The sequence below is a fragment of the Haliotis cracherodii genome, unplaced genomic scaffold (genome assembly GCF_022045235.1).
Source record: "Haliotis cracherodii isolate W230 unplaced genomic scaffold, xgHalCrac1.p SCAF_19, whole genome shotgun sequence".
In the NCBI taxonomy this organism is placed as follows: Eukaryota; Metazoa; Mollusca; class Gastropoda; order Lepetellida; family Haliotidae; genus Haliotis; species Haliotis cracherodii.
The window spans coordinates 5462267-5534355 of record NW_027266274.1 but is presented as its reverse complement, the minus strand read 5'-3'; the positions used below and the strand labels follow the sequence as shown (position 1 = coordinate 5534355).

At 39.2% G+C, this 72089-nt stretch overlaps 1 protein-coding gene across 1 annotated transcript; it reads right to left on the bottom strand.

The window, feature by feature from the left end:
• Nucleotides 1-21925: 21925 nt before the first annotated feature.
• Nucleotides 21926-51027, bottom strand: LOC139467051 (uncharacterized). Its single transcript, XM_071248764.1, has 8 exons — nucleotides 50731-51027; nucleotides 48435-48513; nucleotides 37804-37980; nucleotides 36275-36451; nucleotides 35485-35658; nucleotides 30590-30766; nucleotides 23961-24134; nucleotides 21926-23340 (listed from the first exon to the last, which is right to left on the bottom strand). Exons 1-8 carry the CDS (start codon nucleotides 51025-51027, stop codon nucleotides 21953-21955), a joined length of 2643 nt encoding a protein of 880 aa, XP_071104865.1. The 3' UTR covers nucleotides 21926-21952.
• Nucleotides 51028-72089: the final 21062 nt, after the last annotated feature.

The window sequence follows — 72089 nt, the reverse complement described above, 5'->3', positions numbered from 1 at the left end:
AGCTGTATACCATCCGTACAATTATCCTTAAATTGTGCAGCCAGTTCATTGATGAAAAAACATAACAGGAAGGGGCTAAGAATACAGACTTGGCGTACATTAATGTTACATGTGATGACATCAGAGTATATTCCCCAATTTTTAACACATGACTTTACATTTTGATAAATATTGCATAATAATTTACCCATTTTATTACTCACGCCATTTGAAAGAAACAATGACCACATTATATTGCTGTTTACAGAGTCAAACGCTTTTTTAAAATCTACAAAAATTGCATAAAGTTTTCCACCTTTTCCTCTCTTGTAATTGGCGAGTCAAGAATTGTAGCATTTATGTCATTATAACATGTTTCCTGATCTGATAATTCGAAGGTATTATCCGTAACGCATTATCCACTAGACATATTTTTGAAATACTCATATCATTTATCATTTTCAGTATTATTTTTAAACTCATAATGTGGATTTAGCTTTCGGAGGGTTGTCCAAAATTCTTTGACGACTTAATGTTATCTTCCAAATATTGTTTTTGCATTTCAAGGAATATAATCTTCTTTTCCCTACACGTGGTTTTGTAAAGATTTCTAATTCTTGTATATTCCCTTAACGACACAAACAGAAAAATGACACGTGTCAGTCGTGTCAATCAGTAGCGTGTGTCGCCACCTTTAGCTGCGATAAAGGCCACACATCCCCGTCTCATTGAATCGACATGTCTTTGGAAGAAGGCTTGAGGAACCCTTTCCTTTCTCTCACCAAAGAACTTTCCAGTTCCTGAAGCGTTTGTGGCTGTCATGCAGCCTGAAAACGTCTCCCAATTTCGTCCAGGAAATGATCAATTTTCAAAGACGACCACGGCATCACAGGAATGTTATTCACTCTGAGGAAGTCCATAGAAACCCGTGCTCACCCGAGCCTCACCACACAATGATGCTTCCTCCTCCCCAACGGTCGGCCTGTCAGATGCAGCATTTAGCGTAACAGTCATTACGTCGTCTCCACACTCTGATGGGGTCATCGGCGTGAGAAATGTTGAACCTTGATTCTTCTGAGAAGACAATTTGTTGCCACTGCTGACATTGCAGATGCAAGTGCTGTTTGGCCCACTGCAGACGTTGTTGGCGGTGACGTTGAGTCAGTATTGGCTCGACGTAAGGACGACGACATTTCATTCCCGCCGCTCTTAGACGACGAAGAACTGTGTCGGCTGACACGGGATGACGTGGACCTGCCTCTCCATTGATGGCTTACAACCAATCTGGTGATGGTAGAGACATGACTTCCAAAGTACCTCGAAACTGCTGTTGATCCTTTTAAAGAGTCCCAATGGCAACGTCTCTCTGGAGTTCAGTTAATCGTACCATGTTTCCTGTCCTTTTCCAAAGTCGAGGGTGACATATGCTTCGTGCTTTTTTCGATAAAGTAGCTTATAAAGGATGGACAAGGGGGGAAATGCATGCATTTTTACATGTAATTTGCGCTGCACGTGCAAAAAACGACTGCGTTCCTGCGATGTTTTCAAAATGGATGATGTAAATAGTGAAGTGTTTCTTCAATTCGTCTCTTTATGTTTGTATATATTTCTTTTTGCAAATTACTATTTTGTGCATTTTGTGCAACTTGGCGTTCTTTAATGTGGCGTTCTTAAAATTCTCTTGACACCTTGGCTTGCACATATTAAGCATAGGACTATAGCATACGTGCATGATTTATTATTACAAATATAAGAAATGTTTCATTAGACAATGTTATTTTGTTTTAGCATTGTCATTTGCACACTAAACAAATGTTATTGCGTGATATATCAAAGGAGAGGCACGAGTCACCAAACTGTGGATGCCCGTGCCTATAATAAAAGCACGAGATGGGAGTCGATTAAATGGCCGAGTGTTTGCAGGTACTAGTGTGCTACTAAGCTGCTAGTTAGGTATACGAAAAATCTACCGTTGCCAAAGGCGATTAGCAGCTACCGCTGCCCGGTGTAGGAGGCTCAAATGACTCCCCAGGATCAGACGACTCTAGAGCCACCGTTTGAGCCAACGACACCGGTCCCCACGGTAGTATATTTTGAAACTGTAGTGACTCGTCTCTATATTCGACTCAAACTGTTTTTTTTGTTACAATCCTTATTTTGCAGATAATGTTCATTGTTTTCACAGATTTAAGGTGATATAGAGAAATTTGTTCTGTTGTCCTCGCGTTACAAATTCACACATGTACCTTTGTTTCAGCAACTAATTTCTACCAGCAACATGTTTTTCCTGGTGTTACATCCTTATCTGAGCGTTGTAAATCTATGGTCACACAAGAGTGACATGGTCCAAGGCTGAGCTCCGTCTAGAGTGAATGTTGTCCAGTCTGAGATGTCTTCAGAGTGACTGTGGCCCAGCCTGAGCTCACTCAAGATTAATTTGAGTCCAGTCTGAGTTATCTCTTGAGTAAATTGGTCCTTGGCTGAGATCAATCCAGAGTGACTGGGTCTACTCTGATATCACTCCACAGTGACTTGGGTCTACTCTGAGATCGACTCATACCGTTGTTTGTTAATATCTATATCTCATGATACTATTGTAAATTTTGAAATTAACTCTCTCATCTCTCTTCTCATCTCTCTGGCCTTTCATCGCATTAATGAAACGTGTGTCATTGTACCATGACTGCGTGGAATTAACTACAAAAATGCATACGGGCACTTAAATTACGATGATCTTGACATAAAGAGACTCTCACCCAAGTGTCTTTTGGTATCGTATATATCAACAGAAGTCGATTAAAGTTTTCCGTGGTGACATATTATAACAGTTATAATCAGTGTCTTAAATGTAAAAAGTACATCTAACCAGCTTCAGTGTCAGAGATTAGTGATGACATTGTATTGTGACGTAACCGAACGTCACAACAGCCTTCAAAGTATTGTGAAGCAATTTTATTGTAGTGATATATCGTAGGCTATATTGCTATATCACTTGATTTTTACCGAAGCGTTATCCCCTCTGGAAGTCAGTTTTGAAGGATAAAAAGTCATTTCATGATTTCCAGTCTAACCTCATGATCAAGTAACAACCACACTTCAACAGAACAATAAAATACATGAATGTAGAAGCGATCAAATTGATTTATTGTACTTCTGGCATTAATTTAAGAAGCATAAATACAGACATGATAAAAACAGAAAACGTTTAGACAAGCAGCTTATGACAAAGAAAACAATATATACTTTGACTGGCAGTTCAACACAACAATGATAAATGACACATACATCTAACTGACGTCACACTAGAGATACTTCACATTTCTAATAATAGGAAGCCGAAGCTTCTATTTCTGTGATTTTAAGAAAAAATTCTTCAACGTCTGTAACTTTGACCGAAGCCCTGACGGACGTACGTTGGCTTTGGTGAGAGCAATATATTTGTTGTGACGTTTCAGAATTTGCCTCAGTACCTCGTCAACCCTGTCATTCTTCTCAGCTGATATCTCAACATGTCCGTGTTCCCATTCACAGCTGATATTGAGGTCCCCGTAAACTCTCTCGTTCTTGTCAACTGACTCACCAATGTCTTTCTTGATTGCTACAAACACAAAAGGAACGTTAGGTCCTTTCTGTGCCAGGATCTTGTCTCTCATGTTGACAGCAGTCTGAAAGGAAGCATCATCTGTCATTGAGTAGATCAGAAGATAAACATCGCTTGTTGGTACTCGTTTCAGAAAGATTGTACTATCTGACGATGCTTTTTGAATATGTATGTGCAGAATATTTCTCCAAAAGTCCAGGATAGCATCTGTAGTCTGTCGAGAAACTGAAGTGGCGGTCTCGCTCCAACAGCTCATCAATCTGGACATAAGAGTGTGCTTCCCTACACCTTTATCACCCGTTACTAAGAGGCTGAGAGATTTAGCACCCCTTTTATCACAGCATTCTTGATTGATGGTAGATTTCTGTGCCATCATAGAAAGCTGATATACTTTGCTGCTGTTCATGAACCTCAACGAAGAATGCTATTACATGTTTGACTCCAGCGGAATTTATACTATTTGTTGGTAGCATGTGCATGTTCAGGGACATACATGTCTATACCATTACCCGTGAACATGAATAATATACTTTTATCCCACACATCGACTGTAGTCACGATATTTGAAGAGAATACGTCACGCTTGGTGTTGCTACCTAAGGTGTTGGTTTTCCATAGCAACATCAAAAGTTTTGCGCTGACATTTTTGTGGAAACATTTCTCATTATATTAACGTATAATGTTTATTACAATGTACTGTACTCAGCATTTTTTGTACTTTTATAAGCAGATGAATTGAAGCAAATTCTCATTATGTTCAAACTTTCTTTTTTCGGAAGGGGGAGAGTGTATTACAACATGCTGTCATTGGCACTGATTTACTAGGGTAGTTCTGATTAGACCTTTCTAATCTAATTGTTACATGGCAGTGTATTTTATCATTGAACAATGATTGTAACTGTGTTACATTTTTTCTGTTGATAAGTTCAGAAAGTTACTATATTTAGATGCTAGTGTGGTGTGCAAACGTCCCGTGATATTATGTTATAGAAACATGTGAAATGTTCGAGTGCCGCTAGACTGGTGAGGACACTGTGTAGAAGTTTCCAGTAGCTCGTTAGGCTGTATATATAGTGGGTATCGCACACGCATTTCATCACATCGGAACCAACTTTCATGTGAGGATCACTCATCATCCCTAATTCCCTGCCTGGCTCATCTCGGAATTTTGATCACTGTCACCGCTGGGTGAATATAGATTATTATCACTGACGTTTGCTATCACTACTGTCTTTGTGTATTTGATACTGATGTATCATGTTAGATATTGTACCACCATTCTATCATTTACTGCCATTGTAATTGATGTGCAGTAATTTGTAATTATTTGTAAACCTAGTTATTTTTTGTAATACATTTGTTGATTTTATATCTCTTGTTGGTTGTTTGTTGGTTTAAAACGAGGTTCTTTCACGTACAGATTTCCGACTTAACAAATTGTTTCAATTTTGGAATCAACACGTAACACTTTTAAACATGTATATCTTCTTGGTCGTAGAGCAGTTTTTATGTCTTGGTCAAAACAATTGTTTTTGCTTATTCAGCATATATAAATGCTCCTGAGCTTATTATGAAACTCAGGGACTTCAGCCCAACAGCAGAAACATCGACCCAGTTCAGGGAAATTCAGGGAGTTTACACGATGTACGGCGTTTCCATTGGACGAGAGGTCGGTCAGATGACCCCGAAATTGACGTTAAAATGTGCATGAAGGACGCGTGTTTCACGAGACTGTGTTCTTGAAATGACATAAACACTGACGGACTACTTCTACATTCTTGGGGGAACCTCTGGCATTAAAGGCAAAATAACCCTGAAAATTATATGAAAGACATGTCACGTGTCAAAGCGTGTTTGATTGAAATCCTTACAATAATATCTTTTTGCGTCAAACTGCAGATTTGACTGGCTCTGTGACATGAAAGTCACTGACATACATCACTTCCGGCTTTCCCTCAACACCAACATTTTACTTGTTACTTTGTTGAATGAATACAATAACCTTTAGTTTTCCCCAAATACACAGCTTTGTATCATAAATGTTTGCATCCTTCATATCTGCGGGAATAAGCGAATGTCTTTGTTGACGCTAATGGCGGTAGATACAGGCCAGAGATGCTGAATATTTTTCCCTTCAATGTTTTCCCATCACTCTACTTGCCAACATGTGGACGCGGGTATTTCTTCAAACAATATACATGGTGATGTTTTGTGCCCGTGGAGTTTCCAATCAACACCCAATCAATCATTTCACCATCATGTACTTTGACCAAGTTAATCATTTCTTCAAATGGTTATCAGCAATGGAAACACCTTTCAAAAGATTCATCGAATTCGAAGCTGGAATAATACAAGAAGACATCCCAGGATCACGGAATGGCGTAAAATGTTGGTTTGATATGAATTTGCCCTATGTGCCAGTGATGTTTTCTGTTCACATTATGGTCATGGTTTAAATATGACATCTTTCGAACTTACTTACCTAAGTTATAACTCACTAAAGCTTTAACCAGGTGCTGCTGAAAATCGCATGACTAGTGTCCATGTCACCATGGACTAGTTTTAGGAAGTGTATATCATATTCTATATATGCATTCACTGTACTGGCTCCAGTGACGGATAGATGAATGGTTGGAGACCCCGCCTGTGTTGTACCATAGACATATACACCTGGGAAAAATAACAGCATTGCTTCTCTAGTTCTCCATTTCCCGAACCTCCATGCCTGTTCTGGAAACATTTGCATGTGACAATGATCTCAGTTTTGATTAAGGTCTACGATAGCACAGATACCTGTTGTAGCGAAGCTGCATGTTTTCCAGATGGTCGCAAGAACTTGGTCATATCATATGACCCAAAGAAGCAGAGGCAGCAATGACAAGGGTTGTTGACCTACCAGCGAACGATTAAAATAGAATCTTGTTTCCTTTTATGTCTCTTTGTGTACAAGGATTATTGATGATACCGGTCTAATTAGTAGCTATGCAAGAGACACTGGTTCTTTTTTAACAAACATCTGACAGAGGAGAAGATTATTAACTATTTTCCTGGCATATATTCGCTATTTTGTTGCAGTGGTGGTCATTCCTGACAAACAACCTGAATCAACCGATACTGTGACATTGAGTCATTTTGCACGTCAGCCTCACACCGAGTACCACGCCGCTGTTCTGGTCTGCGTCACAGCCCAAACAGCCCAAACATAAAATCTGATGGTTAATCTTTGTTGTCTAAATTCTTGATAATGACCTAAAATTATAAGACCCTAATAATAAAAAACACTCTGTACCTCTCCAACGCCAAACCCCTAAATGTACGTTCTTTGTGTTAACATGTTATCACTTCAGGGTCAGATCACAGTTCATTAACTCCAACTATCTGAATAGATTGCACATATCCTTCAAGACAATGTGCAAGATTCTGAACTTGGAAAGGGACATTATAAGATATTTTGGACCTCTTCACCGAGGTGTTTTGAGGGGTGCACGTTAAAAATAGAGCAAGAGACGAGAACTAGACAGACATATGAGCAGATATCACTTTGTATAAGATTGGAATCAGACACAAATGTTACTTGATTGTGTGATAAAACAAGTTCGGACGTGGCTAGCAAAAAATCCACAAATAAACCATATTTGGGACACACGAGGAATTGATGTGACTACGTATTTGTTATGTTTTTTTTTTCTGTGCTGCCTCCAATTCATGATACTGCCTTCCATTGGAATATATTCTAAAGTTAAGAAGGCAACATTTCAAAACAACCATATCTTATATATTATCCATCTATCCATCCATCATAAGAATTGTAAATAGTGTATTGCTGCAAGAACAAGGGCCACATCTTCTTATCATGCTACATAAAGGATGCAAGGTAAACCTTGAAATCCATCTGTACGAACGAATTTACAGCCAATAATATTACACCCTATCTGTTTTCATAAGGAATAACGCTTTGAGCCCATTGGAATGACCATTTCATCATTGCAAACTTGGAATGTAACACATCCTACGTATTTTGATCATGAATAACACGTCATAATGACCCCATATGTAGTTTGATATCAAATAATGCTCCATGACAACTTGAAATACTAATCACCAATATTGTTCAGTGCTGACATGGAATACGTGAACATGAATGTACATGTATTAATATATCTGGCAATTGTACATGTATACGTTCTGAAAAGAGGCCTTTATAGGCGTTTTATTAACCTATATCTTCCCATTAGAAAGTCAAGAACGCTGCATTAAATAGATCCTCTCAGGTTGGTTTAGAAACTTCAAACATGCAACTGTGAGTCTGTCATGATTCACTTATACACTGAGCTGTGCATCAGTTGGGAAATATTTAGAGTGTTTGTGCGTGTGCGTGTGTAGTTGCTGTTACTGGTCCGGATTGTACCAGGCTACTGAAACCCTGAATATTTTTCTATCAAAATAGAATCGTGTTTGAAATATATAGAAAGTGTCGCTGGATATGTTCTTGGTGTAACATACGTACTGACTGCTAATGTAATGTCTCTTTGTGTACAAGGATTATTGATGATACCGGCCTAATTAGAAGCTATGCAAGAGACACTGGTTCTTTTTTAACAAACTTCTGACAGAGGAGAAATTTATTAACTATTTTCCTGGCATACATTCGCTATTTTGTTGCATTTAAGATTGTATATGAAATAAAAGGGATTAGCAATAACAACAGCAGCGAGAGAGATATTGGTATTTGCTCAAAGTAAGAGGTTATGAACTCTGGGTGAGTGGGCGAGTGGAAGTCTTTGGTGGTCATTCCTGATAAACAAGCTGAATCAACCGATACTGTGACATTGTGTCATTTTGCACGTCAGCCTCACACCTAGTACCACGCAGCTGTTCTGGTCTGCGTCAAAGATTCTGAACTTGGAAAGGGACATTATAAGATATTTAGGACCTCTTCACCGAGGTGTCTTGAGGGGTGCACGTTATAAATAGAGCAAGTGACGAGCACAAGACAGACATATGAGCAGATATCACTTTGTATAGGATTGGAATCAGACACAAATGTTACTTGATTGTGTGATAAAACAAGTTCGGACATGGCTTCCAAATCCACAAATAAACCATATTTGGGACACACGAGGAATTGATGTGACTACGTATTTGTTATGTTTGTTGTTTTCTGTGCTGCCTCTAATTCATGATACTGCCTTCAAGTGGAAGAAGAAGGCACCATTTCAAAACAACCATATCATATCGGTATCGATACCGCACTCAGATACAAGATGCTGAATTCGAGATGGCCAGTTTGGCGCTTTGGTCTACTTTAAGGGAATGTATTGCTATGTACCGTAACAGTGATTGGCTTTGTTCCTAAATATATGCTCTTCTTATGATAATTTTCGAATGTTTCGTTTCCGTTCATGTAACCAAAAAAGAGGCTATTTTCAGCAGACATATTGCTGTTTTAACTGCTTGATGTCCATGCACTTTGTAAACCGTTTGTATTGGCTGATATACATGTATGACGTAGGTAACCATGTGCTTTTCGTGAATGTATGATAGGGAAACTATAAAACAACAGTGTGGATGCGAAATTGTTGTAAAAACATATGAATGTCACCAATAGATTGCGAGATCCATATAAATTCAAAGCCATAATTAAAAAGAGGTAAGCTATAAGGAAGGCCCATGTATTCTTCTCAATATTATCAAGATATATGAGCATATTATAAGCCTTCTTTGGCAAACTATGTCCAGGCATACATAATAACTTTCGTCAAAAGCGTAGGAATCGAGTATAAGCTGTTTTCTATATAGTGGGAACCTCCCACATTCATCATAATCCATATGACTTGGAGTAGACATGCCATCTTTAAGAAATCTTTTAATGGGGTTTAACGTCGCGTCCAATATTATTGTTCTTTTCCTTTTCTAAAACAGACAATGTTAGTCTCATCTACGTTTACTTCAAGATTCCCTTTATCCGAGTTCACTGATAAAATATCCAGTTGATTCTGTAATCCTGATGTGGTGCCATGCGACCTGTAACAAACCAGACAACCACGTGGTCGTCGATAGACCAGAAAATCTCTCTCTCTCTCTCTCTCTCTCTCTCTCTCTCTCTCTCTCTCTCTCTCTCTCTCTCTCTCTCTCTCTCTCTCTCTCTCTCTCTCTCTGACTCGGCATAGATAAAAGCTCCTGAGCTTTATGATGAAACCCAGTTCAAGTAAATACAAATCGTCAAAGCAAGAGATCAACCAGATTATCAGCTGCCGAAACAAATTCCATTTGAAATGCAAACTGTGATGAGTCTCCTGTTGGTGTGATTGTGACGACACTTGATCGTGACGTAACGTGCCCTTGATCAACATGGACGTGAGTTTGCGAACAGCTCCATAATACTTCACTGTTGAGGAAATTATTGATGCAATGTATTCTCTGAAGAATGGAAAGTCCCCTGGACTAGATAATCATCTTGTTGAAATGCTTAAATGTTCTATGGAAACAATACTGCCATTTTTGGCGAAATATTTTAATAAGATATATTCAAGAAGCCGTTTCCCTGATATGTGGTCGAAAGCTATAATTGTACCTCTCCACAAAAAGGGTGATCCTAATAATCCAGTTAACTATAGAGGAATCTCCCTGACAGTACACTTAGTAAAGTCTTTACATGTATTTTAAACGATTTGGGCAAATATGAGAGACAAAATTCCGGAAACGCAAGCTGGTTTTCGAAAACATTATTCTACTGCTCATAACATGGTTACACGTTATGCCATTGTTCAGAAATATCTATTAAGGCGTAAGAAGAAGCTGTATGTAGCATTCGTTGACTTTAAGAAAGCGTTTCATTCTGTTAATCGACATAAATTATGGCTATGTTTGAGAAATACAGGCATGAATGGTAAAATGCTACATATGTTAAAATGTATAATATTATGCACATATGTGGGAGCATGTGTATGGTTTGATGGTCAGTTAACAGACTTTTTCGATTGTCCTCTTGGTTTGAAACAAGGCTGCTTATTAAGTCCTATGCTGTTCTCATTTTCATTAACGAGTTAACGTACGATATTGTCAGACAGGCGAACACGGTGTCCAGATGTACCCAGGTATTTTAGAGTTGTTCATGCTATTGTTTGCTGATGATGTTATACTTGTATCAGATACTGTGATAGGGCTTCAAAACCAGCTGAATATCTTAGAAAGGTTTTCAGAGGAATGGAAACTTTCAGTAAACCTAGATAAAATAAATGTGGTTGTGTTTAGGAGATGTGGTCAACTCGCTAAGTCCGAAAACTGTTTACAAAAACACCCTAGTTAGTCTTGCAGATGAATATAAATACCTGGGTCCACAATTTAGCTGTAAGGGCCAAGAAAGCAATGGTCATGTTACTTACCACTGTATCTAAATTAGAACCTGTTCCACCTAGAGTTTATTTTAAGCTATTTGATGCCCAAATACAGTCTATCCTTTTATACGGCTCAGAACTTTAGGGTTTTAAAAATTATGAACCAATAGATAAAATACATTTATATGCATGTAAACAGTTTTTGAAGACAGGAATAAACAGAAGATATCCGATGTACATTAATGCATGTATTCGTTGTTTAAAATACTGGTTTAAAATTTCAGAAATACACGAAGACCGCCTGCCTAGAAAAGCATACAAAATGCTACTTAATCTTGACAATCATAGGTACACAGCATGGGCATCAAATATTCGTTATATGCTATTCTATCACGGTTTCGGTTATGTGTGGTTGTATCATGGTGTCGGAAATAGACATGATATTTAAGATTATTTCATAGAAAGTCACTAGATATGTTTCAGCAGGATTGGAGATCGACACTTGAAAACAGTTCAAGATATGTCATGTATAGATCTTTTAAATCGTTGATTGAAGCTGAATCGTATTTAAATGTTATAACATGCAAATCTCTGCGCATAACATATTCAAGATTTCGTCTCGGAGTGTCTGAAATAATGGTTATACCGAAGCCCATGAGATTGTGTCCTTTCTGTCAAACCTGTATAGAGGATGAACTTCATATACTGCTTGTTTGTACTGTTTATACTGATTTAAGGGAAGCATTTATTCTATCGAAAAACCTGCGGTTATCAAATTTGTATTCTTGTAAATCTCTGTTGAATTCTGATGATAGAAAAACAATTCTGAGGTTAGCACTTTTTGTTCATCATGCACTTTCCCGACGCAAGAAACTTATAGTATCGTGAAGTCACTTCGTAAAATAATTGTGTACACCCACTTTGTTGCATTGTCTCCTCATATGTATTGTATGCAGCACATCCTTTAGCTGTGTTATACTCACGGTTATTATCTCTTTGTACTCTTGTTTTGTTAATGGGCTGGAGGCCTTAAATACATAAATAAAAACCTCTTAAGTACAATAAAACCTCTTGGACTTGAACTTGATTGTGACGGCGTGCTGACGATAATAGTGTGCGTCAATAATGACTGTGATTTTCATGTGTAACGTGTTGACTCAGCTTGTGTGCTTCTAGTGCCCCGTGGTAACACCCTTTTCAGTTAGAAAAAAACTAGTTTACTTGCTTCATTTGATCAACACCCATATATTTCACGATACAGATGACACTTACAAATACGTCCAACAAATCTAGACAAAGAATGAGTTCATCCTTCATGTGTATGTGAGATATGGGTTTTAGGAGGCTGGTTCTCCAACAAACCGTTAACTCCTGAATTTAGTCCAAGGTCACCCTTGGATTATGTATTTGCAATGTAATCTGCTGATAAGTATATACAGTAAACTACGTTTATAACGAACACGCTTATATCACTTATAACGAACTGTCCTGTATAACAGACATATTTTTTGGTCCTAGCCCTTTTTTGTATATATGCTGTATATATACTTATAACGAACTACGGTTATTACGAACTAAAATTAGTTGTCCCTTTGGGTTCGTTATAACCGTAATTTACTGTATAGTTACTGTTCATATAGTTCAATACTTTTGAAATTACTGATTGAACAGAATTTATCCACAAAGTTACTCACAGTTTAACGTCATCTTTAGGAAATATGTAAACAGAAGAGAAGCACAGTTTATTGAAATCAATAAAATAATGTCTGCAGTTTTGATAGAGCTCTGCGATATGAGATTTACTGACATACATCACTTCCGGCTTTCCCCTAACACTTTTGGGGCGGTCGGGTAGCCTAGTGGTTAAAGCGTTCGCTCGTCACGCCGAAGACCCGGGTTCGATTCCCGACATGGGTACAATGCGTAAAGCCCATTTCTGGTGTCCCCCGCCGTGATATTGCTGGAATATTGCTAAAAGCGGCGTAAAACCATACTCGCTCGCTCGCCCAACACTATGCTGCGACGTTATGAAATGACTGAAACAATATTGAAATCAAAACTTCATTCATTCACTCATCCTTACAAAACATTGCCTCATGTTTGATGTGTGACTTTAGAACCTGTTTTGTTTGAAGCAATTTAGTCTTTTGTTTCCCTGATAACATATTCCACATATGATTTCAAGGTTACACTCTCAGTATATCTTTGTTTCACTGACATAAACAGATCTAGTCTAGATGGAAAGGCAGGTGTTGGCGACCTCCTTCTTTCTGCTGACTATCCCCTTAAACGATCTGGTATCATCATATGTCTCCTCATTTCTAAATGAATCAAATAAAACTGTTCGCGTGATAGTTTTTTTGATAATTATTGTCTCACCCAGAGGGAAACCATTGGTCTCCATGACAGCAGTATAACGTTTTTCTGTGATTGGGTCTCTTGTGTAACCCTTGCATGCCAAGCCACAAACATCTTCCTGTTTCCATAACTGTATATTTCTTTGGAATGTTTCTGTCATCAACGATTCCGAGCAAATACAAAGATGGTATGGAGTTTCCACCTGCCCAAACAATAATAATTGTCGTGCCGTTACTAGGTTTCGCATTTTCACACCTGTATAGCTGGAATATCGGTGCTCCGCAAGGGCACAGTATACATTTTCCAGAACGACACATGAAAGAGTTTTCCAATGCTCTGTATATATAATTTTCTGACATAGAATATTGGCGCGACAGAGCGATTTAATCTAATCTGGGTGAGGTGAGGTGAAATGGGGTTTAACGTCGCGTCCAAGATTATTGCACTTATATAGCGACGTGCATGCACGTGTATGTGTGTGTGTGGCTGCTTGTACTAGTCCGGACTGATGCCGATTTATAGTGCTAGCTCACTGAGATACCATGCCACAGTTTAACATGAATACCCTACTCAGACACAGTATACTGACTCCGAGCCGACCAGTCCTTGTTTTAGCCCCTTAATGCCGAGCGCCAGACAGGGTAACAACAAGTATCATCTTTTAGCGTCTTTTGGTATGACGCGGTCAGGGATCGAACCCCGGACCTTCCGCTCTCCGGGCGGACACTCTACCACTAGACCACGGAGGCGGTCCTAATCTAATCTGGTTCCCAGATGCGACGGAATATCACGTTTACATATTTATGAAAATCAGCTTTTCGACAATATATAACATGCGTTGATGTGACAGATGCCAACGCCGCAAAATGCAATGGCGCATGCGGCCACTGGCGGAAGACAAATAAATACATTCGGCCAATTTCCCTCCACCGGCGTCCGCGTGGAAGGAAAGCAAGAAAGATTCAAATCACATAAATCTTAATTGCTCCACTATGGAAGTAGACAGAAACGCAGTTATTATGAATATGAAATTCGTCAAATGTATTTCCTAATCATCTTAAGTATCTCCTAATCTTCGGTTTCTTTCACTTTTGTCTACATTCTGCTCACAAGGCGTCTCAGTTGTCATGGATACCTCGTCGTCTCAAGGTATCGTCATGTCTGCTCAACATCTGCTTGTGTACTTCTAGAAAGTGAATGCTTCGGAATTCAAGGGGCACTGATCTAAATCAATTCCCCGGGACTGGTTGTTGCCTTTGTTATTGTTTTTTCCCGTGAGTATCCGGATGATATAGCAGAAACCTAGACTAGTCGCAACCTGTGCTGCGCAATTCGTAAGCGCATTTGTCACTTTTATTGATAGTATAAGGGCGTATGGTCACAACAAAATGAAATACAGTTTTGGAAATAATAAGGAAATGTACGTATCTTTGTGGGTAGCATCGGTAATGGTGACGAACCTTTGATAAATCACTAGCTTGGTAATTGTGCGATTTTCGTTTACGCTTGTTTGACTTGCAACACAAAATAAATATTTCTCCTGAGCATAGCTTATTTCATTGTGTTTATATTTTTTACATTCGAAATGTGCAAAATTTTCACTTGGGAAATTTATTAAATGCCTGAATATTCAGTTATTTTACAAATTGAAAGGAAAATATGTCCATCTGTGTTATTATGATAACGAATTCCAAACATTTTTTATGTTTAATATCATCACCAAGAGACTGAAAATGTTACGATGAAAAGTACATTTCTATATTGTTTGGCATCTAATCCTACATAATAATCTATTGTGCTGTTTATAGGCCCGTTTGATCGTCTTAATCAGTTTTAGTCAATCTATTAAAGAAATGGACAGATTTTTCAGTCAAATTGCCTGAAATATTTACACATTTTATAAATTGCCTGAGAGAATCACATTTTACATATTGACTGTAATATATACACGCTTCCAAAGGAAAAGACTTGTGAAAACAACGTCTATCGCGCATCGAAGAATTTCCCAACCAAGACGTATAGGAACAGGAATGAATCTGTCCAATGCTACAGCAAATGAAGGAAAACAAAATGCAAATAACAGAAACTTATTCGATGTCACGTGTTTCTGTAACAATCAAATATTTAAAAAAATATATATCTTTTCGGGATATTATAACCCGAACACGGGGGGTCCTACTATTTAACGCCCGGGAACGTCCGGGGGCGTCCGGAAACGTCCGGGAGGTTTCATCAGACGTCCGGAAACGTCCGGGAGGTTTCATCAGACGTCCGGAAAAGTCCGGGAGGTTTCATCAGATGCCGGAAACGTCCGGGAGGTTTCATACGACGTCCGGGATTTTAAAAATACAGTGCAATCAATAAAACATGTCTTTCTCAGTTTGGTAAGATCGTGAGAATATCAACTGGCGTACGTGTTTGCCACGTGCAGCGGCCAGTAACTTCCGGTTACTGGTACTTCCATTTTTCAGCTATATGATATTTTGTATAAATAATACAAGAACACAATTATATAGAATACACTTTATTTGTTAGTATCATTCTCCCGGACGCTCCCCGGCATTGACCGGACGCTCCCGGACGTTTCCGGACGCCCCTGTGCGTTATTTAGTAGGACCGGTGTTCGTTTCTCAACTGATCACTTAGATTGTTTTAGGTGTTTCACATAGGTGTCATGTCTCAAAGGTCGGCTGAGAAAGCCCACATGACAACTATACTGAACCAAATTAAAAACTTCACAGTCCTAAAATTTTAACATTTTGATCAGTTATCATTGTGGGCCCTTATTGTGTATTTAAACAGTTATGGCCACGTATTGTCTTCACATAACACCCGTTTTTGTGCAGGTTAATCGATCAAAATCATGTGCACAGCACTATAGGGGCAAAGGTGTTTTTTCACGTTCAACTGGTCATGTGGCCATAATACTCACGTGTTTTCAGCCATACTTGTTAGCAGTCATTAACAAAAAAAGAAAAACCCAAGAAATAAAAGTCTTCACAGCCATTTGTCATTCCACGCCTTTCAAATGTGCAACGTGAACGTGCCATCGGCATGTTGCAGACGGGAACGTCCGTAGCTGAAGTCGCAAGGACGATGGGTTGTAGTCGACGGACTGTTTATGATTTACAGACGCGTCTACAGCAAACGGGTACAACCGCTGATCGCCCTCGGCCATGTCGACCACGTGTGACGTCATATGCAGAGGATCGTCAGATTGTCTTACGTCACCTCTGTAACCGATTTTTGACGGCTACCTCAACCAGAAATGAACTGTTTAGGGGTAGACTGAGTGCGCAAACTGTTCGAAACCGTCTGAGAACTGCTCACCTTCCAGCGCGACGGCCATACTGCGGGCCGATTCTGACTCAATTACACGGACGTCAACGTCAATTGTGGGCACAGCAACACTTACGATGGACTCGGAGGAACTGGAATCAAGTCGCCTTCAGTGATGAATCCCGATTTAATCTTCGATTGGCTGAAGGTAGGGCGAGGGTGTGGAGGCGCCGTCATGAACGTTACGCCCAATCTTGTGTACAGGAAGTTGACAGATTTCGAGGCGGAAGTGTCATGGTGTGGGGTGCTTTCTGTGGCAATGCACGTTCCAGGCTTCTTGTCATCCGTGGCAACCTCAACGCTGCTGCTTACCGCACCAGTACTGACACTGGCACCAGAACTTCTGCCTTTTATGGCAGCACATGGACCCGGTTTGATCTTCCAACACGACAATGCACAGCAATTCTGACAAGGAATTTCCTTTAGAATGCGGGAGTCAACGTCATGGACTGGCCGTCAAGGTCTCCCGACCTCAATCCCAGCGAACACGTCTGGGATGCTCTTGGCAGAAGTCTGCGCACTCTCCAGGACCAACCACAGAATTTGCAAGATCTTGGCACCATTTGCAGCAACAATGGCGTTGTCTTCCCAATCATGTGTTCACATGGTCCATGCGGAGGCGTTGTGTGGCAGTTGTCAACGCACATGGTGGCCATACACGCTACTGAACTTGTGTGCCATCAGATTCTCGTGCTTGGGACTGATGATTTAAACTGTTGATGTTATTACCGAATACTGTAGGTGCTTGGAACAAATTATGGTTACCACCGTTAATTAAAATCCTTCTTTGGACATTAATGATTAAAAATTACCTTCTCTGATACATTTGTCCGTTGTATATCACATATGGGATTACTTTTTAAAAATGTGGAGTTTTTAATTTGACTCAGTATATATATATAACGTCCACGGTTCCTAAAAAAATCCAATGAGTTAGATAACAATGAGCAATCAATCAATATATTATCGGTTAACCCTTTGAACAAAGTATGTTGTTTTTACATCGGGACTTCACGCCATGATATGAGTGTATTCCCTTTGTTTTAGTAAACCTAGACATGTAAACACTCACTTTTGACATATCCACTGTGCAAGATAACAGTGATTAATCAATCAATGTATTTTCTGTTAATCCTTTTATGACTAGGAACGATCCGTTGATTTACAAAAAAAAAGTACATCAACTGATCATTCATCTCTTGCTGGGCTGCCACGTGCATATTACATAACACACATTTCACCTCACTTGAAACCCGGATGTAGATTGAATAATTACCCCAGACACAATAAATGCCAAATGGGAACCTTTGTCAGGTATTCTGAGCGGTGCTACCACTAATTATACCTGTGATAAATTCATTAACTGAGCATCAAGCGAATGACGACAAATACACACAAGTGTAGGGTTATACGAGGCAACGTGGATGACAACAAGGGAGTAGTAATCGTATTTTCGACGCAATCCGAAATCCGAAATAGTATCATATAATCATATAACTAATTCCAAATGACGACATCCGATGAGCTTCTTTTTGTCTGTTTGTTTAGGCTGCAGAAATTAATTAACATGCGCCCTTTGTCGAAATCTTTATAGATCACGGTTAACCAATAAGTGTTAAACAATGGGTAAAATAATTATTGCCTCCATGTTCAGCTGTCCTTGCAGACGGTAGCCCAGTCTTGTCACGCTCAGTTGCGTTGCGTATCATCCGGGTACTCACGAGGAAAAAACAATAACAAAGGCAACCACCAGTCCCGGGGAATTGCTTTAGATCAGTGCCCCTTTAAATTTATTTTTGTCATTTCAATAAATAAACATTGCCAGAAGATGTTTTCAGGTTGGAGGTATTATTGTGTATTGTTCAGCTGAATGTGTGGCAATTCTGAAGAAACCTAATGCCTTTCTCCTAAGAGACTGTGTGGTTTGTTCTGAAGAATATGTGTTTCTACCTTATGTCAAAACAGTGTTATCTAACACAGGGTAGTGGGAAACATCTCGATGAGTTATGTAGCAGGTGTATATATTTGTATTTTAGTCTTTTTGTAAATAAATCTATTTCAAGTTTTGTTTCTGTTGAACTTTATTCAACAGGTGTGTGTTTGTTTTCATCCCATCATTCTAAGTCCAGGCCTCAGTGATCAATCACAACCCAAGCTCAACTACATTCTTTGTCCAGCCCTCTGCTGATCAATCACACCCCAAGCGATCCTGTGATTGGCCACATTCAAACTTTACCTTCTTGCTCTGACTAACTCCATATTGCCACCTTCTCTATGCACTGCACTGGGAGTATTCATACATCACCACAAAAGGTTAGTTTATAATTTATCTTTATTTCTAAATAGGATTAAATAGTAATCAAAGATTATGCATTATAAATAAGCATCTAAGAAGTAATTATATTCACATTGAATCATATATTTCTATTAATGTTGATGTTTTGAATGAATGTGGTTTAGAGGCTGAACTTTAAACCTAAGCTTTAGTGTATTTTAATATTATCTTGTATACATGCCAAGTTATATCTACATTAATGGAATTGCACCAACTATGCATTTTGTTATTCATTTCATTGTATTTAGTCACTCTAAGTATTTTTTCCTGCTCTTTCTTCTGCAGGACATATCATGATCGAATGGTGACATTTCAAGGGTATTACGTTTCACACCCTTGTGCCACACATAGGGTATGTTTAACCATTTTAGTTAATATGTATTGTAAGCCATTTCTATCATATCATCTAATAATACTTAGTTGTAAGTAATAATAGAAATGATTGTATTGCTTTGATGATATGATATGATATATATTATGTTTTAATATGCATATACTATATTATCTGTTGTTTCTTATTACAGGGCGTCTATCGTGATTATAATAAACATAAGCCTCACACCCCGTAGCCGTCTTGGTGTCATCTGTTTAAAATAATGGATAAAGCCAAGAAAACCCGGTTACAGTTATGATTTCGTTTATAATTAAGCCTTGAAGTGGATTATCATTGGGTTATGTCTTTTCTGTGCCACCTCATGGAGTCATACGGTGCTTGACTTGCCTTTCGAGCTTAACAACGCAAAGATAAGTAAGAATATCAAAGCAATATATTATTAACGTCAAACTGTGAATACTTCTTTCCATCTCATCAACATCGATAGTCTGCACCCTCATAATCCAATACATTCCAAAGCCCTGACTTTCATGAAACCGGACCTTTCTAAACTCCATATTTTGAACCCTGACATTCCTAAACTCCAACTTTCCAGAACCTCACATTTCGGAACCCATACATTCTGAAGACCAGACATTCCTAAACTCCATCATTCCTAAACCCTGACATTCCTAAACTCCAAAATTCCCGAACCTAACATTCCGGGAACCCCTATATTATGGAGCCCCGACATTCCTGAAACCTGACATTTCTAAACTCCAACGCTCCTCAACCCTGATATTTCTCTGACACTTCAAAACGCTTTCCTTGGACCCGGACATTCTGGAACCAAAACATTCGTAAGCTCTGACATGCTGGAATGTCGACAATCAGCATCTCCTACATTCCGAAATCCTGACATTCCTGAACCACTATATTCTGGAGTTCAGACATCTTCCGGAGCCATGACATTCCTGAATCCCGATATTCCCAAACTCAGACATTCTGGGACCTAACATTCCTGAACCCAATCATTCCTAAACACCGCAATTTGGGAAGCTAATTTTCCGGAAGCCCAACATTCCGGAACCCCTAAATTCTGTACCCCACATTCCCGAAGCCTGACATTCCTAATCTCTGACACTGCTCATCTCCGATTTTCAGGAACCCGGTCATTTGGGAAACACCATTCCTAAGCTCCGACATTCTGGGATCCCTATATTAAGGATCGATCTTCAACATTCTGGAATCCTGAACCACTAAATTCTGGAGTACCGACATTCCGGAGCTCTGATATAACGGAACCCCAACACTCTTAAAAACAACAACATCTGGAATGCCGACAGAATGGAACTTCTACAATCCACAGAAGAGTAATGTGATATGTTCGTCATACCTCAAAAATGTGAGCCGGACATGCATCACGTAACAAACAAAAGACAGTAAATAACTTAAATAACTTTTTGTGTCATATTAAGAAACTCAAAATATTGTGATGAAAAACATAACTTTCACAATTACATATACAATCAATATGTAGTATGTAGCCCAAATAAGATATGAAACTTTTATGCAGACATCCTCATTGCAAAAGTGCTATAAGTTACCCAAAGGGATAATTATTGTAAACTGAAGCGGCAATAAAATACCCCCTTCTGTTGAAATTTATTGAAAAATGTTGTTGTGCTCCTAGCAGAACGGCCACCCACCGCCGATCAGCGGGAGCGTAGGTAGGAAGTGCAGTTAGCACGGGCTAGCTGTGATAGGACTCGGCTTTCAGTAACAAAGGCATATCTAGAGGCGAAAAAATCTTAAAACTGCTTGTGTAAACTTGTAATATGAGAAAATTACAAGAGAGTACATGAATCATGAAAGATATTTGTTTATCCCAAAGCTCTAGGCAACAGGTCCACATCAGGTCTCTTGAACTGGTATAACTTGAATAACACGTACACGGTTCTGGGGAATATTCTTTACGGAGAAGATATACTGATGGGGATGCTCTTAAGTCTGTGCTATACGAGTTGGAATACCTATGCAGAATAATCACCGTATGTTAACACGTTCCTTTGGAAACAAACGCCAGACTGATGCTAAGTTCTTGGTGAAATTTCCCAATCAGCGTGTTTAGATTGGGGAACAGACTGATCAGAGTAATTTGTTTGGGTATAAACCACGTTGTAGTAGTACGATCTTACAGGCTTGAAGCAAAGATGCCAGCATTATAGGCACCTAAACTCTACCGGCGCCTTATTCGATTTTTATACCATTTACCTAAGGCCTTGTTACCGACACTATTCATGTTTTCAGTAAAACATCTTAGAATATTAGAGTGAGTATGGTTTTACGCCGCTTTTAGCAATATTACAGCAATATCACGGCGGGGGACACCAGAAATGGGCATCACACATTGTACCCATGTCGGGAATCGAACCCGGGTTTTCGGCGTGACGAGCGAACGCTTTAACCACTAGGCTACCCGACCGCCCCTTTAGAATATTAGATGGAAATTAACTTGTCAGTCCTCATGATTTATTCCACATTTGTAAAAGTTAGGGTCGTCGGATCCGTAAAGCATGGAAATAAAAACAAAAACGTCATAGCAAATTTTCTGTGTGGATAGAATATTGCCAGAAGCCATATACATCCTTAATCCTGTACTTTTGTGTATATATCAAAGCACATGTATGTTACATCTCAACGAACCAGTCAATTTTTGCCACGTCATTGACTGTGCTGTGGTTTCCGGCGGACCCGATGTTAGATCTATACGTCTTGTAGCTGCCCTCTGTCGTTATGATGGATGATACCACGCCACATGTGTCTGTAAAATGGAAGTCATTTCCTGGTCCTAACACTAGATCTGCGTTGTGGATAATATCCACTGCTATTTGACCTGTGCTTGAAACATCCACAGTGTCCACCTCCAAAGCCTTGTACATGTCATTTGTGTGAAGCACACCAACTCGGAGTGATCTCCCTTCATTGACCTTGTTTAACAAATCTGACATTGACCCAGACAGCACAGCCCCGGTCCCGTCTATGGTGAAAACTTTATCCCACTGTCGTGTGTCTAGAAACCAGATGGAGGGTTTCCCACCCTCTGTTACATCCTCGACGACAGCGGACTCAGGAACGTGGATGCACTGAACATCGCGACCTGTCGTTGAAGCCATGATCCACGCTTGATGAGATCCGGATGAGAAGGCATTTTTATCAGATGGTACCCAGAATTCTTTGATACTTACAGTCACGTGGCCGTCGTGTAGAATTACTTCCCGTGCCTTTGCTATCACGTTTCCAACCTTAACCATGATGTTGTGTCCATGCTGTACCCCGTTGGTTAGATGACGGATATGTTTGTCCTTGTTTGAGGATGAGGCCCTTGTGTCAAAGGCATGGTGCCAACACGTATCGGGACACCAGGGCATGGTAGCGGAGCGTAGCTCCGCACTAAGAAATCCGCCTGCAACATGCCATCTTATGATATCTACTTTCCCCGACGTACCTTGTTTTTTAACAAACCAGTAAAAAGGTATACTGAGTGTAGGCAACGAACTTTGTGACAAATGACCAGTTATCTGCCCATATACAGTCCTGTTGCTATCATCTATATCGTAGGTATCAAAATTGGGATCGATTTCCCCTTCAAACAGACTGGTCAGAACAGATCGAATGTCATTGGCACGGGATGTTGATACGCACTGATCGTCTTTCACAAACCAAACGAAATCTCCGTCATACCCGCTTTTCGTGGCTATTCCATCGTCATTCACTGACATCAAGTTGTTTTGCGCGTCCGACACAAACAGATCGAACTCACGTTGTGGGGATGGTTCAAAGGCATCCCAGGACGATTTACTTAACCGTCTTACCGACTGGCCCCAAATTTTCGGACCGCTTTTGACGCCATATGAATGGAGGTCCGTGACCCTGTTCCAAAGGTCAAAATTAGCTTTGACGCGGAGTTTGGGTTTACAGGCTGCGATAATTCGAGTTTTTAAATCCTCTTCTTGGCCACTCGGCGTAGCTGATGCTGTTGTCGTGGCCACATGTTGCCATGTACTGTGAGATGCTGCTGCAACATTGACAACAAGAAGATCAATTACACATAACAATGGACAGAGTTTAAACAGTAGTTCAACTGCAGCCTAATCTATGTGAGAGATAAGCCCAATGTGAAATCAAGTCGTAAACGTTTACCAATTTCGTGGAACCCATGAACACAGGTACCGGAGACCTTAATGTATTCTAAACAAAAGGAGGGCGAACCTGATTTTGCGCCGCAGTAAGCAATGTCACAGCTCTGTGGCAGTCCGTAATTAATCGGAACTTGATCAAACAGACCAGTGGTTCGAAGCTCAAGCTGAGTACGACACAAAAATAGCCAGGTCACAAACGACGTCTACACGTTTCGCTTTTCATTTCTCTCTTACCACAGATATTGGACATATTCTGACTCGATAGTTCAACGAAGGTTTTAATGAGATTAACTTTCGTTTATCAGAAATTGACTAAATATTCCGGCTCTGATAGAAACCCATTGGAGTCAGTTAGACAAGCATTGGCTGCAGAACCCTTTGCACACACCATCAGAAAATAGAATTGGATAGTTAGTTTTGATACCGCATGTGAAGACACCTATTCACAGATGAATCGTTCCAGACCCAATATTCAGTATGAAGTAGAATCACTCACCTGTACAAACCAAGTCTGTTTGTGACCAAGTTCCATTAGTCAGACACACTGATGTTCCATTGCCCGATGATGAGTACCCTTTAACACAGATAGAGTTGGCTTCGGCACCAAACGTCGTGTTGACGTAGTCGACCATGGCGCCGTCTTGATATGGAGGGAAGCCGCAGTCTACAACTGAGTGACACAACATACTTTTTGTGTTATATACGAGTGCATCTGGTTAGTTTCGTTCATAATGTATCCTTAAATTTTATTTAACAAAAAATTGTTCGCTGGACGTAGGGATGTCCTTAGAATATGTGAACAGCAAAACAAAATGACCGCTCCAGAGAAAGATTGTGTGTCTTGAAGCACTGACAGCACCCCATGCACACGCACACTTCCATTCAAGTCTTGTTAGAAAACGTCGGGACAAACATTATCTCAGGTGAAATTATGACATCATGAATCGAATTCCACGAACCTATGCAACAAAGCTTTAATAAAACATGCATCGTGTATTTTTCTATCATCAGATTATTGTATTCACAATAGCATGTTATGTTTGTATATAATATAAGTTTTCCGTTTAAAGATTTGGATGAGGGTGGGGGTCACACAATTCATGGCAGCAAACATTAGATGCAATGTACACTATTCTCAATATATGTGAACCCAGCTCTACATGTGTTGATTTGTTGTGTATCGTATAATTGTAGTAGGTAGTGGGTACATGTACATAAGATACTTCCACACTGAAAGGCCACATGTCCATAGTAAAGGTTTATTTTCGGCAGTATGATAAATGAACAATGAAAGTTTTTTTAAGAGTACACTTCTCAGTTGTTGACATAATCTTAGATAGTCGTACTTTGGACAAACTAAAAGAAATTGAAGCTCATCAAGCATACCCATAACCGAAGAAACATATCTTAAACACTTGAATGTAGCTGTATACCATACATTTGTACAGCAAGTCCATTAATGAACCAAAACAGAAAATGAAAGGGCCAAGAATACAGCCTTGGTCAATACATCAGAATACATTCCATGATTTCTGACACATCCCTTTACATTTTGATAAATATTGCATTATAATTTTGATATTCACACCATTTGAATGAGTGAGTGAGTGAGTGAGTGACTTGGGTTTAAAGCCGTTTTTTAACATTATTTCAGTTACATCACGGCGTGTCAGCTTAATGCAAGAGGAAAGCCTGAAGTGATTGAGGTCTAAGACGTTTACAACTTCAGTGAAACCCACAAGCACGGGTATGATGCTGACAAACCTAGAACCAGAATCGGGGCGAACCGGGATTCGAACCCACAATCATAGGTTTCTGGCGTGCCCAAGGCAACTCTGCACAGCGAAACGTTGCGCCTTAGACGACTGGGCCACCCGTAAGTCCTCGATATCTGTTTGCATCAGTAATGATCCTGATTTGTGTAGCAGAATAATCACACCATAATACGCTCTTTCGGGAAATAAGACATCATTCAGGGTATCTGAGTAAAATATCAACAGTGCTTAAGATTTAAACCGGGACTCATGCTGTTTTAAAAATGTCAATATTAGTTTTACAACCGTATTGAAATGTTTCTATTCAAGCACGTGGATTTCTAATTCTAGTATATTCCCTCAACGACATAAAATCTTTATCTCTTGTGAATTTGCTGAGCCACATAATCTCATTTAGTAGCAATTGCCTTTGCTGGGTTTTCTTTTTAAGTGAGTTAGTTTCTTCATTTCACCACCATCATAGGAAAGTACCTCACATATAACCTCGATACTGTCATTACTATCTGTAAATACAGCATCAGCTGCTTTTTCAATAAGAGGTGAAAATTTCAAAGAAAATAAAATACCAAGAAATATTTCTTTTTTTATTGGAACTTCATTTCAGTCTAAATGAACTTGCATAAATCATGACCCTCATTGACTGACTGAAGCGTACGTAAAAGCATGGCTGATGGAAAGTGTTGCGACGTGTGCCTGTGTTCAATGCCTTACAGAAGTAAATAATAATTAGGTAATAGTAATATTATACTCATTTACGGTGACCCTTATATCACTAATGAATGTATAGCCCCTAATAACAGCATCACTGGGACAACGACCATTCATGATACGAATAGAGTATAGGTTTATCAAACATATCCAAAATTATTCAATATTATTAGCAGACATATATCTCTGTAAATCAAAATGTTACATCTGAAAATTCCAAGATTGGTTATAACGACCTTCAAGATAATCCAAAATGTTGGCCCTCCACAATATTGGTGTCTCGGTTCTAGAATTATTATGTCTGCCCCTCAGACCTCTTTGGGATCACACCACGGTATCATGGATATGTGAAACAGGTTTTGATGCTTTAAAAAGTGTCAGACAATTAAAATAGCAGAAATGACTCATTTTGATTTTAAGCCAATTTGTTTTGTTAGTGACTGTTGTTAGGTCATGTTTTTTGTCCAACCCGATATTCATTTTGTGCACTAATGCCACCAAGGAAGATATCCATCTTGCAGCATGAGGTAAAGTTTCACATTTGAATTCAGGCACATTGAAATACTTCGCAATCAAGAATTGAGTGACCCGAGTTCGCTGGAATTGCTCATAGGAGAGAATGTGCTTGAACTTAAGTTTTCAATCTATTCGTGGAATACTTTACCTTTGGCTACTCAAGGTTTGCAACAGATGATAAAGACTGCAGTGGGAGGTGAAAAGCAAACTACCAGCATCACTAATAAGGACGGGAATTAAACGATTTGGTGAAAGGTATTTCAGACATTCATTTGAAAAATTGCATGAACCTAGATGATGGTTTCATGGATGGGAAAAAAGGCAATTGATCATGGTAAACGTAAGACATTTTATGGGATAAATGACACTGAACTTCAAACCGATCAACTTCCTTAAATGTTTGATAAAGGGAAACCTAATTTGTAATGTGATCAAGATCACGACCATATCCAGAGCAAGAGACCCAGTCACAATGGATATCAGCGGAAGCACGGACCTCAAGACACTGATAGATGAGGGACGGGCTTGTCTGCTGGGGATGAAGTGTTACATGGGCAATACAGCACATATTGGTCTCACTCGGATTTCCAGTATCCCATCAGTCATGCTAAACGAATGATGCTCACCGAAGATGTCAAAACAGCACAGGAATTCAGTGGGATCTAGTGTCATTTCATAATGTGTTCTATCACTTGAAAAGGACAGTATCTTTTCAGATCACACGAAAGACAAATCAAATGTGCGTACCAATGGTAGGAAACCATGGCTAGCAGACAAAAATGGAATGCCTGTTGCATAAACTTCCAACACCCATCAAGGCATAAATGTCCAAACTGTCTGTTCTCACATTCCTGAATATGGAGGGATGTAGGGAGAAGTACCAGCAGCATCAACAAAACAACTCCTCGTAACGAATAAGACCTCTCTTGATAGGACGACAGATAAAGTAGTGTTATGGAAATAAACAGTGTATGATACAGTAGAAATTCAAATTAGAGAAGATATTGAATGTGGAAATCATATACCTTGCATTGTAAAAACCCACTGTAGTCAGCAGCTCTGGAGATTTTCCCATGCCAAATGGAAAAATATGACGTATTCATGACTGTAGTAAAACTACGGGAAAGGGAGTGAACTCTTACACGACATTAACACCTTTTGCATATCTGGCAGTTGATGATGCCATAAAGTTAGAGTTTGTTTACTGTGTACTTCATGCGAAAACAAACTGCTACAAAGTGACAGGCCAACAGTCGTAGTTTAACGACTTCGATATTCCAGTGTATTTCTGTAATACAAATATTCCTATTGGTGTTGCAAAATGCCCATAAATATTTCAATAACTGTAGTGGATGTCGTGAAACGTAGGGGTTTAGTGTTGATTGCTTATATGGATGATTTTCTCAGTCTATCTGAAACGGGAAATCAGCATCTTCCCGAGGCGAGGGAGTTAACTGATTATGAGAATCCAGTTTCCACCCTTGCCGAACTTGGCTGGCATTATGGATTTATTTTTTGGCAGGACTAACAGGTCTATGCATAGTCCATTCAAACTCGTGAAACGAATTTCGAAGTTGACAGAATTTGGTCACTTGCAGGATTTGACATAGCTCATAATAGACACTGGTGGCGCTACGGTCGAGCCCCAAGATTCCAGCCTAGTTCAGCAAGGGTGGATACTGGAATTTTACAGTCAGTTAACACCCTTCTCTCGGGAAGATGAGAAATCAGTGACTAATGGATATCACGTATTTATGATGAGAAACTTCAACCAGAACTGTGCTCTTCTGTTGGTTAGAGAAAGGCAACTAAAAGAGAACCTCAGGAACTAAGAGGGAAGCTAAACTTGGTGGCACATTTTATCCATTGTGGGTGTACATTCCTCCGAAGTATAATATGTTTATCGAATACTCTCAATCATAGATGTCATAATATCAAGCTTAATGCAAGCCGATAGTAGTACATGTATATCAGTTGGGGGTGCAGTAGTTTATTAAGGTTATTGGGTGTATCGCAAAAAGGAGGACTTTCCGGAAATCAACACAGAACAAAAAAACAACAAAAGGTATATGTGTCTGTGAAAAGGTGGTGCAAGAATGGAGTAATAACTATATTGTGGTGTACATTGACTATATATGTGTAATGTAAAATATCAATATAAGGGAACATGTCAGACACCCCGGGTAATGGTTTGGCAAAGAGATTTGTTTTAGTTGTCAGCAGTGAAAAAAACCCATGTTGTCATCATATTTCATTCCGAGGAAATACTTGTTGTATAGTCGTATACATTTCCAGTGTGTTTATCCCCTCAGAGGAAACCATTTGTGTGGTCTGCCATACTAAGTAAGGCATTGTGAACTGTGTACATCGCATGAACACTCATTTCTCTAGTATGTCACATGGTCAGCAGAAACAGTGTGCAAACAAGCCACTTTCATCTGCTACATTTGTTCAGTAATGCTTCAAAAGCTGACCTACCCTTGTGGCCTCACTAGCCATGCTTATTCCTCCCTCTTTCCTTACTATGATCCACATTATCCTCACAGTGTTCCCTCCTGCACTCAGTCACAACATCAATTATTATATACCATGTCATTCATGAGTATCCGTGAATTCGACGTCTGACGTGTGGAGCCTTTCAGATCGTGCCGTATCAGTTCATAATTTCACTACACTCTGTATCTTGTAGATCACTCGTAAGTGTCATAGACTACAGTCACATGACACCATCTCTACCCGTAACCTTCGTAAGTGTCCTTCACTTATTCGACCCTTTTCGTTCAGTTCCGTAACAACTTAGGCATGACCAGGTAACTTTGCACTTAGTTTAACAGTGTGGACGGAGCTCAGTCGGTTAGGTGTCTGACTTTCTATCCGAGTGAGTAGTTGGGTTTAACGCCGCTTTTAACATTATTCCAGTTATATCACGGCGTTCTTTCTATCCGAAGGTAGAGAGTTTGCCTTATACAGATTCTCCAAGCAATTCATTGGCTTAGTGACATATGACCAACGGCAGAGATTGTCATCACGAGACGTCGTGGTACTTTATTCTGAAGGTGCCTTCATTTATGCAGATTGGGGAATCTAGCATATGCATCTATGTGCACCTCCTATCTCATGACATGTGACTGTGATGTTGCATTCCATTTTCCTGGTTTGATCACTAAAGGCCTCCATCCTTCCATGCTATCTGTAATGTTCTTGGGATTAGAAAGCCCTCTCGACAACTTGGAACAGAGACTCTTGTCGACAGAGATCAAGAGACCAAAGAGTGAACCGCCAGATAACATTACAAATTCTCGTAGAAATACACAGGAAACAGTCATTAGGAAGTCAACGTTACTCACTGTGACGTAATAGACACATTTTTGTGCATGTTTGATGTGTCATTGCACTGAACACAAGCAACAATTGTGGTGAGTTATTCAAAGACAATTCAGTTCAGTTTAGTTTAAAATTGCCATTTATTGGTGATTTCAGAGTCCCTTCTATGTCCACTGAAAGCAATCCATGATAGGGTATGACAGTTTTCAGTAGGAAACACCAAGGTACCACTATTCTCATACCTTAATGGGCAATGGACGGTTAGTTATCGGACCTCCTCAAGTTTCGTGAGAACAATGAAGTTCTATTTAAATAGCGTGGATACAATTCTGATGACTACAGCGGACACTCCTTCCGAAGGGGTCTTCTGTTTTTGCCTTCAAGATGGTACTTCCCCAAACCTTGATAAAACTATTTGGAGACTGGCGGTCAAACGCATATGAACACTACATCACCATAGATGATACTCTGCATGTCAAACTAATAACAGCTTTAAGCCTGGGTACTGTATGATTGTATCTGTATAATGTAGATAAATTAGGATTAGTCCCCAAGCTTTATCATGTTTATACCATAATTAATGTTACATTTTGGGGTTTCGAGGGCTATCTCATTCATTGTAAGTTTTGCCAGTATGCCTGAAAATAAATTAGCCCTTGTACCCCAAAAGGTTTTACTGTGGTATGTTCGGTGTTATACCTTGTGGGATGTTTTTCTCTCAAGCATTCTGCTGTTACATGATTAAAGTATCCATGACAGCCCTTGTGTTAGTTTCTACTGTTAGGTTTAATAATAAACTTACTTGTACAATTTAGGTCTATAGTTGACCATGTGGAGTTCTCAGTGCACGTGCTGATCCCTGACCCTCCGTAGTCATCATAACCTTCTCTGCAAACGTATGTGGCTGTGGAATTGTACGACGTTGACGTCACCGTCACTTTTAGTTCGACCATATTTGGCGGCAGCCCACAATCAATCACTGAAAAGATATTTACTGCTGTGAGAAAGCGTGTCCAGCAATGTGCCATAGGAGACATTGGACTGATGCTTTGCCAGTTTATAAAATTCTACTTATACTTGTGCATATGTATGGACTGCCATTCGGTCAAACAATACAAAGTTGAATTAAAGTACCCAATAATAGTCAAATGTTACGAAATAAGAACGAATGTTTCACAGAAAGGTCATTATTTACATACAAATAGTGAACTCAAAATACAAAACAAAAATGCATATGATAAATACACGCCACATCATCACTGGAAAGTGGCACGTTTTAGTGACTACAGCAAAACACTGCTTGATCCGACATTTATCCAACATAGCACATGTATTTAGTATACAACCTTCAATAAACTCTCATCTAACTTATTTAACGCTGAAGAAGGAATAATCTACAATGAACCAATTAAATCTTCATGCATGTTGATATGTCTGGAGTAGTATAGATGATGGGGTGCTGGCTCACCTCACCTTGACTGAAAATGCTTCTATGAGGGTCTTAAGTGTATGTGAATTATAGGATGATGATCGTTTGATCATTAAATTGCTTAGCAACTGTTTAGCAAAATTCAGCAACTGCTTAGCAAAATTTTGCAAAATATAGCACACATTAGCAGCCAATCCCAAAATGCACCTGACAACAGTCACTAGTCCATAAATACGCATCATTTAAGCAAATTATGAATATTCTATCAGTTTGACGGCAACCCCCAAACCCCACCCCACACTCCACCCCCAACCTCCCTGGATAAGCCACTGTAACCAAAAGCGTACACAGACGTAGCACGAATTTGTTATGAAAATGCAGTTAAATACAAATATAGCTGGTCTCATGTTCCAATGATCAGCGAGGCATGTCCACTGTGATAGAGGATAAGTATTAATAAATATACAATTTACAATTCTGATCCAGACGGTGATGCACTGTGATGCTGTGTTGTGTTGTATCGAGATGCCCGGTGGTACTGCACTGTGGTGTGATGTCAATGTGTAGTCATTGATGCCCATGTGTAATCATTGATGCCCATGTGTAGTCATTGATGCCCATGTGTAATCATTGATGCCCATGTGTAGTCATTGATGTCCATGGGTGGTCAATGATGTCCATATGTAGTCATTGATGTCCATATGTAGTCATTGATGCCCATGTGTAGTCATTGATGTCCATGGGTGGTCAATGATGTCCATATGTAATCAGTGATGTCCATATGTAGTCAGTGATGTCCATATGTAGTCAGTGATGTCCATATGTAGTCAATGATGTCCATATGTAGTCAATGATGTCCATATGTAGTCAATGGTGTCCATATGTAGTCATTGATGTCCATATGTAGTCATTGATGTCCATATGTAGTCAATGATGTCCATATGTAGTCAGTGATGTCCATATGTAGTCATTGATGTCCATATGTAGTCATTGATGCCCATGTGTAGTCAATGATGTCCATATGTAGTCATTGATGTCCATATGTAGTCATTGATGTCCATATGTAGTCATTGATGCCCATGTGTAGTCAATGATGTCCATATGTAGTCAATGATGTCCATATGTAGTAATTGATGTCCATATGTAGTCATTGATGTCCATATGTAGTCATTGATGTCCATATGTAGTCAATGATGTCCATATGTAGTCAATGATGTCCATATGTAGTCAATGATGTCCATATGTAGTCAATGGTGTCCATATGTAGTCATTGATGTCCATATGTAGTCATTGATGTCCATATGTAGTCAATGATGTCCATATGTAGTCAGTGATGTCCATATGTAGTCATTGATGTCCATATGTAGTCATTGATGCCCATGTGTAGTCAATGATGTCCATATGTAGTCATTGATGTCCATATGTAGTCATTGATGTCCATATGTAGTCATTGATGCCCATGTCTAGTCAATGATGTCCATATGTAGTCAATGATGTCCATATGTAGTAATTGATGTCCATATGTAGTCATTGATGTCCATATGTAGTCATTGATGTCCATATGTAGTCAATGATGTCCATATGTAGTCAATGATGTCTATATCTAGTCAATGATGTCCATATGTAGTCATTGATGTCCATATGTAGTCAATGATGTCCATATGTAGTCAATGATGTCCATATGTAGTCAATGATGTCCATATGTAGTCAGTGATATCCATATGTAGTCAATGATGTCCATATGTAGTCATTGATGTCCATATGTAGTCAGTGATGTCCATATGTAGTCAGTGATGTCCATATGTAGTCAATGATGTCCATATGTAGTCAGTGATGTCCATATGTAGTCAATGATGTCCATATGTAGTCAGTGATGTCCATTTGTAGTTAATGATGTCAATATGTAGTCAGTGATGTCCATATGTAGTGAGTGATGTCCAAATGTAGTCAATGATGTCCATATGTAGTCACTTATGTCCATTTGTCGTCTTTGATATCCATATGTAGTCAGTGATGTCCAGGTATTTGAGCAAACTCTCGTAAGACCATTAGTGGCATTGTAGATGAGATTCATATTACAGGGGAGACAACAAGCACGACAAATATTCCGTGCCAAAACCAGAGAACTGGTAGGAGATGAAGGATAAATTGTTTCCTTGATGTACGACGATACACGACGATCAAATGATCGTCATCACATAATTCACATACACATAAGACCCCATTTTCAGGGCCTTGGTTTGGTCGTTGGCCTGGTCATCTATACTACCAGTAATGACGTCATGTTGTGCCTGGGTGCACGAGGGGTGATGTAATGTTTATATGCATTGTGCACCTCGGTACCGAATGCATGTATCATATATTTGTATATAGATATCACAGAATAATCCGATTATTATCGGAGTGATGTTCTAAGCATAACGCCATACATCATTCGTCTACAAATTTGTCTCTGATGGGGGCGTTGTGGTGGTTACAGCGTTCGGCTCCCCATATGTCTACAATGCTCTGTCAGATATTATTATATATTGTTCATCGTACATATCGCTGATTTTGATATTTTACTGAATCACCATTCACGAAATGAAATTTAAATATTCAATTAAATTTAAATATGGGGTATTTTCTCGGAGAGAATTCAATGACAAAAAAAGCACATTAGTGATCATGGGTATCTGTGTTTTTTCTTCACCAAAGAATCGTTCAGAAAATACGTAAACACGAACGCTGATGTGAACTTTCCGCCATATTGGATGGTGTTCGTGTATGCGGTAACAAGACCCCTATTAGATTAGACCGCCTCCGTGGTCTTGTGGTAGAGCGTCCGCCCGTAGAGCGGAGGGTCCGGGGTTCGATCCCCGGCCACATCATACCAAAATACATTAAAAGATGGTACTTGTTGTTACCCTGTCTGCCGCTCGGCATTAAGGGGCTAAAACAAGGACTGATCGGCTAGGAGTCAGTATACTGTGTCTGAGTGGGGTATTCATGTTAAACTGCGGCATGGTATCTCAGTGGGCTAGCACTATAAATCGGCATCAGTCCGGACTAGTACAAGTAGCCGCACACACACATACACGTGCATGCACGTCGCTATATAAGTGCAATAATCTTGGAAGCGACGTTAAACCCAATTTCACCTCACCTCACCTCACCCTATTAGATTACATATATTTCACAGACAGCTGCAAGACACACATCACTGAATTACACATACATTTTAGCATCAACATTAAAACTTGTCTTTGTCACTAATACAAATGGCTTGGATGAAATCAAGCGAAATAATTTAGTTGTGAAAACGAACGTTGAGCTGGTCTTGAGATGTCTTATTCCAGGGCAAAATTGATTTTCTACTTTATGGCCAGCTGTATTTCCTATAGAATGTATAACGTTATACATTATGCATACAGATCCATTTCATAAAAATATTTATGTTGTTCTGATATTTGAAACGAGAAATGTACAAATTGTCCCACAGTACTTTTATCGGTGTGTCGACATTTGCTGTTTTTATTACGCATAACAAAATCTCGATCAATACTTGACAGTGTCTCTTTTTTAAATCAATAATATTTGCAGGTACATTTAAACCAGCAGTCAGGGAATTTAACACCATTTTATAGTCTGGGATATACCAAGTGCTCTGCAAGCGCATTAAATACACAAACGTGCGTGCGTGCGTGCGAGACCTCAAACGCTGAGAGCCCTAGGAATGACGAAATACATTCAGCACTTCGGCATGCATTTATCAACACGGCGAAACAAGCCGATGAAACTCGGAACGTTTTACAAATTGCAGCGCCATCGGCCATTCTTTAATCTCAACGTTGTCCCAAGCAGTTTAGTGTCCTTTTTGTGCACTGGCGTTCTTTAGTACACATTGTTCTTACTTTACAGTTGACGTATTTTGTTTGCGAGTTGTAAACAGTGACCTTTAAATGTAACATTCATTCTTTATTCGTAACATTTGACTATTATTGTGTACTTTTATCCTTTATTTCAACTTTGAACTTTTTGGGCGAAAGTCTGCCCATACATACGTTCACATGGTTTATATGGCAGTGGACTCATTTTAAGATGTGCCTATCATATATTATATTAAGTCCATTATACTTCTTTGGCTTCAGAACTCTTTATACATACCATCAGAAATTAGAATCTGACAAAACTTTCATACACAATGTCAAGTCACTTTCTATATCGACGCATTGTTTTCTATCGACACATCAACTAATACAGCGATTCGTATCGATGCAATCACTCACCTGTACAAACCAAGTCTGTTTGTGACCAAGTTCCATTAGACAGGCACACTGATGTTCCGGTGCCCGATGATGAGTACCCTTTAACACAGATAGAGTTGGCTTCGGCACCAAACGTCGTGTTGACGTAGTCGACCATGGCGCCGTCGTGATTAGGAGGGAAGCCACAGTCTACAACTGGGGTAACCCAAAAGATAATCAATGTTATAAACGAGTGCAGCTGGTACCGCTCTTTCAAAATCTATCCTCAGGTTTTACAAGACAAATAATTGTTAACTGGCCTGAGAGAAAAAACGTTGTTTGTCTCCAAGTGCCCAATACTGATAATCAAATTAAAATTGGCATTAGTTGGCAGGGTTTGTATTTCTTTTCATTCCTGAATATTCTCCAAATTTTAACTTTCACCGTAGTTTTGATTATGACGGTCAAACCCCCTTAAAAAAACACTTATCACTATATAAGCATGGACAGGTTTAGTTGGAATCTAACCTATTATCTTCAAAGATGCTGTAGTTTGCTGTGTAGAGTTGTGTCCCCTAGTCGTTGGTTCAAATCCAAGATTTGTTACTATATATGCTCCTTATTCGTGCACATGGGTTTTAACAAAGTGGGTTTTAAAGTGTTTACAAGATTTATATTGCCGAAAAAGACAGACAAAATGCTCACAACACTAATAGACTCCCAAATCACCTTTAAATCCTAATTTGGATTTCAGTATGGTGTTATGGATATATGACAATAGATGGAATGTTTAAAATGTTTCCAAACAAATAGACGTTAATAATAAACTTACTTGTACAATTTAGGTCTATAGTTGACCAAATGGAATCATCAGTGCACGTGCTGATCCCTGACCCTCCGTAGTTGTCATAGCCTTCTCTGCACACGTACGCGGCGGTGGAGTTGAATAACGTTGACGTCACCGTAACATTTAGCTCGACCCAAGTAGGCGGCAGCCCACAATCAATTACTGAAAAGATATCCAGGTTGATACTGCAATGAGGGCATTTTTGTTTGTGTGTCTGCTGTTTAATGCCACACTCAGCAATATTACAGCTATATGACGGCGGTCTGAAAATAATCGAGTCTGGACCAGACCATGATTGACATCATGAGCATCGACCCACACAATTGGGATCAATGACATGTATCAACCTAGTCACCGAGCCTGACCACCCGATCCCTTTAGTCACCTCTTACGACATGCACAGTAGCCTGTTACGTCCAGCATGGGTTCTGAAGACCTTTTCTCTACCAGAAAGAGCCCAGCAATTTGACATTCAACGTCTCGAGGTCTGGCTCTGCCAATTTGCTTCAACAAATGTTGCATATGTACATACTCACTCACTTACTGTTACGGTATACTTGTTTCTAAAATACAGTAAAATACGTTTATAACGAACACGCTTATAACGAACTGACGGATATTACGAACTTAATTTTGGTCCCCGCCATTTGCTGTATAGATGTTGTATGCGGTTAACTACGGTTAAAACGAACTTAAATTAGTGGTCCATTTGAGTTCGTTAAAACCGTAGTTTACTGTATATCGTTTGTACATTTTCGTCACCCAATATTCACCGGGTGTTCAATATACTTCTATTTACTACAGATAGAGATGTCACACTCAAGTTTAACTCATGTGTCACCTACAGTACCATTAGATCAGTATTATCTCTGTGTATAAGGGGTTAAGTCATGCTATATTCTTTTGTGTAAAAGGCCTGAAATCATGTCTGAAAGTATTGACTAATACATGGGGAAACACTGAAGTTCCAGACAAGGTCGTCTCAGTGTCTGGAACTAAAAGTGCAAAATCAATGAAAGAAGTGCCATCAATATGCATGCACTACCAGTAGGGAACACGCCGTCCTGCCTTCGCATGTGCCATGTGTGCGAGTGTGTTGGTTTTAACGCTTTCAACATTAATTGTAGTACTATCAAGGCGTGTCAATTTGAATTGTCTTTATTTCGTTACCACCTCGTTTCGAAAATGTACATTTGTACAAGGGACAGTCAATACAGAACTTAACATATTCCTTCAATGGAATCTTTGGAACAAAGCTGCTATGAGTCTCAGAAACGACAGGATTTATAAAGTACACATACATGTATTGTAGCGGGGACTTTATAAACTACATTGGAAACTGTTCGTTCAAGCTCGTTTTTAAGATACAGAAATCAGATATGCTCTTCGGACATGAATGCGTCTCTCAGTTCCATAAGGCAACTAAGAAGCCTCTAGTTGAATCGTCATCTTATTTTACTGAGATTGTGTGTCCACTATTACGTACTTTCCATTAAGATCATATTTCCTCTTACCCATGCAGGTGAGCGTGACCTCACTCCATGTCCCGTTAAACAAGCACGTGGTCCTATTATTTCCACCAGTCTGCACGTGTCCTTCCTTGCAGGCATACTCTGTTGTCGACCGGAAGTTGGTTAAGGATAGTGTGTGGGAAGCCGACGCCACATCCGGGGGACTGCCACAATCAATGTCTGCGAGGTAAAGATTTGCTGTAGTTAGTATTCTTACTCATCTCTGTAGGTGATGAATAGATAGAGTCATCTTCCTGAGTCAAGGGAGTTAACTGATGATAAAAGTCCACTTTCAACCCGTGCTGAGCTAGGCTGTAATTATAGAGTAACATTTTGGCTGGACTAATTAACGAGTAAGTCCAATCAAAATCGCGTAAGGAAATCGGCATCCGGTCCATAATCAAGTAGGTGACTGACGTGAAGATATCGGTCGATTGCGGGATTGGCAGAGTATGGGTACCGTAAACTGAGCGTTGACAAATATTTTCCCAATATTTCAATGTTTTTAATCCAATGCACTTAGACTTTGACGCACTTGGAGAGGTAAGCCCTATCTTTTTACAATATAAGATATTTATTATCTATCAGATCGTCTTATTACATTTGTTTTAAAGCATATAATATGAGAGATGGAATCCGATTGGTCAATAGGAGGTGCATAGAAGGGACATAACTCGTAATAACCACTGGTGGCTCTACGATCGAGCCATGACATTCCACCCAGCAAGGGTGGAAACTGGATTGTTATAGTCTATTAATTCCGTTGCTTCGGGAGGAAGAGTATATGAATCGAGTTGAGCTTAACTCCTTTTGTGAAGCGCATTTCAGATATACCACGTCATGTCAGCTCGTTGTTGGAGGAGAAGCTCAAAGGGACGTTCTTCGTATGTCACATTGATGAAACCCACAGGTAAACAGGGGAGGAGTTCCATGGATGTACACCTTCTTTTTCACAATGGCTGTGATCGTTCGGTGTAGAAACCGACGGCGTCACCATCACTTGCTTGATAACGATTTTAGTATCTACTGTTCATAACGGTGTTAGTTCTAATCCGAAACGTCACAACCATTGTAATAAAGAAGTTATCCATGGAAACATTCCCCTTGTTCACCACACGAACTTCTATATGCCACTTAAAGGACCCGCGACGATCCGGATCAGAAAAGGTCTTCAGCAACCCATGCTTGCCGTAAAAAGCGACTACGCTTGTCGTAAGAGGCGACTGATAGGATCGGGTGGTCAGGCTCACTGACTTGGTTGGTGCATGTCATCGTATCCCAACTGCGTGGACCCATGAAGATCCGGTTCAGAATAGGTCTTCAGCAACCAATGCTTGCCGTAAAAAGCGACTACGCTTGTCGTAAGAGGCGACTGATAGGATCGGGTTGTCAGGCTCAGGGACTTGATTGGTGCATGTCATCATATCCTAATTGCGTGGACCGAAACTCATGCTGTCAATCACTGGGTTGTCTGGTCCAGACTCGATTATTTACGGACCGCCATCACATAGCTGTAATATTGCTGGGTGTGGCGTTATACAACAAACAAACCCAACTGCGTGGGTCCATGCTCATATCAGTCATTGGATCGTCTGGTTCAGACTCGATTATTTACAGAGCTAGAATATTGCTGAGTGCGGCGATAAACAACAAACATAAAGAAGTTATTGTTATGTGCTGACAGAGCAGATCATTATCAGGTTGAGCCCGGTCACGCCAGAGAACCACAGGCCACTAGGTATCCAGTACTTCAGGGACAGAATTCAAGGTTTGACCAAACACTCATTATGTTGGATGGTGGATTTGATTCAGTGCTCTCTACAGCTGTCTGCCTCTTATATAATTAATGAAAAGTTGTTTCTGCCCCTTTATACATTTCCAACGTATTTCACATAAACAAATTATGACCATATTTTTCAACTTGAATTAACGATATTGAACGAGCATTGATCAATATAATTGTGGTACGTTGACATATAATTATACATAATTGTATAATTGACATACAGGTATGTGAGACATTGTGACCATCCGATTCACATTAGGTACCTAATGGTTTATCTAACCCGTTGGTGGGAGAGTATTGTCTAAGAGTAAATATTTATGCTTTATATAACTATATTGGCATAGAAGACAATAAACCATGTAAGCAATTGATTGAATCTTAAATTAATAGCTGTTGTTTATTTACCATGCGTAAGAGTTAGTACTAGCATAGCCCCAAAGACCAATGTCCCCATCTTTAACAACACAAGTCTGCCCATCAGGGGTTCTTCAAACAAACTTTACACAGTCAATGACCATTGTCATTTAAGATCTTTTAATATCTACAAAAGCATTTGATACAAACAGATCTGAAATACCCGGAAAACCCCTCTTATCACATGTGGCAGGCTGAGGTATTTATAAATATGTACATGTAACATTCCAAAATATTTAAGTCATTTAACAACTCTTTTTTTTCATTAATTACATGATGATAACAAATTCTAAACATCTTTATGCTCTATTTCATCACCAAGTGATAGGCTTATAAGAAAACGGAAGTATGATATGGTAAATATGATGAGATACAATAGCGTCTGTAATATATATATATACATACATACATACATACATACATACATACATACATACATACATACATACATACATACATACATACATACATACATACATACATACATACAGAGAGAGAGAGAGAGAGAGAGAGAGAGAGGTGTTATCACGCAAGTGTGTTTGGGGATGGTAAATATCCTGTATTAGGAATAAACATTGTATTTAGCGAGCCTTTGCGAGCTAAATACATAGTATTTATTCCTAATACAGGATATTTACCGTCCCCAAACACACAAGCGTGATAACCTCTTTATCATGTAATGTCATTCTTTAATGCTGTGCTTCAAAATCGCTTTCCCTCTCTCACAAACATTACCTAAACATTCAATGTTTTCCTGAAATGCGCGCATTAATATTTATTACGTAACAGGGTAAGTGATGTGTCAGTCGGACAGTGACAGTAGCCAATATAGTTCCAACTGAAATCTGTTTCTTATACAGTTGCAAAGTGACATATACGCAAAACAACAATTGTTTTTAATTGCCTTTCGCGGCAATCTATCTATCTGTCCGCTAGAGTAACTGCCCTTTGTCAAAGGGAAGCTTAAAAGCTCTCTAGCATAAAATAACAACCTTTTCATCTCTTTTGAGATGAAATGTGAAAATACATGCACTGTGTTGTGTTACTTGTCAGGACTTTGGTACTCATGGTTTATGAGCCAGTTTCTGCAGTAATGGCATACAAAAGTGGGTCTACTAAATTACTAATGTTTAACCCTTTGTATAGACGTTGAAATAAATAAGCACAAAGTTGCTTAAAATGCTATTTTAGATCACTATAATATAGTTACAAAACTTCAAGATCAAATCTCAGATCAATCATATCATCAACACAGTCAGAAAATATGTTGTTTATACATGCATAATGAAATTGCTTTCTGCAGCCAAAACACAATAGCCAGGCACTCCCATCAATGTAAAAGACAACAGTTCTGTCTTCAATAATTAGTCCACTGTCTGAAAGAGTGTTATCAATAGTATCAAATCCACATTTTGCACAGGTCCTAACATCTTGTTCATCCGAAACATCAGAGCAGTCTGAGTGACTATTTTTTAAAAAAAGTTCTTACTACAGACTGTGGGAAAATTATTTGCCAGGTATAGGGTTAAAATAAAATAAAATATTCTTGAAGAACAAAGCTATGTACTGACAATAACTATCGAAATTGTGCAGATGCACAAATTTTTCCTCTCCGTTACGCTGTACAGCATTACAGAGTTGAGTGTAACGGAGTTGAGAAACCTTACTATAAATGGCTCATATCCCAGCATGCTTTGCTTTTTATGGAAATTAAAATACTCACTGCTAACATGGTCTTGCTAACCAATTTCTCTTGGAAAAGTGAAGGAAATTAGAATGAGATATAGATCTATAGACAGTGTAACAGAGTTGAGGCTCAGAAAACATACTGTACTTAACAGACATATCTTGATGTCATTGGCTTGAACATTGTACATAAATGTGGCATCTATCTATCACCAGCAGGTGATCTTCATACACATGTTGCCAAAAGAGGAAGCGTATGAGAGTTATCTCCCATAGCACAGTTATGTTTTTAGTATTGGTACGTTGTAACGGAGTTGAGTGCCTTTTGAGGGACATCTTTTTTTTCCTAATTTATTTTTTTTCTATTAGGTTTTAGATAATAATGATAGGATACGTGTAATTAATGTTCATTTGAGAGTGTGAAAAACAAAATTTGTTACATTTTTAGAATATTTAGATATAGATAAGGTATTATTTTTTATTCTGGTCCAGCTGAGGGACAGCCATGTTTTTAGTAAATCCAGAAAATATTTGCTTATAAACAAACAAATATTAACTTGAAAGAACATTTTTTTAGCATTTTACATTTGAAGAAAGGTAATCTACTTGTGAATAGTCTTGAAAAGGAAATCAAATATTTTAAAATACATTTCTGCAAACAAACTACTGATGTACAGGTCAAGTGGGAAATTGTTACGGTGTTGAGATTTTCACCCATATCCAGTATTCAAAGATGTATGTATATATATTTATCATATAATGGGTAGGTTTCTCGGCAGGATAATGCCAACGGATAAAAACGATATCCGTTGGGGTCTTATACGGATAGAGTTGCAAATATCAGAGGTCAAGTAGGGACTACTTTCACTGTTTATAAACAAACATGGCGTCGGCGATCGAGTCAGAATTAACCATCTGGAATCTGGATAAACTACAGGGATAATTGCTATCATTATCAAAAGAACAGTCTAATATAATGAAAATCAGTGTCTAACTGTGACGTAGCTAAGGCATTTTATAAGTTTTGGCAACTTTGGAGACATAAATTTCGAAACATTAGCGAGGGCACGAGGCCTAGCCAAGCGGGATCAGTAGCCATATCTGTGCTTGTAGAGCTCTGCGGCTTGAAACCTTCTCCACAATTAAAATAGTTGGATTTGGCCGAAATATGTTTGAATTGTTACCTAGTCGTAATTGTGTTTTCATATTGATGTGTCGGATGTTACTATGTGTCAACTTATCCATTGGCAAAATGTACTGGCGAAGTAAATGGATGGAACAAAGGTGTGAGCGATGGCATTTAACGTCAGCCATATAATGAATTAGCTCCTTTAGCAGGTACTTAATTATGCATCGACCAAGACAGATGATTCATTGTATGGACACTTAATACGGTTTTGAGGGGATGGGGCAAGCATAAGAGAACACTTAAGGGAGCATATTGTTAAAAATGCTTTTGAAAGGCGTATACAAATGAACACACGCAATTCTAATCGAATATTCATTAGTTACGTCACATGGTCATGCTTCAAAGCAACGTGTTCCAATCTGTTCTCTTGTGAAAACTTTGTTTCTGTTGCAATATTAGAAGCATTGATGAGAATTCTGCAGGGTATTTGATAACGTGGCCGGAACGCAGAGGTCAAAACAGGTTAATATTACATATTGCCTTCAATACATACTGGTTGTAATTACAGTCCTTAACCAAGAATACTTTGGTAATATTCTGTGATTATGGGTTTTCCGTGTGAATAGTGACAGTGTATATTGTTAACTTATTGTTGATATTTAGTGGCAATTTTATTGAGGCGGTCTATAATATTGACCTTGGCAGTGGCCTTGATGTAGAGTGACCTCCCTTGGTTGTTTATGGTCAAACGCGGTCCTGGGCATATTCCAGTTATATTGCGGCGTGTCAGCTTTACGTGGGAAGAAAGCCTAAAGTGATGCAGGTCTCAGACGTTTATCACTTCGGTGAAACCCACGAGCATGGGTATAGTGCTGACAAACCTAGAAACATAATCACGGCGAACCGGGATTCGAACCCACAATCATAGGTTTCTGGTGTGCCCAAGGGACGCAACTCTGCACAGTGAATCGCGGCGCCTTAGACGACTGGGCCACCCGTGCCCCCTATCACTGTACTATGTTGCATATACCACACTGCATATACCAAATTGCATAAATAAATTCTAATCCCGGCCAGAAAGCTTGTCACGCCGAAGACCCGGGTTCGATTCCCGACATGGGTACATTGTGTGAAGCCCATTTCTGGTGTCCCCCGCCGTGATATTGCTGGAACATTGCTAAAAGCGGCGTAAAACCATACTCACTCACTACTCATTTAGGTCGGCAACTTTGAAAATGAAATGTCAACATACTAGCATTTTAAAGAAACACCTGTTTGATCACATTGAATGAAACGTCCCTCCTGATTGGTATCTTCCTGTTTTCCTGTCATCATGTTTTGTATGTTAACATTATTTCTATCGAGCAATTTGCTGTACGATCAGGTCCCTGTTCCCACTGAAGGTCTAGCTATATACAGTGCGACTGGAGCCCAATGCGGTATTTCAGCATCCATTACAACTAGGCTTTGGAATGAACAGTCTGTTTGACTCGATGAACGATGAATTGCAAAATAAGTCGAAATCCAGAAAAGTGTATGAAACATCAATACGGTACTTGACCATGAATACCCTGTACCCAACAAAATCTGAATTTTGTTTAATTTAAGACCCATGACGGATGAAGTTCTTTAAGAAACTATCATGTAATTTTGTATAGAAATGTGTACATGACACGTAGGGGGGACAAACTGAGGTATCCTGACATGGAAACGCATCCTCAAAACAAGGTTGGATCCAGCAATTTAAAAAACATAATCCTCTCTCGGGTAATCTTACTGCCTACAACATATTACATTGGGGGGGGGGGGGGGGGGGGGGGGGTGTCCGTCTATGCTAAAAACATCATTCTGTAATTTACAGACCTACAGATATCACGAACTGCTTTTCGTGGTTCTTTGGAGGTCATTCGTTGTTTGGATCAAAGTGTCTGTGCTTGGGATTATGAACACACAACCCCATTTCCTATCCTTCTCTAGTATAGTTTTCATCCAGGCATCATAATATACAGTACCAGATGGCCCCCAGCTCACACTGATCGATTGATTCGTTGCATGCTTAACGTCGCACACAGCAATATCCCAGCAATATGACGAACTGTCAACGAGCCTGACCACCCGATCCATTTAGTCGCCGCTTACGACAAGCATGGGTTGCTGGGGGCTTACCTGGAAACTCCACGAACCTCATGTCACAAAACCAATCAAGACTATTCTCTGATCGGTATTAAAATGTTTTGAACGTTTACAAACACAGATATCTCTCAAATTTGGAATATTAAATCTAACTGTCCAAAAGAAAAAAGAGAGGGTCAGTGTGCACATAAATGGGCCAGGGACGTCTGCCAGGTCACACATTGTGAACATAAGCGACAAAACCCTTTCAATTTCCTTAAGTAATCTTCATTTACGATTCCGACTATATCATAAGCATGTGTCTGTGAATCACTATCAAATAGTGATGGTGTTCGCGGAAAGGAGTGCTTCGTGTCTCAGGTTCTACCACGACCCTTAGCATTCTGTCCCGGCATGCTCACAGGGCAGCACAAAAGATATTGATTCTCGACAAAACGCCGTTCAATAAACCATTTACATGTATGTACATGCTGAACCAGACAGCTGACCATTGATTAAGACGTGTCCCAATTTTTAAACAAACAACCCCCAAAAAAGTAAGAAAACATAGAACGATGTTAATTTTTCATACTATAACCTGACTTTGACATCGAGACCATACACTGGAATAAACATTCTGTAACTAATATAAGTAAGTAGCTTGAGTGTATGGTATCTCCTCCATACACACTTAGGACCACTTAGCAGCACTTGGCACTAGCCTTATATTATACACACATCATTGATGACTTTGTCCCATTAGTTCTGTCATTTCATCGTTAAGGTTTTGTACGTAGGCATGCCTTTGAAGTTGACGGGTGACAAAGTAGACATAATTGTACGATAACAACTTCACAAATGCCATTACAGATTGAAATAAGTTGTTTCCCATACATTGTGTCTACTTTGTCACTGTTAAGGTTGTTGTTTAGTGCGAAAAGAAGTAAAACTCATTATGTATCAATAGAAAACTGAAAACTGAAACTGAAAGAAAAATAAACACTGACTTCATTCGTTCGTTGTGTTTCGCGACAAACAATACAGACTTCAGATTGATTCATCTTTGTGCATTGTCCAAGGGTCGGCACTTACAAATGGAAAGAGATGACTTGTTTATTATCTACATCCTACAGAGTGAAGGACTCGGCAATGTAGCATAATTGTCACTTACCATTGTCGTTCTCTTTGATTTAAAGATATTGTTCTGGCAGCTGTAGAATTGTGACAATGTTCTACTGACTAATATTGACGATGGCACGTTCTGTAAGAAAGGACGCCCTCATCCACTGTAAATATTATACGTATTACGCTGGATAAAAAAACTAAAATGTTTCTCTACTCAGATTTTTTAGTTTCGTTTTAATCCAGCTAACATGACATACAGAACCACGTTTCCATCTCAAACATGCAAAAGTGCATATAAATGGCGCACTTTATATCATTCGTTACTGTTAAAGCATAAAGGTTTCAATGTGTTCAGTGTTTCCCCAAAACATATGTTTTATAGAAATACTATATGAGAACAATTAGTAAGATGTCAACGTTAAATATGGTATATATGTATAAATCGCCAACGCCAGAAATTAAAATTGATTATCTGTTGAAACAGATTCCATTGGGCATAAAAGGTACCTAGTGATGAAAATTATATTAATGGATTACTGAAGAACATGATGACATAAGGTGTTGGCGTAAAGGGTAAGCCTGTCCTGCTCTACCGGTAGAAGCCGCCACTTGAAATTTGCAAGAAAATGTAAGTGTTTGTTTGTTGCCAAAAGCCGTACTCAGCATCCTCCTCCCAAACAATCGAGACCAGACCAGACAATCCAGTAACACGACAACACATTTACTGCTTCTGTTGAAACTAAAAACGATATGTTAACTTTGAATTACTTCCGCTGCATACAAGTGCAGAGTGTGCTGCTAACAATGAAAGAGAAACACTTCAGAAAAAAATGTTGGTTTGCTTCACAAGAGGGAGCGGTTTTAATGTCTCGGCCCAAACCAATATTTTCTTTAAATGACTCAGCATAATGATTAATTGAGCTTATGATGAAATGTTTAACTTCATAATGTGTGTGTGTTCTATCGATACAACTTTACTACCTGTGGCCAGACATTACTGCCTAGGGATATTATGAACTAGAATGCACTTGATGGGACAATTACTCCAGGTGTACAATGCCACTTTACCACCTGTGGCCAGACATTACTGCCAAGGGATATTATGAACTAGAATGCACTTGATGGGACAATTACTCCAGGTGTACAATGCCACTTTACCACCTGTGACCAGACATTACTGCCTAGGGATATTATGAACTAGAATGCACTTGATGGGACAATTACTCCAGGTGTACAATGCCACTTTACCACCTGTGGCCAGATATTACTGCCTAGGGATATTATGAACTAGAATGCACTTGATGGGACAATTACTCCAAGTGTACAATGCCACTTTACCACCTGTGGCCAGACATTACTGCCTAGGGATATTATGAACTAGAATGCACTTGATGGGACAATTACTCCAGGTGAACAATGCCACTTTACCACCTGTGGCCAGACATTACTGCCTAGGGATATTATGAACTAGAATGCACTTGATGGGACAATTACTCCAGGTGTACAATGCCACTTTACAACCTGTGACCAGACATTACTGCCTAGGGATATTATGAACTAGAATGCACTTGATGGGACAATTACTCCAGGTGTACAATGCCACTTTACCACCTGTGGCCAGATATTACTGCCTAGGGATATTATGAACTAGAATGCACTTGATGGGACAATTACTCCAGGTGTACAATGCCACTTTACCACCTGTGGCCAGACATTACTGCCTAGGGATATTATGAACTAGAATGCACTTGATGGGACAATTACTCCAGGTGAACAATGCCACTTTACCACCTGTGGCCAGACATTACTGCCTAGGGATATTATGAACTAGAATGCACTTGATGGGACAATTACTCCAGGTGTACAATGCCACTTTACCACCTGTGGCCAGATATTACTGCCTAGGGATATTATGAACTAGAATGCACTTGATGGGACAATTACTCCAGGTGTACAATGCCACTTTACCACCTGTGGCCAGACATTACTGCCTAGGGATATTATGAACTAGAAAGCACTTGATGGGACAATTACTCCAGGTGAACAATGCCACTTTACCACCTGTGGCCAGACATTACTGCCTAGGGATATTATGAACTAGAATGCACTTGATGGGACAATTACTCCAGGTGTACAATGCCACTTTACCACCTGTGGCCAGACATTACTGCCTAGGGATATTATGAACTAGAATGCACTTGATGGGACAATTACTCCAGGTGTACAATGCCACTTTACCACCTGTGGCCAGACATTACTGCCAAGGGATATTATGAACTAGAATGCACTTGATGGGACAATTATTCCAAGTGTACAATGCTCCTCCCACCCACCATCCTCCACCCCAACAATAGAAAATTCGCAAAACAGGGACAAACTTACCCAATAGCGGCAAACATATGCCAGGTGGCTTCTTCTTTCTGACAAATACTTCAGTGTCGGAACATTTTGCGGAAACCACCTGAAACCAAACATTCTCTGATATGGCCAAGGTACGTTTCAAAATTAGCAGGACGTCAAGTATATTTATTAGTTTTGCCATCGGGGACAAAACACAGGAACCGATATTCTTATTAAACTTATGAAGTAGCGTGCCTTTTAACTGTCAAATGCCCGTCTCTATTTACGTAATTTGGATATATCTGTGTTTAATGGTAAAAAAAAACATCTCATGTAATAGTTGTATCAGAATTTCAGATTCCTGTGGTTTTCTCCGTAGGCAGAAAACTAAAAAATATCAAAATCGGCATCAAACATTACGGCTGGTTGGTTTGTTGTTTTACACCGCACTCAGCAATATTCCAGCTATATGACGGCGGTCTGTAAATAAACGAGTCTGCACCAGACAATCCAGTGATTGATATCATGAGCATCGATCCACGCAATTGGGATCGATGATATGCTTCAACCAAGTCAGCGAGCCTGACCACCCGATCCCGTTAGTCAACTCTTACGACAAGCATAGTCGCCTTAACGGCAAGAATGGGTTGCTGAAGACCTATTCTAGCCCGGATCTTCACGGGTCATCAACCATTGCGGCATAGTTTAGGCAAGGGAAGATAACACTACCGAAACTTTTCGGACAATACTGACAGTAGCCGAACTAAAATTATGCCTAGATTTTACAGAGGACAAACAAATGATCCTTGATCAAACTCAACACGGAGAATGACAAGCATGATAGAACGGTTATTTTGAGTTCGATTTAGGTGCCATTATCTGAACTCATCTTTGGTCAATAAATGTCATTAAGAACATCAAATATTTTATGTCACTGCTCTTGCGTGAATCATCCTAATCCCTTACGATGTCCTTTGATGCATTGAGCTCATAATGTCCTCTCACATGAGATGAATCGCAATCCATTTTCACCACCACATTTGCCTTGCGTAATAGCTAAAGATTTTCTCTTCGCGTTTACTGTGCGCTTCGTCTCAGCCATCGATTATTCTTAAACGTCAAAGGGATTTACTCAAAAAGAATATATTGATGCAATACTGGGCGGTAGAATTAGATTTCACAAATGTCTACATAACACAACTTATCACTTATTTAAATGGTGTTCTATATCAACTTGTGCACCTAACCATAGAAACTAATATCTCAAACAATATCGCTACTCAATTGTGCATCACGAAATAAGTGAAGTGGACCCGAATGTAAAGATGGGCAAAGGCCCTTTGGGAAGCATAACTCATTGACAATACAGTAATGCTTTCTGTCAGGAAGAATGTGTTTGGCATCTGTGAACCCAAACAGACAAAGTCATCTCGGAGCAACCGTGTATCCTTTCAATATATTGTAAATATGATCTGTGGATTTTTTAGGACAAAATGGGCACCAATCCTTAAGGGTCTTAAAAAGTGAAACGTTTCATGGAGTTGCAATGAAATGTTTATGACACAAGAAACAAACCCTATCCTCATTTAAATGTGTTCATTTGGAACACAATAAACAGATAAACACAATTAAATACCATTTTCATTAGCAAAAGGAAAGTTCATTGAAGTTTCGACTGCATCATAAGCAGATCATCCAGGATCTCTTGTGTGACCAGCGAATGTGATCATCACGAGGATATTTGAAGTATTATATGGTAGGTCAATACGGTATGAACTTGAAGCAATGTCAACACATTTTGGGACTTTCACTTCACAGTATATGAAGCAGATCTTGAAGGGTTTAGTTCGATACATCATGCCACTTTTAATGGAGACATACCATTCTGTAGACATGGCTTCATGTCAGTTTGACGTGAAGCAAATGTACATTTTGAGCTTATTACACTTTATCAGCAGTTGTCGGGATGTGAGGAGAAGTGTCATCTCATTGATGAGTATGAGAATCGAATAACCGCCGACGTGATCGAATCCACTCACTCACTCATTGACCATATCGGGGCCTAACAAGCCATATTGAAACGTGTCGTACAGGCAACAACTTGACTGCCGCAGACCTCATAGAAATATCAAGAATGATAATGCTTTCCTTCAAATCAAAGTGTTTCTGTTTAGCACACAAGAATCCGTTTTCAAAATCGGCCGTATTTAATGCGGTGTTTGTACGGCGGGATTGTGGGTATACAGTTAACATGGAAACCATCTAAAGAGGTGACCGAGGTATTACAGACATATCGAGTGGGCACAAATGGCTTGTATGAATAACATGCATGCCTTACCCCCGGTGGCTGTGAAGGCTTTGAGGTCACAACCACATCATCACTAACTTGCGGATCTCTTCCTAGAGTGAGACCACATGACCTTGACCTCACATTGTAGTTGAATGTGATACATAGGGGTTGGTAGGAACATAGTGTTTGGCACTGAATGACATTTTGAACAGGCGACGTGTAGTACTGTGACTGGTCACTTGTGTACCCGACCTTTGTGGACTGACCAGTCAGCAATGATGACAGAGCGGTCACTATCTGCACTTTGAACAGTATCACAACGATGCTTTCTTCATGTCTTAACATTGTCCTTCCGCGTCTTCTGAACTGGGCTTTCTGTAAAATAAGATAGACGGTTAAGAGATCAAATATAATATGAAAGCAAACATCTCTAAATACTAGGCCTGTGGACTGTGGATTGGATGTCACGTTTGAACGAGTCATCTATGACGCCGCAATTGGCATTGCAGAGTTGCGTGCCTTACTCGTACCAGGATCGGGTACTCATCGTGTCGAATCCCAGATTTTGATTCCTTGGTATGTCAGCATTGGTCTGCCCCACATAATTGTCCAAAGGAAATGAAGGGAAACAATCATTTGTACGCAAGGTTTTAAAAAATTGAAATTGTATAGTTAACATGCTGGTTGTACTGAAAAAACGTGTACGGCATCAAGAATTTAGATGAAGGCCAAACCTTTCTTTAAAAACTTTGGGGGTTACAGTTTCGGCGTTGGTCGTGGCGTAGGTGATTGGTTGTCAGGAGTCATACATTGCCTTTAATGCAGACAGACAGACAGACAGACAGACAGTCTAAGGTTTCATCGAAAATTATCAATTGACCCAGAAAATTCTTGAATTGTTTTATTATGCTTCAGACTGTTGAAACGAAAGCAGCTGCCTTCCACAAGAATGGAACTGCTGCAAGGCGTTTTTCTTCCTTCATGGTTTTAAATAATCTCAAAACACAATTCCACGACCTTATTTCGTCATGACCTTCAGACGGCGGATTCAGGATCACAGTTTTGTGAGGAAGAATCACTGCCCCATTGCTGATCTGTTACCGGGCAGCAGCGGAATAATAGGAAAAGACCATCTCGGAGATGCAGCCATGAGTTCCTCAGATCGAGCACACAAGCAGACAACAGGATGATTCAAAATAAATTCAATGTCTACACACATACCAATCAATAACCGATGGGATGATTCATAAACTGAGCGAGACGGAGCGAAAGATTGATAAGACTCATTGTCTTCAGCGCCAACACGTTTAGGTGGTGATGACCTAGTTGTCACTCTATTTTTCTCAAATCTCTCGTGTACTTTTAGTTATAGTTACAACACACCAAGACGAGTTGTTTGGGCAGTAAGAGCACGGTTTGGCTTGGCATTTGATTGACAGACAAAAGGACCGAGGGTAAGTGACTTGTAGCACGGGTTGCGACGGTCATTCCAAAATTGCGCGAGTTTGTGTAAAATTTAGTGACGTTTAATATGACGTTAAATATGACGTCACATGCTTTCTGCCTTCGAACCTTTTTTAACTTTTAATCTAATTGTTAAATTAAGTGTAAACTTTGGAATTTTCAAAGCCACATTAGAAATTTCAACTATTAATTTTCCGAATTCAGCAAAATGCGTTCTGTGTCCAGTTGTTTTTATGTTTGACAGCTACATTGTAATCTATACATAAAGTTATAAACATTTCTATTGTTTTTTGTTGTTTGTTTACGTTATTACTCTTGAACACTGTGTACAACACTAAAGAAACATTGCTGTAAGTTTGAAATTTCTCAAGCCAGGTGGCGGGACTTGCTGACCTTGGCATCTTCCAATGGTAATAATCTTTAACAAACCGTGCTCTTACTACCATGATACAGCACGGGTAAGATCAAAGGTACCGCTCGCAACCCGTGCTACAACTACTAGTACATTTTACCAACGTAGCAACAGACCTCCCATATCATCTGGGAAATACCCAGTATCTCAAGGGTAAGTCGTCTCCCTTTCAAAGGAAAATACACAACTTCGAATTCATAAAATTCTAATCGCATAGACTATGCTGTCATTGTTTGATCAATGAGTCTTTTCTAACCAGCAAATATTGTTTTACAAATTATGATGTATGGAACCTATTTTTGGCTTCCAGAGACGAATAAAGTGGCTTCTAGTTATAGATTGGCATTCTTAAGCAAATAATTAAACAAAATGTTTCTCCAACTATGATTATCTCTGAGCATATTTTACAATAGCCACAGGCATGATGATCAGTGGCCAACGGAAAATTGTTTCGCACTGAAATAACCTGTTTAAAGTAACCATGCGGTACATGTCTGCAAAGAGCTCTAAACAACAATTGGAAATAAGTCCTTTATTATTGGCACTTATATACATTCATCTCAGATCATTATTCATGAGCAAGAATCTGTCATGGTTGGAACACCTTCATATTCTCAAGTAGTCACGTTTTTGATGCTTTTTAAAAAAATTACCCACTCTGTTGTAGTATTTCAAAAAATACATTTTTGTCGAGAAGATAAAAGTGATAAACTACTGTAGCTCATTCATGTCAGCAAGAGAAGACACTTTAATATTATGACCATTGTGATGAAGAAAGTGTGATCTCAGATATACTCTTCAAAAAAAGAAACGCAATACGGATATTTTGGGCAATGAAAGCAAAATCAGTGGAGGTGCCAAATGAAGAGGTTTAATGTGTTATAGTGTCAAATTACCCGGATCAAACTTATCACAGCAAGGACATGCAAACCATTAGTCGGGAAACACGTACGATTCGGAAATAACGCACCCAGTGCATTACCAAAAGGGCCATGGAGCTGCACGTACTGCACTTGCAGTAGCACGATGAACGGTATTAAAGTGCAGGGGTTTTGATTGCCTAGCATCTGCATCAATCAAACAGTGACAGTTCAACAACATGCCAAGAATAACAGAAGTGCAAAGAAACAACGTCATAGACCGCTTGCAGGCAGGGGAATCCCGATCAGCTGTTGCCAGGGTTTCAATATAGCGCCAAGCACCATCACAAGGCAATGGGATCGGATTCAACAGCATGGGTCAACACGTGATCGGCCAAGGTCAGGACGACCAAGACTAACCATCCCCGCCCTAAGATGGCTACATCCGACTGCGCCACCTACGAAAAAGGACGACCACATCCACCTCAACCGCATCCAAAATACCCGGACTGCGCAGACCGAACAGACCGTAGGAAACCGTTTAAGAGCAGCAGATCTACGAGCAAGACGTCCTGTTCGACGCGTCATATTGAGTCGACAACATCGTCAACAACGACTGCATTGGTATTGTCAACACAGGGTATGGCCTCAACTGCGATGGAGAGATGTCTGGTTCAGCGACGAATCAAGATTTCTCCTCCGTCAAGGGGATGGAAGAGCACGGGTCTACAGACATCGGGGAGAACGTTACGCCGGATAATGCGTACAGGACAGGTTTGGTGGGGACAGCGTTATGATGTTAGCGGCTATCTCTCATCATGGCAGGAAAGATTTGGTCAATATCCAAGGCAATCGTACGGCTCAACGATACATCAACGAAATTTTCCTACCACACATCCACCCAAATGCATCCGACGGCAACGGTGTATTCCAGCAGGACAACGCTCGATCGCATACAGCACGGATCACAAGAGCCTGCCTACACAACAACGTTGATGTTTTCCCCTGGCCATCCGGATTTAGACGTAGCAGCGGTTGGCCTTTGCGTTGCAGGCCGAATGGGCTACCATTGATTCCAACGGGGGATGCGTTATTGATGGTAGCTGACCTTCACCTTGGACTTTTCATATGTACCAATAACTGAGATGACTACAATCACCAAGTGTTCTGTTCACAACATTTTTGCTGAATACCTTGTACGGTTCCCCGTATAAATGTATTTCCCTGACTCACACATATCTGGATTTGCGTTCCTTTTTTGAACAGTATATAAGTTCATGACAAAACTCCCAAATTTTGTGTTCACAAGTAAGTAGATATTTTTCGACTAGTGATCGTGGATGACGAAAACCTTATATGTATGAAGCATGATAAACGGATGCTTCCGGGACAAATCCACACGCAACGTTGAGTTGTCTTCTCTTACAAATACCATCATGAATTCTGTGAAAAAGGCAATTAGTATGTGTACACGTGACTTGAGCTGTATCAACATATAAAACAGTCGGGGCATATTGATAACCCATGACTTCACAGCTATGCATCGATGACAAGTTAAGATATGAATGGATCAAAAGGTAACTTGTAAGAAACTTTCGTCCTCACTGTTGAAACAAATAGTTTCGTTCCAAAACAGACAACCTAAAGAATTTGGTGTTGTTTTCAAAATGCGAAATGCAGCATAATGTGAGCAGTTATCATGATTTTTTTGTTCTCATTTTTCAAATGACAACGCTCCGAGCAATCACTAAAACAATCGCGATAAACATAATTTCCAGCTTCATTGAGCCTTAAAGAGATGTTTAAAGGAAAAACTTGAAGATTTGGTGAACGTGTAAAACTTTAATCATGGAAATCAGACAAATTCCTGACTGACAATTGAACATTAAAACAAGAATCAGCAAAATATATACAACGCAAACTTATGGTCGATCCGTTTTCCAGTGTATGTCAATCGCAATAATAATCTCACCAGGCTTGAACAAACGTTTGGCTCATAAAATATATTGCACATTCCTAAATCATCGCCACTGGATTATTTTCTGCTTATGTCAACGCTTGGTATTTTGGAAAGCCTGTATGACTTGGTGTTAGTGGTATGTTTATGTTAACGCTTGACATTTTGGAAAACCAGTATGACCTAGGCGATATCAAAGGCGCCGCCCAATATACACAGTGTCGTCCAGTGAACTACCACCCCTACCTGTCAGTGGGACTTATGTAATCGGTACACAGATATCTTTGATGCGGTGTCAGTGTGGAAAGAGTTTGAATTACGTCCACTGGCCACAGAAATCCTCAAAGTATTGTAAAAATCAACAAGGCCAATGCCGTACTTATAACCTAGTGACGCACGTAACAACAGCTGTCAATCTGTCTGCTACAGCTACCATACGATCATCCCTGTCACAACTGGCGTATTAACGGCTTTTTCAAGATATTAATTGTAAAACGTTCGCTAACAGACTAAGGTATGCAGTCCTCAACTGGATGTTACATTCCTTAAATCACCTTACGACCCTGAATTCCTCAAAGTTTTGTTTGTTTGTTAGTTTAAACGCCGTACTCAGCAATATTCCAGCTATATGACGGCGGTCTGTAAATAATGGAGTCTGGACCAGACAATCCAGTGATTGACAGCATGAGCATCGATCCACACAATTGGGATACAATGACATGTATCAACCATATCAGCGAGCATGACCACCCGATCCCGTTAGTCGCCTCTTACGACAAGCACAGTCGCCCCTTTACGCCAGGAATGGGTTGCTCAAGATCTGTTCTACCCCGGATCTTCACGGGTCGGTTGACGCAGGGATTTGTGTCATTCTGACAGCATACAATGCCAACTCAAAAATTATACTCAATGTCTCCTCAAAGTAATATAGTACGGTACTTCGAGTACATGATTATACTCTGGTTAGGTAGATGTTTAATCTATATAACGTGTTATTATTCTACCTAATAATGTATTTAATGAAATTAATGAAAAACAAACTCTGCGGTTGAAAGGTTTCATTGAAAAACTACTCCTGGTCTTGCCTAATAAAACACCTGCAATTCGACACAGACAGACAGACAGACAGACATAGTTTATTAAAGTGTCACATGGTATGAAACAATAAGAATACATCATATTAAATTTATCATACCATCCAGCCTGGCTAGGCTTATGAGACACTATTTTAAATCAGATATACACTAGTAATTTCTTACCTAATAGAAAAATAAAATAGATTAAAATGTATTAAGATATACAGATATCAATCGACTAAGACATATATGATGTAAAACGCTGTCTCTTGTTAAACATTTTATTAATAGTTGATACTAGAAGTTTGATTAACGAGGCGTCAGAGCTTGACATGACGTCAGTTAACACAGTAAAAGTCTTATCAGATGATTTAAAATCTAAAAGATTAACAAGTTCAAACCTAATATTATCATAAAAGCTACAATAAAAAAGAAAATGAACTTCACATTCTAGATGATTACAAAAAGGGCACAGTCTCTCATTAAGTGGCGTGGGAGGTTTGTTTTAGCGACCAGTCTCAATGTGGAGGGGTAGATTACCATAACGTCATTTAGTGAGATGTCGTCGCTTATTTCTTGATGCAATTAAGATTTCTCCGGTCTTTCCACAATTCTGTAAACCATTGTTCTTCATCCAGTCTGTAGAGGCGCTGTTTAATTTGGGACACAATTCTCTTGATGGATGCGGGTGATATCAGAATATCCATTATCTGTTATGGCCTACCCAGCTTGAGAACACTACTGGCAAAGGAACCTTTCCTACCTTTAGACCAGTTAAAAAGTTAAAAAGTAAGTCTGTCACTTGGTGTTTGACAACATATCTGAAGGCTTCAACTCTCTGACAAGTAAGGCAAGATTTCAATCCCATTTCACCTTGTACTGCGATATGTGATGTAGTTCGAGGAAGAAACGACATGCTCTTTGCTGTACATTACTTATTTCCCTGTGTCCATACAGTCCCCAGATACGCGCACCATACAATAATATAGGCTATACAGTTGACTCGTACAGTGTTTTGAAAACATCATAATCCATGTCACCACACTGCCTGTACTTGGTGATAAGAAGGGACAAGGCCCTGCTAGCACATTGAGCTATTTCCTTGATAGTATACTTCAAATTCAATTGTTCTTCAAAGCACAAACCCAAGTACTTGTATGAGCGAGTATAATCTAATAGCAATTTGCAGCAGTTGAACTGGAAGACTGAACGGCCAACACTATTTGGTCTAGCATGCACTATTTTGGACTTATTTCTGTTAATGCTGAGACGCCATCTACTACACCAAATTGATACAACATCCAGCATATTTTGTAGTTTCCCCTTAGTAGGGGCAATCAGAACTATGTCGTCATCGTAGAGTAAAACAGAAAGGCACATCGCGTCAATTGTAACTCCATCATTCAACTCGTCAAGTTCATTTGCCAGGTCGTTAATATATAACGAAAACAAAGTCGGAGACAGTGTGTATCCTTGCCTGACGCCTGTTGATACTTTAAAGAAAGGACTCGTGAAGATTCCGGAGTAGAATAGGTTCCCAGCAACCCATACTTGCCGTAAAAGGCGACTAACGGGATCGGGTCGTCAGGCTCGCTGACTTGGGTGATACATGTCATCGATCCCAATTGCGTGGATCGATGTTCATGATATTAATCACTAGATTGTCTGGTCCAGACTCCATTATTTACATTTAGAAAAATATTACCTGTTAAAAAGAGTACCCCTTTAGGCATGCTTTACGGTGAACTAGGTAGCGTTCCGTTATCTGTTGATGTTAAAATCCGTATGTTAACCTTTTGGTCGAAATTACTTACAGATAAATCCAGCAAAATATCTTCAATCATTTACTCCATTGTATATAACATCCATAATACGGGTGTTTACAACTATGACTGGATTTCATGTATTAAAAATGTTCTAAAAAATATTGGTTTAAGTTATGTATGGTTGTCACAGTCTCCTGTTTCATCTTCCTGGCTCAAAGCAACAGCTCACTCTATTTTAACTGATCATGCTAAACAAACCTGGAGCTCTGAGGTGGAAAAGTTTTAAAAAAAATTAAAGTGTAGTCTATTCTCTCTTGAAACCAAAATTTGAATTAGAATATTATCTGACGTCCCTACCCCTAAATAAAGCTACCCCTCTACTTTTATTTCGTACTTCATGCCACCACTTACCAATTGAAAAAGGAAGATGGAATTGGATACCTATTTGTGAAAGAAAATGTAAACTGTGTTTTATTGATGATATTGGAGATGAATTTCACTATATTTTACTATGAACATATTTTACTAAAGAAAGACTAGAGATATCTGTATCAAAAAACCTTAGTAAATTCTGTAAATATGTAATGCAAATTGTAAAATCTTCCGGCTAACCAGTTTTCCGCTATTATAATGTGTATTTTGCTGTCATTTTGTACCTCATATGCCGAGGATCTCGGCCTGAGCGTAATAAAGTTATGTTCTGTTCTGTTCTGCCCACAGTAAGACAGTATTGGGCAGCTCAGTAATTAGTAGGCAAAACCAGGCAGGTACACTGGTCACACTGGACTGGTCTCTCAGATGATTAGGTCGTCTGACAATTGGGAGTGAACCATAGCAAGTACAGCGGAATATCTGAGAAACTAGTTGCTTTTATGGGACCGATTAGTTTTATGACCACGGGCCTCGGCAAAAGCGTGGTGTTGGAAGATAGGTTATACATGTACATCCCACATGGTGACTGCTTTTCACTATTCATATTCTAAATTCATTCATAATGCCACAACATTTTAGTACTCCTTGAAACTTTACAATCACTTCAAAATGTACAATAGATTGAACGAGAAAAAATAATATATCGCGGATTATTCAATCATTGTGTCTTTTATCAGCCGCTACGTTTGTATCGCTGGATTGTGCAAAGAAATATTTTGTCCGTCCTTTTGCAGATTTAGCGGCAGAATGTGCTCATTCGAATTAGGAACTAAAATAATTGCTTATCATGAATATATATGATACAGTTAAAAGTTACACTGGTTGTTGTTGTTATAAGGGATTAAGAGCTTCATCTCATTGCTTTTTTTGTTCATAGTCTGTCTGAATAAAGTGGACATGTGCAGGTGAACTCTGTTTAATTAGTGTCTGAAATGCCAAAAAATGTGAACTCCGGACAATAATAACCTAAGAGTAAATCCACGTGCGTCTGCCTTTCCCCTCGTTCACCTTCGTAATCCTAGATCATGCCAGAGTTCTGAAATTCAGTGACAATATTGCTGAACAGTAGATATAATCTGATGGACTTATTGTGCAGAACCTGTTTGACACTATGGGTTCCAGGCCCACTAACACTGGGAAGAGTGGCACTCTAAGATGAAAATGTTTGATCCTAACCGCCCCAACATCTACAAGTTTGTAAGCTTGTAGACATTATTAAGAAGAATGATGCTGAGACCTTTCTCTTAATTCAGACCGGTGGCAGGCTGCCAACAAAGAGAAGAAAATATCACAACCCCGACACAAGTGTGCTCGTCAAACACTGAACTTACGACAAACAGAAAAAAACTCCAGTGGAGTATGCCGATGCTGAATCTATATGACTACACTTATACCACATATTCTGCAACAGACTATAATTATTCACCTTATTATTGTCTCTCCATTTACCACCGATTACAGTATACATAGAGGCTTTTTGTTCAAAAAGCAACATGCAGGAAATTATATGTAACAATTCACTGTATACTACATATTATTTGAATGTTATCAGCCGCCTCCTTGGTCTTGTGGTAGAGCGTCCGCCCGGAGAGCGGAAAGTCCGGGGTTCGATCCCCGGTCGCGTCATACCAAAAGACGTTAAAAGATGGTACTTGTTGTTACCCTGTCTGGCGCTCGGCATTAAGGGGCTAAAACAAGGACTGGTCGGCTCGGAGTCAGTGTGAGGTATTCATGTTAAACTGCGGCATGGTATCTCAGTGAGCTAGCACTGTAAATCGGCATCAGTCCGGACTAGTACAAGCAGCCACACACACACACACAAAAAAATATAAGTGCAATAATCTTGGACGCATTTCACCTGAATGTTATCAGTTTTGCGTTCTGAGATACCGGGATGTTAGTATCTTATACAATTAAAAATACATGTTATTGAAAAAATACAAAATTCTGCTGGAATGTTTCGTGGAAATTATTCGATCAAGTAAAAATGACTGCGTGACTGGACCAATCAAATATTTATACCCGATAAAAGAAACTGCCTTTTTTCAGGAACAGTGTTTTAACATGACATTTGAAATTTCCAACTTGCAGATACATTAGAGACAGTGATTACAAGTACGTAATCCGTATCAATCAAAGGTGTAAAAAACTGAAAATCATATCTGTCGGAGACCCATCAAATTACCAAGTTTTATCAATTACTATCTTTATTACAATGCAAATACTTTTGTGATACATTTTTCAGAGGAGAGGGCATATATATTGCTTCCAAGTATGAATGCAGGTTATACTTGGCATCTCAGTTCTCAGCATCATACCGGTTGTATATCTGAATTTGTATATGGAACCATGCGTACAACATGACAATTCCTTGCTGTCGTTAGTCTACAACACAAAAATACGGTTCAATTTTGTTCACCGCTTTTGCAAGTTGTTTAGTACAATAATGTTTTATTAAAATCTATATTTCGATTTGTTTTCACCATTTTCCCCATTCCATGCATGTTTATGTTGCTACATCTTATTGCTCATGTTCCCAAGTATTAGAAAACACTTTCATGTTTCTCCTTCCTAATCTAACGTTATAACATTTCAGGTCATTACCATCATCTAATACACAAGAGATGAGACCAAGATATATTTTATTCGGTTTTGTGGTCTATGCGGTCTTAAAATAGATTTTATTAGTCTTTTTATCTTATGTCTAGTGCATATTTTCACAAACAGGGTCGTTATCTGATATAAGGAATGTAACATTCATTTGAGGACTGCATTCCTTAGTCTGTTTGCGAACTTTTTATAATTAATATTTTGAATAAACCGTTAATACGCCAGTTGTGACAGGGATGATGGTATGGTAGCTGTAGCAGACAGATTGACAGCCGTTGTTACTCCTTCCACACTGACACCGCATCAAAGATATTTGTGTACCGATTACATAAATCTTACTGACATGGTTGGGGTGGTAGTTTACGTGAAACGGACGACACTGTGTATATTGGGCGGCGCCTTTGATATCGCCTCACAACAAACATTTAATGAATGACCAATTAAACGATGATACACATCAGGATCGCGGAGAAAATACAAGATTCGTTCTCGTTGAATATATCAAAGCACCAATTCATCTTTCATAAACCTGTTGTCTTTGTCTTTTTTCCATTAAAATACGCGCACTCGTACCTGTATATTGTACCTGTATACCTAATGTCACTTAATTGACCTGTGTGATAAACTTCTATAAAGGAAACATCCAACCAAAGGCCCTTTGTAAATAGTAACGTAATGAGATAATATAAAGTATATTTCACATCATATAATATACTTTGCACACAAATTAGTTAATTCTTTAAAGGGACTGACGAAAACATGGGCGAAATATTTTAATAACGCCACAAATTAGTTGAATTAAGTTAAAATAAGTTGAATCATGCGTCATGCTTGTAGACACATCTTTATGTATTTGCGAAACTAAATTATATACATATAAATTTGTTGAGCAAAGAAAAATATTCTCGCCCATGGGCCAAACTTTCTCGTCCAGGGGCGAAATATTTCACTAACGCTAGAAGATAGTTGAATTAGGTTAAAATGAGTTAAATTGTGTGACATGAAACTTCTAAGAACACCTTTATGTATTTGCGACACTAAAATATGAGTTTTGAGCACATATTCTTGCCCATAGGCCAAACCTTTTCTCGCCCATGGGCGAAATATTTCAATATCGCTATAACATCATTGAATTTAGTTACATTTTGTGTCATGAAACTTCCAAGAACACCTGTATGTATTTGCGACACTAAAACATGAGTTTTGAGAAAAGGAAAATATTCTTGCCCATGCATGGGCGAAATATTTTAATATAGCTATAAAATCGTTGAATTAAGTTAAAATGAGTTAAATTGTGTGTCATGATACATGAAAGAAATACATATATGTATTTGCGAAATAAAAGCATGTGTTTTAAGTAAAGGAACATATTCTCGCCCATGGACCTGCCCCTGGGCGACATAGTGTAAATATTGAGTTTTTGAACATTTATTTTCATTTTTATATATATTCCAATGAAAACAGCATGTTTATTTTTGTAAATACCTTTGATCGAGACTGGGCAAAGACCGTAGAGTTTCTGGACAATCGGGTTTCAAGAATTAAAATGGGATGTGTTATTAACAAATTAACTGAACCCTACACTGCGTGATGATTCTCTTGTGAGCAGCCCAATCTTTGAAAATTAGTAACACTAATCTGCAGTCGCCTATAGGTTTAGAATTTTGAGCAGTAGGGCGTTATTTCGAATGATTTAATCGATGGTAATTGGATGGATTCACTTCCACCCTACGCTTTACATAGGGTTTGAACCAACCCATTTTACTAAACGGCAAGAATAGCCGCGGGTTTATTCCTGTTTATCTTAAAAATCGTTCTTTTCTTATGGCTTTAAGTTCGACGCTTGTTTTTGCTTTGACCTTACTTACAGCAGGCTCACCAAATGGCGATTTGGAAAACGCACCACGGCCCACGGGCAATTTCGTTCTTGTTGACACTCAATGGTAGGTGGGGAGTCAAGCAATTGAAACATAAACTATACCACCATGGCTGCTCAACACCCAAGAAGACACAAACGTTATCATATAGATGATACTGATGACGAGGGAGATATGAAAACCAGACTGTGTTCTTCTGAACGTGAAACCTGTCCCGGTGCACTACTGCTGAATCAAGTGAAAAACAGTTAACGTCTTGTTCTCCTTTTCTATCAGAAAAAGCAATTCAAGGTATTGTTGGACATTGTAAGTCAGTTACGTATGCAGGATGCAGTTGAGGCAAACCGTTTAACTTTTAAGAAGGATGGAATCTATTCACCTTCAAACACTGACCTGCTTCCTTTTGATGTTCCAAAGTTATCTCTATCTATTAAGTATGAAGCTTCTCTATGTGAATTGACAAGTATGTTCCAAACCCTCTCAGGGTCATTTATTGTCAGAAATGTGGCCAGCTTCCAAAACCATCTGATCGCAACGAATGGGACACCTTTAGCTCAGACTGCTGCCTGTGACAATAATACTATTGAAACAGTAACAGCCTAGAACATGCCTATATGCATATAAATATCATGACGGCATGAGTCGTTTGTGAACTACTCATGACATATTCAATTGCGTTCACCCATATAATATCGACACTATCTACATCGCAACAAATCGCAAAAACCCATGGACTGCTCCTAATGGACATTCGTGTAAGCTATCATAAAATTCTAACATACAACATTCAGTAAATGCTTTATAGTTAATAACACCAGAGTGAACAACATATATAATTATGGGATGGACTTAGTGCACACATTGAAACACCGATAATAATTGAACGTTGTGCGAGTATAGAAGATATACAATTGCAATAGTAGGATAATGTAACGTTATGTAACCAAGTCAAGTGACCATCACATGAGAGAACAAAATTCCAAATACAGGGCTTGTGTCTATAGAAAAGTAATTAATTCAATATTGTCACAATAATGAGATGTAATGAGTGGCAATATACTTTCTGCTTGTGATTCGGTATTTGTAAAGGATATGATACTTAATATTAATACTTAACACAAGATATTACATTTACTTTGGAACATGGAACATTTAACAGATAAAATTATAAAGTTATATAAAATGATATTTAGAATTCGTAATCATTTTATAGCCTGATTTTCTCACCGTTACCTAGTAACAAGCGTTTGTAAGCACTCACAAATACCTGGTTCGTAAAATGGTTAAAACAAAGCCTTTACAATATGAAATATTATGGGCAAGAATAACCTATCTAGATAAAGGAACCAGCATCATATCTTCTCATGGCAGATGGCAATTAATATATGAATTATGTCAGAGGCAACGAAAAAGCGACTCCACAATGTTGAAGTACCATAAAAACACCTGTCGTGGAAGGAAGGAATCGTTTTGATAGAAACGTCAATAGCCAACTTATATAAATACGTCCCGAGATGTATATAGATTGTGTCGGGGTTTGAATTTGCAAATTGTGACACTCAAACAGTAAATATTAAGTAAGGAATACAAAAATTATTTAACGTAAGGTCTCGGGGACAAAGAGACAAAATTGTGAGATCTTAATTTCATGACAAGCACAAGAATTCGACAAATGTAAAACCAATGATGTAACCGGTCGATTGAACTTTTTAAGTCATCGAAAAAGTAAAATAAATACTAGAAATATGATATGATCAGAAAAACATACATTGAAATAGTGGATTGAAACAACGACATTTTTTCGATATACGTCAAGGGACGTAGAATGAGTCTGGATAAGAACAATAAGCGAATTGAATCTGAAGTACGAGAACAGTGAACTGTGCGTTCCTGATAATAATAATAACATGGATCCTTATGTGCAACGTGAAACATTGGGTATTCTGCATTGACATATGTTTTAATCGTTTATAAAGCTTTCCGAAACTGGGAGTAAAGATGGACTTAATCGTTGATTAACTAGTTGTCGAATGCCCAAATACCTTTCATCACTTTCTTGTCTAATTGTAGTTAGGAACGTGAGGCGTACTTACACGATTTTCAACGTAATAAATATAAATCTCTCCACATCTTGTATTTGTTCATTGACAATATCATACCATACACACAGAGACAGGAGGCGGTGTGGGGCAAGGCGGGTGTGGATAGACATATACACACACTCACACATCACGTTTTAATTGTTTTAAACGTTTAAGAAATATTTATACGAAAAACATAATTGATGTCCATGTAGGCCCCACGCGGGCTGACAATTCTATTTGGAAATCAAACTCTATAGGTACAAGCATATACATAGATGCAGCAGTTTTATAGAAAATGTAAACCACATAGACAACACTCACCTGTACTTGGGGACTGTCAACACATAGCTCTCCACTAAGTCTGATCAGAATGATCGCTGACAACCCATGTCATTGAATTCTCTGAGCTGTAAATCAATAGCTGATCCAGTGTGCGGACCTATAACAATCTTATAGGCACAAAACACTGGGAACATGTTTCACAAATTTCCCGTCACAAATCAATTTACAATCAACAGTCCTACACACAGATAAATCGGACTTCATAACAAATTAAAAGTAAAAGTGAAGATACGGATTCCTGGCAATATTGTAACAAAATAATGTTTGTTCTAGAAATGTATTGTCTGTATGTCTTGCATGTTTTGTCTTGTATGCTCTTTGTCTCCAACAAAATATGTGATATGTGTGGTTTGTTAGTTTTAAGAGAAGCAAGGGTAACGTCCCTTAGGCGTTCAAGACATCTATGATTGTGGGTTTGAATCCAGATTCGCCCTGATTATGTTTCTAGGTTTGTTCGTTTCATACCCGTGCCAATGGGTTTCACCAAAGTGGCAAACGTCTAATGCTTGCATCACGACGGATCTCCCGCATCAAGCTGACAAAAAATGGAACCACAGAAGTCCTGTTTTAAAGGATATTCACTGGCTAAAAGTTGCGACAAGAATACAATGCCAGATCCAAGGTCGGACAATCTGATTCCAGGTCCTCATTGAAGAATATCAGTCATCGAGAAATCTCCGATCAAGTAGTCATTATTATTATCATTATCATCATCATCATCATCATCATCATCTTTATTGTTATTATTATTTACAGATTAAAATAAAAAATGCAGCAAAGAGGGTTTGGGTGATCCTGGCATCTGACAAACTTGCACTTGAAAAGCACCAGAAGTATTAGCAGCATGCAACGACAACTGTTTAACGTACTGCGTGAGTTGTTCAACATCCTCTACTGTAGCAGTAGCAAACAGCGAACGACTTATTGAACCAATAAACGGAAACATCGACTGTTTCGTGCGGGAATCATGCTGAAAAATGTTAATATGGGGAATTAACATTTTAATGTCTGTATGGACATTTGTCCAATACGCGAGCAACTCTCGTTCGGCCTGCTCTATATATCCATCTATCTCTTAAGCGGTATACAAGATAAGGTATGGCTTGCACAAAATGACGTTGCATAAAATTAACTTGAAATATAATGTCATATATCACTTATGTTTCGTAAGGAAGGTTTCCTTGTATTGTGAAATCCAGCAACTGTCTGACTATATTCATCTCGAATTTCCCCTCGCGAATAATAACTGACTGTATCTTAGAAGTATGATAACAATTGTCACAAGTGGGTAATATATAATCTCACACTAGGAACCAACAATAGTGAGCCTATGTTACAGTATCAATATATACTTAGCCAATCAGGTGACTCACTCGATTCTGCCCGCAGCTGAAATCTACTTCCGCCCGGGTTTCGTAACTTTTTCCAGCTCGCTGAATAAACTGTCGATATCATAAGTAAGGGACATTAATCGAACTTAGATGACCTGTACATGTGTAGAAATGTGTTATCTACCAATCTATGACCAGAAATGTACATGTCAGTTAGCGTATCATAAAGACATCGACCTGGATATCGAATGTAAACAAACCGGCAAGATGGCGAGTGACGCTCCTTTTCTCTACTTCTAGGAGGGTATATATTTTTATTTAGTGACCAATAGCGAGTTCCTGTGTGTTGACGGTATCATTTTATAGTGTTTTAGGCCTGGCCTGTCTTTGTTACATGTCCTCATAGATCCTTTTAATTGGTTAAGAACAATATCATACCACGATCTTATGTTTGTGTCGTGATCAGCAAATTACCGGAACCTTCTGATCGATTAAAGATGTCTATGGATTAATTGAATAGCTTCCTGCATGCTTGCGCGACACTTCGGCTTTCTGTCTCCATCTCTATTAAAGCTATAATAATCAATTTAAAGGCTGACTTTCGTATAATTTTCTAAGCGTTTAGGTTGATAGACCTATTACAGGAATAATATCATTAACTGTTGCGATAATGATGAATGAATAATAGACATTGCCTTCTTATGACCATAACATCAAACGTTGCGTGAGTAGCTTACATAGTATTTAATAATGTATCGATGTCATCACTTCCATTTGTGTTTATATTACGAGCATAAAACACATCTATGTAACTGTGAGGTAAGTGTGTATGTGTGTTAAGTGTATGTGTGAATACATATGTGATGAGTGCGTGTGTGTGTATGAATGAATGAATACTCTTTATTTCCCCCAATGATTTGGAGAGCAGTAAATACAGATTGAACTTGGTAAGCAGTAATGAAGTGATGCGTAGGAATGTATTAACATGATGTGTGACATAGCTTCACAAATACAATATGGATGTTAAGTTCCATGAGCTGACATGTCTAGCCACGATACTCATGAATGTAACCCAGCTGTCAAGTGTCATGTCCCGGACCACATCTGTAATGGTCTCGAGGTATGTCAGGATCTTGACGTCATCACTAGATGTGTCCTCAAGTCTGAGATAGATGTCTAATTTAACATTGTCAAATAGAGACTCACTAAGCACATTTCTCTGTTCCATTAAACCGTCACAGTAAAGCAATTGGTGCTTAACAATGTCATCACATTCACAACTACAGATAAGACACAGTCCTGATGTTACAGGTAATATGCCGAGCTTTACCAGAGCATATACGGGGTGGGGTGTATGTGTGTGTGTGTGAGAGAGAGAGAGAGAGGGGGGGGGGGCAATATCATACCATACACACAGAGACAAGAGGCGGTGTGGGGCAAGGCGGGTGTGGATAGAACTAAACCTATGCATATCTGTTGCAAAGTTTTTCTCCAATTCATATTTTCAGACTCACTCATGTGTGTGTGTTACAGTGTTGCAGTGTTAGTTTGTGTACACAAACATATACACACACTCACACATCACGATCACGTTTTAATTGCTTTAAACGTTTAAGAAATATTTATACGAAAAACATAATTGATGTCCATGTAGGCCCCACGCGGGCTGACTTTTCTAATTGGAAATCTAACTCTATAGGTACAAGCATATACATAGATGCAGCAGTTTTATAGAAAATGTAAACCACATAGACAACACTCACCTGTACTTGGGGACTGTTAACACATAGCTCTCCACTAAGTCTGTAAATCAATAGCTGATCCAGTGTGCGCAGTGTGCGGACCTATAACAATCTTATAGTCACAAACACTAGGAACATTTTTCACAAATTTCCCGTCACAAATCAATTTACAATCAACAGTCCTACACACAGATAAATCGGACTTCATAACAAAATTAAAATTAAAAGTGAAGATACGGATTCCTGGCAATATTGTAACAAAATAATGTTTGTTCTAGAAATGTATTGTCTGTATGTCTTGCATGTTTTGTCTTGTATGCTCTTTGTCTCCAACAAAATATGTAATATGTGTGGTTTGTTAGTTTTAAGAGAAGAAAGGGTAACGTCCCTTAGGCGTTCAAGACACCTATGATTGTGGGTTTGAATCCAGATTCGCCCTGATTATGTTTCTAGGTTGGTTCGTTTCATACCCGTACCAATGGGTTTCACCAAAGTGGCAAACGTCTAGTGCTTGCATCACGACGGATCTCCCGCATCAAGCTGACAAAAAATGGAACCACAGAAGTCCTGTTTTAAAGGATATTCACTGGCTAAAAGTTGCGACAAGAATACAATGCCAGATCCAAGGTCGGACAATCCGATTCCAGGTCCTCATTGAAGAATATCAGTCATCGAGAAATCATTGACGGTTTCGAGTGGGAAGTGACTGGTCCTGAGCAGCAAACAGAAATCCTTCTGTTTCACTTTTCAGGCCAGACGGCTTCATCCAAGCAAAGGACTCTGCAGGATTGCTGATTTTCTCAACACACTGCATATGAACTCGATTCAGTGGTCGTTCAGATAGCCCCTCCTTTAAAAACTGAGTCTGGGCCGACTTGATATGGCACTTCGCTTGGTTGACACTCATTTCTGTACCGTCCAGCAGTACAGAACCATCAACAAAATCAACACCGACATTGAGATTATGTCCCACATACTTGGTTCGTTTTAGAAAACTGTGGAATACCTTGTTTTCATCATGAGTCTTGACATGCTTCACAAGAGGATCATCAGACAAATAAATATGAGAAAAAGTGGCAATATGTTCAAGGTCATCCATGTAAAAGAGGTAGGTAAGGGGTGTTGGGCTGTGCTGAGGAGGTCCAGGATGATAACCTTCCGCTTTGTTAAGCAAAAAGCTTAAAGAATATAATGAAAAACAGAAAAGCAAAGGACTGAAAGAATCGCCCTGAAATATTCCTCTTCTACTAAAAATGGGTTCCGAAGTCACCACCTGCCCCTGTGAATACATCTCAAGTTGAGTTGACCAGAAATTCATTAAAGACTTGAGTAAAACAAGTATTCGCTCGGGCAGGTCAATTCATTCCAGTGACTTCAAAATCCATTCGTGAGGTACAGAATCATAAGCTTTTCTGTAATCTATCAAACACGTTGAGAGGTTACGATGGTATGTTAATATATTCAATGTTACGGAACATTGATGCCAACGTTGTCTTTACGTTTGAACGAGAGCTAATTTCCTCGAAACAGCATGACTGAACACCTCCTAACTACCTAATACCTAATGAACTGACTGGAGGCTTTACAAATACTCGACTGTGACGAACTGACGGCGAAGTACTTTCATGAACAGGGAAAGCAAAAACATCGACTTGTAATTAGGTATTACATTTGAAAAGATAAGAACTTCAAGTATAATCGATCAACTGATCGTCGATTTATTTGTTCAGCGAGGCAGTTTGGTCATTACAACATTTCAGAAAAGGTTGTGGAGTTAATGATGCCATGATTAGGTATATTCCAGTCCAATTATCTACATCCTACATGTTCTTAACGACGTCCCAGGCCTTGTTACAATGGGATGTTGGCTTCTATATTGAGTAAATTATTTTCATAGCGAGGAGGGCTTCACATCGCTTAAGTCAATATTCCAAAATGTGGACGAAAATTATTCCCTCTGATTCTTTACAACACATAGTTCACGACATGGAGTGCACCCAGTTTTTAGTGCGGCGTGAATTTCGTGTAATGTTATAGATAATGTTATGGATTTACATTATATCACTGGAGACACAATCTAAAACATTGGGTACATGGAAGCTGTGAATGCCAGACAGTGTGGAACGGTCAGCATGCAGTTTTTTCGCTTCTTTGCGTCACTGTTATTGGCAACAGGAAACTGTCTTCGGGAAGCACGCAGTCAACCAGCATAGTGCTCCAACGTCAATACCATGTCATGTTATGTCGCCATTGGCAACAACCTCTGAAAGCAAGCATCCATGTATGCCATGGATTGACACGGAAATGTTCTCTCAGAACGGCATGTCAACAGTGAGGTGTGCAGTCACAACGATCTATTGTCATGAATACAAGGGGCGGTGGGTTAGCCTGGTGGTCAATACGTCTAAATAGCTATTCATGTGAAATGTGGCGTAAAGAAACCTGATTTTATGTTAAATTGGCAAAACAAGCGAATCAGTTAACCTACCCTGCTGATGTCGTTTTTTGGATCTCGATGTTTCAAAATCAAGTTGCATGCTTATCATAACATTATTTTTTGTGATTTGCACTTGGACGTCATTGTGACACAACAAATACTATCATGTGGATAGGGTACCAACAAACTAGCACCCCCAATGACCATCATGACGTCACGGCAGCATGATATTGGATTGTTGCGTCCGCGCATTATCCCAGGATCACTACCAAAGTCCAGTTTCCACCCTTCCACCCTTGCCGAACTAGTCTGGTATTATGGAGTATTTTGGCTAGACTAACGAGTCTATGAATAGTCCAATCAAAATCGCGCACCGAAATCTAAATCCGGTTCGTAAACTGTCGTGTAGATTTCGATCGATTGCAGGATTTGCAAAGCATGTGCACCGCCAACTCGTTGTCAGCAAATATTTTCCAAATCAAGGTGCTTACGTGATTTGATGCATTTCGCGATGTAAGACATGTTTTATCACAATACAGATCTTGATTATCGATCAGATCGTCCTGACTGGGCGCCACCATTTTGTGTGAAGCAAACGCAAGTGATGGAATCTGATTGGTCCATATGAGAGACTTAAAAGGGACATAACTCGTAATAGCCACTGGTGGCGCTACGATCGAGCCCAGTAATTCCAGTCTAATTCGGCAAGGGTGGAAACTGAAGTTTTAAGTCAGTTAACTCTCTTGCCTCGGGAAGATGTTGCCAAAACTGTGAGGAGTCAGTGAATTCAGCTAAGGACAATAGTTAATTCACAAAACAAGACATTGGAAGCTTTCTTACACTTTCTTGGGTAATAATAACGCTTACCTTTAGTTCATGAAATGCGACGTAGGTGCTGCAATCTGTAAAAGTCCAAACACAATGTTTTCGCTCAGATAAGCATTACTCAAGATGCTTAGCGCGCCACGACCGGCCGATGAACCCCTGCTGTGGCAATCAGCGCGTCTCACATCAGTG

Bases quoted from the DNA above. Each gene is read 5' to 3' on its own strand.
- LOC139467051 (XM_071248764.1), bottom strand. From the start codon at position 51,027: ATGTTAAGACATGAAGAAAGCATCGTTGTGATACTGTTCAAAGTGCAG. The intron at 35,659-36,274 runs GTAAGTTTATTA...GGGTTACCCCAG, and splicing joins TATAGACCTAAATTGTACAA to TTGTAGACTGTGGCTTCCCT. The intron at 30,767-35,484 runs GTGAGTGATTGC...ATATCTTTTCAG, and splicing joins AACAGACTTGGTTTGTACAG to TGATTGATTGTGGGCTGCCG.